The sequence below is a fragment of the Nicotiana sylvestris genome, chromosome 2 (assembly GCF_000393655.2).
Source record: "Nicotiana sylvestris chromosome 2, ASM39365v2, whole genome shotgun sequence".
Lineage (NCBI taxonomy): Eukaryota > Viridiplantae > Streptophyta > Magnoliopsida > Solanales > Solanaceae > Nicotiana > Nicotiana sylvestris.
Genome location: NC_091058.1, coordinates 215,400,239 through 215,472,327, shown reverse-complemented (window position 1 = coordinate 215,472,327; position 72,089 = coordinate 215,400,239). Strand labels below are relative to the sequence as shown.

Sequence of the window (72,089 nt, the reverse complement as noted above, 5' to 3'; positions counted from 1 at the left end):
CACAAGGAGTTCGGGGGTCAATTTAAAAATAACAAAACTTATGGGTAATTTTGAACATCTCCAACATCTCCCGTGATGTTGGAAACATTTCAAGGATTTTTGAAACATTCCCGGGATGTTCCAAACATCTTCCGGGATGTTCCAAACATCTTCCGGGATGTTCCAAACATCTTCCGGGATGTTTGAAACATCCCGGGAACGTTTCAAACATCTCTCGGGATAGTTGAAACATCCATCAGGATAGTTGAAACATCTCCCGGAGATGTTTCAAACATCACGGGAGATGTTTCAAACATCCTTCGGCGTGAAGGATGAAGAGGACGTTTTTGAAAATAAGAAAACTTTGGGGGTTTTAAAGTGTCCCTTCTACCCCATTCTTTACACTTTTGTCTTAAAATTTTATATAAGTTTTGAAGTGTCTTAAAAATTTAAAATCGATAAAATTTTACATGAAAAGTTGTTTAGGCTTATGAGCCTCATCTCAGAGAATTCCTGAGGAGACTTAACCTTAGGAATAAGGATCAAACATGAATGGGAAAAGGATCTTGGTAAACAGTTTCCACCAAAGAAATTCAAAACCATGTTGTATAAGTCTTCTGCAATGATTTTCCAACAATGATGATAGAAAATACCTGACACTCCATCTGGGCCTGGTGCAAAAACAGTCTCTTTAACCTTTTGCAAGGTAGTAGCAGCACACAACATCTTATTGTCTTCATTATAAGTAACATTTCTTGGTAGGCGCATGATATTAGAGAAGTCCCTGTCTTGATTATCATCAGTAAAAGGGTCTGAAATTGGGGCGGATCCACCTCCCGACCTACGGGTTCATGTGAACCCAGTAGATTTTGTCCAAACAGTGTAAATAGGTTCGAAATATTTATTAAATATCTATAAATATTTGAATGTGAACCCGATTACTATTGATATTTTACTCGAGGTCGTTGTAGGAACCCATAAGTATTGAATCCTGGATCTGCCTCGATCTAAAAGTACTTTGATGACTTCAATTCCTCTGACTGAATACACATTTTTCCTAACATAGGTACTTGGATTCAGTAGCGGAGCACCTTTGCCTGAGCGACATTTTTCGAAGGATTGTATATAGGCGGTCGTAACACGCAGCGGAAGACAATAACAATTCTAGGCAAAAAATTTTGAGTTTAAAATTTATTTACATGTTAATAGATCGGATCTAATGTATTTGGTGAAGAAAATCTCGTTTCAAATTCTTCGATAGTGCAAAGACTCTATGCGTTTCCACACCGAGACCGACCCTTGATATCAACTCTTTGATCAATGAAACCCGCGAACAAATTGAACAAAATATTGTACTGAAATTTTTCTCAAAAATCTCAACTCAATGTTACAAGAACAAGAAACACTTAATTAATAAAATATTGTACTTTTCTTGTGATTGTATTTTGTCTCTTGGCTTGTGTTGCACTCTCACTTTCATAAAGTGATTTTTCTTCTCAAGATAGCATCATCTATAACCTTATTCCTATTTGGTTGAGGTAATGATTTACTTAGTATAAAAGTCTAATTCCAAAATTAAACTTTTATGGAAATTTTTAAGGCAGAATCGACAAACCATTCTTAATGGGTTTGAGTCTGCCGCGACTTCTACATGGACTTAAAGTCCTACGTGAATTATGGATTTTTCTGTTAATCCAATTCTAAGTTGGATTTAACAAATAGGTCCTTATTGATATTTCTATAGGAAAACAACAAACCATTCCAAAATTAGTTATCACGTTGCTGTTGGTTTCCAATTCCAAATTAGACTTTAATATTAATTAATATTTTATATACAACACTTATATAAATAAAAAAATATTAATTATGAATACCAAATATATATATATATTCAACCAAGAGATATAATTTAATTTTCTATTCCAAATAGAAAAGTTCAATTTGTTGACAATATTAATTATAACCTCTGTGCTAGCAAAGAATATAATAATATTTCATTTGGACTAATAACTTTATTTATTTGACTAATTAAATTTATTAATTTAATTATCAAATAATAAGTTAATTAATCCTTTAGCAAAGATCAGAACACTCGTAAGTGTGTGACCCCATAGGTTCAATACTAAACCGGTAGTAAATTGATGACATCAATATACTAATCAAGGGTAGCGTCTAGCAACACTCCTTAACGACTGAAAAGCATGAAGTATACAATTTACTCTCAAGAACCAGTAGAAGAATAATGTAGTAATTCCTTCTGTTCTTATAGCTCTAGGTCACCCTAGGATATGGTTCAACTGTCAAATCCAAATAGATGGCCAACTATGTATTCATGTCAAATATAATCGACTATTGAATGACCTAAGAAACTCATTTCTTCTTTCATTCAATTGTCCTGGTCAAGGTCTTAGTTTAGTCGTTTATTAAACTCATTACCAAGAGTTAACAGATTACATCTTGATCAATCACTAATTCTACAAGTATTTAATCATACCCAATATTCTTTCAACTATCGCCCTAGGGTCATAGGTGTCTAGTATCAAAGTACAATAAATAACTTGTTAATTACTATGACGATCTCAGGTCAAAGAAATTTTTTACATCATATTCTTCAAGAAAATATCTTATTGACAATTTATGGTAATTTTAACCATTAGGAATTATCCAATGAGTCGGTTCAATGATCATATCTCTATATGCATCATTTACCTATGTGATTTAGTTAATGAGATCAACTAATCTTTATTCCATAAAGACGATCACATAAATATTGAGCTAACCGGATTACTAATGTCCAAATTAATAATCCTACGATCAAGAACAAATTTAGCTTAAATTATAAGAAACTTTACTCTCATTATCATGATCTCCATCACGATGACAAGTCTCAAAATTTAATCAAGGACCTTATCAAGTTAATCAAACAATTAAAAATAACTATGATAAAAGAATATCATATGCCATATATTTTTATATCAAATAATGTTCACAAAAATATGTTCAAATCATCAAATATGAGATTGGATTTAGGGCATATCTACTATATCCCTAACATTTTCTTCGTCGAAAAATTATATTGTGTAGTTAAGTTATTTTTTAAATATGTATATATATATATACGACAAGTTAAATTCTTTAGTGAACTTATTTCTTAATTTTTCTTGCTTCATCACTGTTTGGATTAACTTATAATATCGGATATTATAATGTATTTATTTTATATGTACTGATAGTGTAAATTATCAGTGCGATTTAATTTGTTGTAATAGGTTTCCTACCTTATTCTCATGTAATAACTTTCATTATTATGAATATTTACATGCATTTATCCTTTAATGACCGTGATTTATAAGTTAAACTCTATCATAATTGAAACTTTATATTGTGGACAAGTTGTTGCGTCAGGGTTCACTAATCTACCTTTGATGTATGTTAAAGTTTTTCCACGCTATGTTAACGTTCGTTGTATATTTGTATTCACTGAATCAGGTTTTGTCATTCCACTTTGCCATTCTTATATTAGGGGTGTATTGGGGGAAAAACTGAACTTGTATTGAAGGTGACGTAGCATGATACGAGGACTGGTCAAAACATGATGATCAGTTAAGAGGCACGAGTGACAACAGATACGGGGAAAGGAAAGCTAAATAGGCACGAGAGGCAATTCGAATAATACAAGCTTCGTACCTATTTAGGTCATTTAAAGCCAAGAGATCAGAAGGCATTGAAGACATGGATATGATGACGAAAAGGAGTCCAAATTCAATATTAAATACCCAATACGTTAGAGAATTGGTATTAAATAGGAATGATTGTGTAACGTCTTATTTAATGTCATTTATTGCTCATAATTGTCTCATTAAGACTAAGGTATTACTCCTTTTACTTAGAATCAACTATAAAAGGAGGAGGTCTCGTCATTTGTAAGGACAGAGGATATCATCAACATTACATTGGAATACAAACCTATTTACTGCTTATTTGTCATTCTCAAAAAGTCTATTATTTCTTTTTCGTCTCCTGATTATCAGTAGCCCGAATTTCTATTTGTCTTTAGCCTTGACCAAAGAATCATATTTTTGGTTAAACAAATTGGTTCCGTTACCGGAAAACTGATAATCTTTTCTTTGAAGCTACGTTTTATTCGTCTTTATCAATATGTCAAACAACAACAACAACAATAACAGTGATAACACATTGGGAAACCATGAAAATCAAATCCATCAAAATCAAGGAGACCTACCGAACATTGACGTGGTTCCCTCCCCTCCAGATTCACCACGTCAATCTCGTGAAGGCACTCCTGCTCCTGAATCCCGTGCTGATCAACAAGAACAATCTGAACATTTTGAAGGAGGTGCAAATGAAGCTTTACAAAAGCTAATTGATGCACAGGTCGGCAAAGCTCTTCAGGCTCTAGTTAGTCGATTGCCTGCTGCACCACCCACACCAACTTCTAATAATAATACATTGGAGAATCCTCGTTCTGGTCTTGTTAATTCTGAAAATGGAGGAACCACCAGTAAACCACAGGAAGGGGGGCCAGGTAATTCAAATAATTCCTATTTGCAAAAGTTAGTACTAGCCTTGTAGAAACAGATTAAGGAACAAAATGAGCGTATTGAGCAAATCCCTGGAGTTTCGCCTGTAATAAAAGGAGTAGACATGGACAAATACTCACAACAACCTTGGAAGCCAAGTGTTGTTCCCCTTCCAATTCCGAAAAAGTTTAAAATGCCTGACATCCTGAAATATGATGGTACTACAGACCCACGTGACTGCATTTACAACAGGCGTGAAAGGCAACGACTTGACCAAACAAGAAATCGAATCAGTACTGGTCAAGAAATTTGGAGAAACACTCACCAAGGGTGCATTAACCTGGTATTCTCTTTTATCTGAAAATTCTATAAATTCTTTTGCTGAGCTTGCATATTCTTTTATTAAAGCACACTCGGGAGCTCAAAAGGTTGAGAAAAGAATGGAAGATATTTTCAAAATCAAACAAGGGGATTCAGAGTTGCTCAGAGACTTTGTTGATAGATTCCAGCGTGAAAGAATGACTCTACCCCGTGTACCTGACAACTGGGCTGCAATAGCTTTTGCAAGTAATTTAAATGACAAAAGTTCTGAAGCCACGAGAAGACTCAAAGAAAGCCTTAGAGAATTCCCTGCAACCACGTGGAATGATGTTTACAACAGGTACAGTACGAAGCTGCGAATTGAAGAAGATACTGTACCTAAGTTTCATCAGGAAGAAAGGGGCGGTTCCAGAAGATCATAAACCAAAAAAAGATCAGGTAAAAACAGGTACGATCCATTTATGAGACCTGCAGGAAAAGACTCACGGTCAAAACAAGATAGCCATCAATATGATCAAAAATCGAGGAACAGGGAATCAAGTACTTCATCAAGATTCAGAAATGATCGGAACAGACAAGAGTCACGAGATGATGACAGAAGTTTAAAGGCAAGGTTCGGCGGATATAACTTTAATGTCACTACCTCCGAGCTCGTGGCTGTTTTGAGAAGCATGGGAGATAAGGTACGATGGCCAAAAGAGATGCGGTCAAATCCAAATAGACGCAATCCAGATCATTGGTGCGAATTCCACAATGATCACGGGCACAAAACTTCAGAATGTAGATTCTTGCAGAGTGAAGTGGATCATCTATTGAAGCAAGGGTACCTCACTGAGTTATTTAGTGAAAAAGGTAAACAAGCCTATATGAAAAATAGGCAAGAGCCACCAAAGCCTCCTTCACCCAAGAGAACAGTGAATGTGATAAGTGGGGGAGAAGATATTCACGGCATAACCTACACAGCTTCCAACAAGGTTTCTAAAGTAACAATTACACACGGGAAACGGATACGACAGGTTTTAGAAAATGAAAGTATTTCATTCGATGATGTAGATACCGAAGGAGTGATAACCCCACATAATGACGCACTGGTAATATCTTTACTTGTACATGATACTAATGTAAAACGAGTTTTGATTGATCCAGGGAGTTCCGTAAATATTATACTACTAAGGGTATTACGTGAAATGCAAGCTGAAGACAAAATGATACCCAAGGCGCATACCTTGTCAGGCTTCGACAATTCAAGTGTGGTAACAAAAGGAGAGGTAATTCTAACAACTTTTGCTGCAGGTGTTGTTAAAGAAACTAAATTTCAGGTAGTTGATATGGAAATGGCCTACAATATGATCATGGGGAGGCCTTGGATCCATGATATGGATGATGTTCCATCAACTCTACATCAAGTTATTAAATTTCCATCACCGTGGGGGATTTGTCAAATTCGAGGGGATTAGCAAACAGCCAGGAGTATCAACGCTATAACAGATACGAGCACCGTAAACAAAGAAAAATAGCAATTACAGGAAACAATTGAAGGTGTCAGCAATCAAACCTCAACTGAGCGAGAGAAAACAGATTTAGACTCGAGACCTGATACAATTCAAGAACCTGAGGAGAATGAAAATATCAAAACAACCATCGAAGAACTCGAGGCTGTGATATTATTTGAGCAGTGGCCTGAACGGAAAGTTTATGTTGGAGCTAATTTAAACTCAAACATGCGAGGTATGTTAATTGAATTTCTAAAATCTAACGTGGACTGTTTTGCTTGGTCCCATGCTGACATGACAGGGATACCACCGGATGTGATGACTCACAAATTAAACGAAGACTCATCTTTTACACCAATAAAGCAAAAGAAAAGAAAGCAAGGAGCTTTCAAAAATCAGGTGATTCAAGATGAGGTCCAAAAGCTATTAAAAATTGGGTCAATACGCAAGGTAAAGTATCCTAATTGGTTAGCAAACACAGTTGTTGTACCTAAGAAAAATGGTAAGTGGCGGGTTTGCGTGGATTATACAGATCTTAACAAAGCCTGCCCAAAAGATTCTTTCCCTTTACCGCATATAGATCAGTTAATTGATGCAGGACATGAACTTTTGAGTTTTTTAGATGCATATTCGGGGTACAACCAAATTAAAAGGGACCCCAGTGACGAAGAAAAAACTTCTTTCATCACAGACAGGGGGACTTACTGTTATAAAGTAATGCCCTTTGGTCTCAAAAATGCTGGAGCAACCTATCAAAGGTTGGTCACCAAAATGTTCCAAGAACATTTAGGAAAAACCATGGAGGTATATATAGATGATATGCTCGTCAAAACCCAGCATTCTCATGATCATATTTCTCATTTATCTGTTACATTTGAAATTTTACGAAAATTTAATATGAAACTCAATCCAGAAAAATGTGCATTTGGGGTTGCCTCAGGCAAATTTTTGGGCTTTCTCGTTTCTAACCGTGGTATTGAGGTAAATCCTTCTCAGATCAAAGCAATAGAGGAGATCACTGATATCCTTACAAGTAAAAAAGAAGTCCAAAGGCTAAAGGGAAGAATTGCAGCCTTGGGGAGATTTATTCCCAAATCCTCAGAAAAATGCTTTAAATTTTTCTCCGCACTCAAAAAGCAAGATCATTTTGAATGGAACGAAGATTGCCAACAAGCCCTTAGAAATTTAAAAGCTTACTTGTCAAATCCACCATTATTGGCAAAACCAAAAGAAGGAGAAAAGTTACTCATCTATTTGGCCGTGTCAGAAGTTGCGGTAAGTGCTGTTTTAGTCCGTGAGGACCAAGGTAAACAATCTCTTATCTATTATGTAAGCAAGTCTTTATTAGATGCTGAAACACGATATCCACAACTAGAAAAATTAGCATTAGCTTTGATCATGGCATCTAGAAAATTAAGACCTTTTTCAATGTCATCCCATTGTTGTAGTTACTGTTTTTCCATTACGAAACATTTTGCATAAACATGAATTGTCAGGGAGGTTAGCAAAATGGGTTATAGAATTAAGTGAATACGAAATCATTTATCAACCTAGGACTGCTATAAAATCTCAAGTATTAGCCGATTTCGTAGTTGATTTTAGCCAGGGGATGCATTTAGAAGCAGAAAAAGAATTACAAGTTTTTAATGGTGCAAACCCGGGGACTTGGATTTTATTCACTGATGGTTCATCTAATGTAAAAGAAGCAGGTCTGGGTATAGTTCTCATACCACCTACGGGTGAAACTATTAGGCAAGCCATAAAATGTCATTCTATAACTAACAATGAAGCAGAGTACGAGGCTGTAATTGCAGGTTTAGAATTGGCAAGAGAACTCGACATAACACAAATTATAATCAAGAGTGATTCTCAACTCGTGGTCAATCAAATGCTGGGGACTTATACAGCCAGGGAAACTCAAATGCAAGAATATCTCGAAAAGGTACGGGAACTAATAAAGCAATTCCAAACTTGAAAGGTAATGCAGATCCCAAGAGATGAGAATGTTGAGGCAGATGCTTTAGCTAATCTCGCATCTGCAGCTAACGTAGCAAATGACGCAAATGCTTCAGTCATACATTTATTTCATTCCGTTCTCGAACCTGATAAGAATGAGGTAAATTTTAATCATTTAACATGGGATTGGAGAACGAAATTATTGCTTTTTTACAGCACGTAATCGTGCCTAATGACAAAGGTAAGGCTCACGCGCTTCGCAAAAAAGCCGCTCGATATTGTTTATAGCAAGGAAATCTTAATCGAAAGATGTTCGGTGGACCACTAGCAAGGTGTCTCGGACCCTCTCAAACAGAATATGTGATGAGGGAAGTGCACGAAGGACATTGTGGAAATCACGCAGGGGGAAGGTTACTGGTAAGAACATTGATTCGAGCAGGATATTATTGGCCTAAGATGGAAGAAGAGGCAAACAGTTTCGTGTCCAAATGTGATAAATGTCAAAGATACGACAATAATATGCACAGACCAGCTGAGTTACTACACCCCATGGCCCTTTATGAAATAGGGAATGGATATCGTAGGTCCACTACCACAAGCAAAGGGTCAGGTAAAGTTTCTACTTGTACTCATAGATTATTTCACTAAATGGGTAGAAGCAGGAACATTTAAACAGGTACGAGAGAAGGAAGTTAAAGACTTCATATGGCGAAATATAATATGCCGCTTTGGAGCACCAAAGGAGATCATGTGTGACAATGGACCACAATTCATAGGAGCTCAAATCATAGAATTTCTTCAAAATTGGCAGATTAAAAGGATAACATCTACGCCATACCATCCAGTGGATAATGGACAAGCGGAATCCACAAACAAAGTCATTATCAACAACTTGAAGAAGAGGTTACAGGATTCAAAAGGTAATTGGCCTGAGATATTACCTGGAGTACTATGGGCTTATCGTACAACGATAAAAACAAGTACTGGAGAAACACCATTTTCAATGGTTTATGGTGTGAAAGCCTTAATTCCAGTTGAAATAGGTGAACCGAGCACACGGTACGTTCAGGCAACGGAGGAATCTAATGATGAAGAGATGCGGGTCAACCTTGATTTGCTTGAAGGAAGAAGAGAAGCTGCATTGATAAGAATGGCAGCACAAAAGCAAGTAATTGAACGATATTACAATAGGAAAGCACGCCTCAGATTTTTCAAAATTGGGGACTTCGTGCTTAAAAAGGTGTTCCAATCTGCAAAGGCTGCTAATTCAGGAAAGCTAAGTCCAACGTGGGAAGGACCATACAAAGTTCGTGACATTGCGGGAAAAGGAGCATATGAGTTAGAGACAATGGACGACACAGTTTTACCCTCACATTGGAATGTCGTCCATTTAAACAGATATTACTTCTGAGAAAGTACCCACGGTCAGGTATCGCCATGTTAAAATTTTTCTTTTTAATTATTAAAGTTTTACTAACGATTTTAGATCCTAGGCAAAAACCCTAACTCGTGCCAAATGATGAGTCACGACCTGCAAGGCAAAATGGAGTATTCTAAAATTCCCAGCCCAGGGTTACAATTAATCTGATGGAAATACACACGAGTTAGGCAGTCTTCATCTATAATCGCACCTCCGAGTCCCGTATATTTTTCTGTTTCAGGAAAAGGACCAAATTGAAAGAAATAAACAAGTGCTCGAGGCTTCATACTTCACCGCTCAAATACTTTGGGGGACTACATATTATACACAGATATGTGTAGAAAAACAGATACGAATATCGAACAAAAGTCGGCCACAAAGAGACAAGTGTTGAGAAAAAGTTACGAAGTCTTCAGCATTCATCATCGTGTTCAACAAACACAAGACATTCATCATAATGTTTTTCCCATGAGAACAACAGAGTCATCTCTCAAACTCATAAACGAAGTCACCTCTCAAACCCTTCCTAATATATAAAGATAGGGTCATGACTATGTACTGAAATAGGTTATGAAGAAAAATCTTGTTTATTTTATATTATATAAAAATCTATTACAAGAAAAATAGTTACGAGAAAGTTATAGATGTATTTTAATACATGTAATAGTCAAAAAACTTGTTAAAGTTCATGAATAAAAACTTGTCAAAGTTGTTTCATACAAAACATGTGTATTCCTATTTCTTTCATCGTATTATAACACCATTATGAAGTTGAGACGTCTTCTTCATTAAGTGTCGATAAAATAAAAGGGCCCTCTTTTATAAGCCTCATGTTGATAATCCATGAGAAGAATCATAAAGCATTTTCAAAGGATAAAAATGCTAAGCTATTCTATAAGTCCTAGATAAATAGGCAAGAATAGAATATACAGAAGTACAGATAAAACTTCTTAATATAAAAGACTAAGTACAAACTTAGTCAGCAAAATATTTATTTTTTACAAATGCCCCATTATGATAACTGGGGACTTCATCAAAAGATCCCTTAAAGTTGCCAAGATAACACCACCAATTAATTAAAAAAAAAACAATAAAGTTTGAAATACATTCAACTAGTCACTGAAGGGGTTGGAACATCAGAAGTTGCAATCTCATTTTCAGGGGCAGTCACAGGCACGGTAACAACTTCTAAGGGAGCAGCAATATGAGTGGTTTCAACTGGGCCTGGAGTGTTAAAATCACCGAGGGAAGCAAGAGTCACGGGAGCTTCAGCTTCCATAGACTGTGTCATAGAAGTTTCACCCTCGGGAGCCGGAATTGCAACTCCAATTGCCGCAGTAGCCACTTCTTCATTTAAAAGCTCTTCTGCCCCAGGAGTTCCAAGTGCAGGAGAAGGAGTATCAACTGGTTGTTGGCTTTTTTCAATAGTGTCTAAGACTTTGGCTAATTCAGATTGCAAATCAAAGTTTTCTTGAGTAGCTTCCATCAAAGCATCACGGCAAGATTTTAGAAAAGCCCAACTTACCTCTATGTTGAAGTTCTCCTCAAGAAGTCCATACTCCCTTTCCCACATAGCAAGACCGTTCTTCAATATCTGGTGTTCAGCTAAGTGGGAGTCAAGGGAAGTTTCAAGGGAGGCATGAGAACTCTTCAAAGCACGTATCTCGTCAGAGGAGATCCTTAAGTCAGCCTGAGCTTGAGTCAAGCTTTGCACTAACTCCCCTGCATATTCTTCTTTCTTCTCCACAAGTGCCTTAAGCTCTCTCATTTCTTCACTGGCCTTTGATAATTGTTCTGAAAATGAGCACTCCAAAAGCTCCTTATCTTTTTCAAATTGGCTTGAAGAAGCCTTGGCAATTGCTAGCTCAAAAGTCAAACCACGCTTTTGCTACTCCAGGTGATTTCTACTTTCTTGCAACTCCTCTATGGTCCCCTGGGCATTCTCAAACTGCTCCTTCCAGTTTGCTGCCTTAAGCTGGGTTTCCTTGGCTATTCTCCTAGTCTCAGAGATAGCCTTCACAGACTCTCGATCCTTCTTCTCTAGAGTGGAGATTCTTCCCATTAACTCAGTACCAATAAGATTAGCCTACAAAGGAAAGGCATCAAATGTGAGAATATAGAGAGATATAAAAAAAAACTTGTAAGTTAAAAGAGAAGTACCTTCAAGGTAGAATAAACTATATCATTCATCAGAGTCAAACAACTGTGGCTCTCCATCTTCTTCTTCTCAATATCTCCGATTAGAGGCTCAAGCCAAACATCAGCTCCACCAGCCTTTCTCAAAAGGCTATGATTGGCAGGAACTTCAAGAGTAACACTTCTCATAGCCATGCCTCTGCTGCTAGAACCCGCCTCTGTATGCTGAACAGAGGGAGAGGGAACAATGGAAGGAGAAGTAGTAGAAGAGGTAAAAACAATGGGAGCTGTAGGAGTCAAAGCAGGGACAGTAGGAGCAGATATGGGAACCAAAACAGGTAAGGAAACAGGAGTCGATAAAATAGGCAAAGAAATACTCGTGTTTGTCAAAGGAATAGAAGGAATAGAAGAGAGGGGAGTTTCATCAAGAACTGGTCCAGACTCTCCACTCTCAAAACCACTAACAAAGAGACGTCGAATTGATTCATTAGAGCCTCTTGGAGTGGTATCCTCATCAGAAAGGATTTGAACAGGCTCGGAGATAGAGGCTCGAGCAGGAGTATCTTCAACTTCATCTTCATCAATGACGCGTCTCCTGGATCTTGGCCTAGCTATCAAAGAGGTATTCTCTTCTTCCTCATTCTCAGAACTTTCTTCTACAACTTTTCTTTTTGGTAGCGTGGCCTGAGTCTTTTCCAAATCAAGTGAAGCGGTTGAAGACGCTCGAATGGCAACAGCTACCTCAGCTGTCATACCCCTGATACCAAATCCTGATAAAAAGAGGGATAAAGAATTAAAATAAGAAAGAATTCAATATACGGCAAAGCATAAGGAAATACATACCATGGGTCTTCACTTTCCAACCATTCAAAAGAGAAATTGATTTCCAAGTTCTCGCATCCATAGGTGCAATCTTCAAAATTGAATCTACCCAACCACGGAAGTTAGGTACGTGTTCCACATCTCCCATGGTTGCTACAAAAAGCCAAAAAGAGACGAGATTAGAAAAGAAATCAAAATTCTTAAAAATAGATACGGTAAGAAAAAGAAAAACTTACGTGCAAAATTCCACTTCTCAGGGAAGGGAATGTTTGTTTCACCCAACAAATCCACCGTACGTACAGCAACGTAACGACAATACCACCCTCGATCCTTGTTATCTTCGGGGTTTACCAAAACCTTCTTTCTTCTTGCAGTCAAGGTAAAAACTCCATGGCGGAATAATTTGGGGTGGTATAGGTGAATAAGATGGGAAAGGGTAAAATTAACATTGGCTTTGGTAGACAAATACCTTAAGCAAACCACAGCTCTCCAAATAAGAGGACCTACTTGTGCTAAGCAAATTTTGAAAAAGCGGCAAAATTCAAGTATAACTGGGTCAATGGCAGGATTAAATCCCAAAGTAAAGGGATAAGTATAAACGAAAGAGAATCCAATTCTGAAAGAAGAAATTCTCTGGTTTGGGGCAGGAATCATCATACGAAGATTATCTCTCCAATTACAATCTTTCCTAACAGTGGGAATCACAAGTTCAGTTATTAAAGAAGGATAGGTGTCAGCTTTTTCTAAATTTTTAACTTGTTCTTGGCGAGATCTTCTATCATTCCCAAAATATAAATCATTGGGTACGATTTCTTCAACTAAAGGTTCCTGAGTAGGTTCAGAAAGTTCTTTACCTTTAGAAGAGTGGGTCTTTGGGATAGAACTCCTAATACCAGAAGAAGAAGAAGAAGAAGAAGAAGAAGAAGAAGAAGAAGAAGAAGAAGAAGAAGAAGAAGCAGAACCAGATGAACCACCACGAGTGGATCCTAGGCTCAAGCTCCGAAGCCTACCTCCTCTGCCTCTCCTATGTTTTACGGGGGCATCGGGGAAGTGATCTAGAATTGGAACTTTTCTAGGGTTAGGGTTTGGAGATGACATTGTTGAAGAAGGATGAACTAAAGGGGAGAAAAAGCAAAAGTGAATAATAAATTGCTTGTTGAAGATCTATGAAGAAGAAGACAAAAGAAAGAGGGTTAAATATGTTTATAATGACAACCGTCAAACTTAGAAGTGTAAGGATGGAAAGCCTATAATAAAGGCAACTATCACTTCGTGAATAGTGGGAATGAAGAAGCCTTGAAAAAAGGGCACAGAATTGCAGAACCAATCAGAAAGTGACACGTGTGTAGAGCATTAAATAAAAGGTGACACGTATGCAAAGCATTAATTAGAAGGGACAATTGAAGCGTCAATACTGTCATAGTATTAATTACGGCAAAAATTCCCTTTTTATGAAGATCCACTTCCCAGATATTTAATTGATAAATAAATGAAAAGTGGGGGGACTATCTGTATTGGGGAAAAAAAGTGAATTTACATTGAAGGTGACGTGGCATGATACGAGGACTGGTCAAATGGTCAAAATATGATGATCAGTTAAGAGGCACGAGTGACAACAGATACGGGGAAAGGAAAGCTAAATAGGCACGAGAGGCAATTCGAATAATACAAGTTTCGTACCTATTTAGGTCATTTAAAGCCAAGAGATCAGAAGGCATTGAAGACATGGATATGATGATGAAAAGGAGTCCAAATTCAATATTAAATACCCAATACGTTAGAGAATTGGTATTAAATAGGAATGATTGTGTAGCGTCTTATTTAATGTCATTTATTGCTCATAATTATCTCATTAAGACTAAGGTATTACTCCTTTACTTAGAATCAACTATAAAAGGATGAGGTCTCGTCATTTGTAAGGACAGAGGATATCATCAATATTACATTGGAATACAAACCTATTTACTGCTTATTTGTCATTCTCAAAAAGTCTATTATTTCTTTTTCGTCTCCTGATTATCAGTAGCCCGAATTTCTATTTGTCTTTAGCTTTGACCAAAGAATCATATTTTTGGTTAAACAAGGGGTATCAAAATATAAGAATTTAAATACACCTTAAAATCAAGGGGAGTCAATGTATAGTAAATATACATAAAATAAAATAAAAATTATCGAGCAATACAGTATAATTTTCGGCGAAGGGGTACTGATTGACACTACTTGGTTGAATGTGGCTCCGCCACTGCACATGGACTTTAAACTTTATGATTTCAGTCTTTGAGATTTTTACGTTGAACTCATTATACTTTTAAAGTAATGGTTCATATCTATTATTTATTGCAACTTTAATAATTTTTCACAGAAATTTATACTCTACGTTAAAAGTTACGAGTTTAGTTGAATCCGGTGTCAAAAGAAGGCTAGATCTACCTCTCCTGGGCTTATGGTACTGCTTTTGACAGGTGTGATCAAATTCAAGAAAGTGATAGATGGTTAAATTAGGAATGCTTGCGTCCATAATAAAAAAGTAATTAATTGAATATGCAACCGTTGCGACTAATTTATGCATAAAATATAATTAGACAATGAACAATAGCCAAGAATGACTCGATGCTATTTCTAGCCGTTCAATATATATATATATATATAAAAGCACTAATATTGTACAACAAAATTGCATTGTCACTATAATCTAACCTTTAGCACGTTATTACTTGCTTTATTTTCCATAATAATAATTCCACGTACGCATTTATTGTTATGCGTATTTATTTTTTTAAATAAGTTGCTACTGTAAAAAAGAAGTTAAATTCGATCTGTTAATATATTGAAAACGGGCTATATGGTATTGCTTTTTAAAAGGGCATAATAAAAGTAATTGGAACATGCCCTACTTCGACTTATTTATGCATAAAAAAATATGACTAGGCAAATATTTAATAAACAAGAATTACTCAATGATGTGACCTCTCCTTATTTAGTTTTTGTTCCCATCTGTTTTTTTACCTAAATCATTTTTTAAATTTACAGCGTGGGTGATGGGAAAAGCCGTGTACATATGCTTTCCGCATAATCTGGTAAATAATTAATTATTGTACCGAAAATTTTGATATTTGGTATTCGATATTTTAGTATTCGGTATGTTATTTGGTTTAATTTTTAAAAAGAAATGGTATTTGGTATTTTAAAATGAAATATCGAAATACCGATATCGTACCGAAATATATATTATATTGCACAATACACATATTATTAATTATAATATAAATATAAAAAATCTAAAATTTTGCTTTCCTTTATTCTCTAAGTTCATCAAGTAACTCTAAGCAAGTAACAAGACATTTCTACATGATCAAATTTATTCATTTATGTACAATTTTCTCTCTCTGGATTGATATTTACTGATTTTGGATAAAAAATTTGTCAACAAACATTTTTAGTTTTGTACTTTTGAGTACTTTAATTAATAATATTACATTCTATGACTCTACCCACAAGTTAGTATTGAAATCGAATAAACCGAAGTTACCGAACCGAATAAATCGAAACCGAAAGGAGAAAAATCGAACCATACTGAATTTAATTAGGTACGGTATTGGTATAGCATTTTAAGAAATCGAATACCGAAAATACCGAACCGAAATATTTAAATACCGTACCAACCGACGAACACTCCTACCTTCACCTACTTTCATAGTTTTTTTTTTCTACATATTTTCTAAGTTACTCTTGTTTGCCGCAAATATAACAATGACTAATTTCACTAATAAAGCCATAAGGATTATGGTGAAGCGATAAATATTTTTTATATATCTTCAGTTGATTTAACAATGTGTACACAAAGACCATTTCCTTAAGAATGTTACGTTGGAAATTGTCATATCCCAATTTCCCTCAAAAGTCAGATTTTCTTCCTCTCAAAATTTTCCTTTTATTATGTGTTGATTAAACGTGATTTATACTTGAACTTAATTTCCATTATATAATTTTAAATGACTCGAAACAACTTAATATCCATTGTATAAATTTAAATGTCTTGAAATTTAACAAAGAAATGCAAAGTTAACGACCCTATAAGATACTCTGAAAAATAAACAGGACTACTCTGTATTTATGATTGTAGTGTAACCAAATGCCTTAGCCAGAGGCGGATGCAATACATATTTTAATCGGTTCAACTGAATTCAATATTTTTACGCAAAATAAAAATATATATGCTATAAATTACTAAGACTAATAATGAAATATTACATTCTAAATACATAATTATAAAAGTGTAATGAATTCGCGGTGAGAACATAACGGTTGGACGCACGTTTAAATTTTAAATTCACCTCCTCCTATCAGCAAAGGCGAATGCATTACAAGTTCAATAGATTCAACTGAACCAGAATTTTTTAGGCCATAATATTTGCCAGGGAAAAATTACCCCGATACAAAGATCGATTGATTTTGCCTCAAAATTTTCTAATGTTATTACTGACAGGACTCAATTACAAAGATTTTTGGGAAGTTTGAATTACATATATCCTTTCTACAAAAGTTTATCTCGGGATCTAGCCCCTTTATATGACGGGCTGAAAAAGGATCATAAGCAGCCTTGGACTGACCAGCATATTGCGTTAGTCAAAAGTATTAAACAACGTGTTAAGTCTTTACCTTGCTTAACTCTTGCTAATCCTACATGGCAAAAAATTATCGAGACCGATGCGTCCAACGTTGGCTACGGTGGGATTTTAAAACAAGTGAATCCCAACAATAAGAGTGAATACCTGATAAGATTTCACTCTGGTAAATGGACCGAAGCTTAGAAGAAATATGCTACTGTGGCTCATGAAATGTTGACTATTGTTAAATGTATCTTAAAATTTCAAGACGATTTATATAATCAAAAATTTTTAATAAAAACTGATGCTCAATCTGTTAAATATATGTTTGACAAAGATTTCAAACATGATGCGTCTAAGTTAATATTTGCTAAATGGCCAACTCAGTATATGTGAAAAATTACTAAAATTTTCACTAATATTACATTTTCTAAACTCATAATTCTAATAATACAATGAGTTCAATAACGAGAACATAAAATATTTAAACATTTAAATCCCGAACTCGCCACCTACGCACCAAGACACAATTTTTTATCAATGTTTTTTTTTTCAATGTTGGCTAGGTTTGTGTTTCAAGAGCATCTTTCTCAGCTCAGCAGCATCAATTTCCTTATTAACATGAGTCTCAGGCCTGTAATAACCTGTAACAGGATCTGGTACCCATGATGTTGTCTTGTTTGATTCCTCTACACCTTTCTTCATCAACACATTGTTTCTCACAACCCCTCCTTTTACTACACCTTGTGATGCAGCTGCATATCCGCGCCTGTACGATCAAAGACGGATTCAGAATTTAAATATGATAAATCAGTAGCGGCCGAAAATTTTATTAAGGAATATCAAAATATAAATAAAAATAAAATATATGAAGAAAATAAGAAAAATTAACATATAGTATATATATGTTAACCTAGCTAAACAGTACTCCCTCCGTTTCAATTTATGTGAACTTGTTTGAATGGACACGGAGTTTAAGAAAAAATAAAGACTTTTAGAATTTATGATCCTATACAAATCAAAATGGGCCCCAGAGTAGGTGTGTGGTTATAAAAACTTCTTATTAAGGATATAATTGGAAGTTTAAGCTAAATTGTTTCCATATTTAAAAAGAGGTTATTCTTTTTGGAACGGACCAAAAAAAAAATATATTCAAATAAACTGGAACGAAAATAGTATAATATTTCAGCGAACGAGGTGTCAGTTGATTTCCCTAACATAAGGTGGCTCTGCCGCTAGGATAAATATACATCATTATATGTTCAAAAAATAGTATAAAAGGAGGTGCCACCTCTACATTAAAAAATAGTATAAAAGGTTTAAATTTACTTTTTTCCTAAAATATATAAAATATCTTAATTTTTTTCTTCATTATATTTTGGGGATATTTATCCACCTTTCGTTAGCAAATTGTTTTGTATTCTTTCTAAACTCTAGCTTGAACAAGATGATAGGAAAAAATAAATGTAAACTTACCTATTTATTTTTAGATATAATTTAAAATTACCTTAATTATACATTAGGTTTGAGCTTCATTAGGATCAAAGGCAAATACAACTAACGACAAGGATACAAATAACGAGTAAAATTAAAATATTTCATAAAGTAGAGAATTATTTTTTATCCTATTATTCAAAATATAATGATCCAAAAATTAAAATCCCTTTTTTATTTTCTTTCAAGAAAAAAAGGTAGAAAAAAGCATGGAAAATTTACCTATTAATAGCAGCAGAAACAGAGTCTACAATAAAAGCAGAAACAATCTTGGAATTGGAGAAAAAACGAGCCATTGTTATTGAGCTAAGAATCGAAACGAAAAAATTATATTATCAAAAAGAAATTAATTAAAAGCTGCAGCAGAAGCTATATATTATGTATTTTCAGATAATTAATTAACTTCCGCAGCAGCAAATTAAAACTTTTTTTTTTTCGCAGCGACTCTTAGCTATATATATGAAGAAGAAGAAAAATAGAGAGAATTTATGAGGAAAATATATGAGAGAAATAGAGGTATATATAGAGAAAATATTTGGAGGAAGAATTGAAGAAAGAAGGAGGAAAGAGTCAAATTACCACTTGAGTTATAAATGGAGACGCGTAAATGTGGGGCTTCTAAGAAGGTGAAAAGGTCTTATTGTTAATGAACACTTGGTCGTTGCATGCAACTAAGAGTCGTGTTGAGTTCGAGCCGTGAAAGTAGTTACTAATAATATTTAGATTAAAGTAGGTTATCTACATCATACAGGGTCGGAGCTAGCATAAGACTTGCAGGTTCGACCAAATCCAATAACTTTGGTCTAAACCATATATTCGTCTTAAAAATTTCATTGAATAGGTATATATACTCTCTTCGGTTCACTTTAAGTGATTTTTGGACTGTTTTCACACATATTAAGAAATTCACATTTTAGCATTAATTAATAATGTAACTGACCATATTAGCTTTAATTTGTTCACTGGAAGTACAACAAATATTCCTAGGCTCTTTAGTCCAAGAGCAACTTTGAGAAAAAGAAATCAATTCTTTCTTGATATTTGAAATAATCAAATATTATGAACTACAAATAAAGGTCAAAAAATCACTTAAAGTGGATCAGAGTGAGTAGAGGCGGACTCAGAATTTGAAGGTCGAGGGTGCACTTTTGAATTTAACTAAAATCTACTTTATATAGAGGAGGGTGTCCACTACTGATATATCACTATTTTCTAAAGACATATACATGTATACATGGAATTTTTGCCGAACTTTATGGGTGCCGGTGACCCCTATTAGTATAGCATAGGTCCGCCTGTGGGAGTAAGCATTAATTTAGAACTCACTAACATAAACGAACTAGAACTCCAAATCCAGGGGCGGAGCCAGTGTTCTGGCTACAGGTTCGGCGAACCCAATAGCTTTGGTGCAAATCCTATATTTGTCTTGAATAATTTATTGATTATTTATAATTTAATAATTAGAATCTAGTAACTTAAAATACTTAGAATTTCATTCCTATAAACTTGAAATTCTAGGTTCGCCTCTGTCCGAATTTACAAACTTCAAATTCTGACTTTGCTTTTGATCACATCATTCCTGGACCTTGCCTGAACGTAGAATATTTTGTGCATCGTCTTTCTTTTCTATCCATCAACATCTGTTACACACTTGATGGGTGAAATATTATATTTACGTTCACACAACTAGTGGTCCTTACGTGTCAATACAACAACAACAACAACCCAGTATAATCCCACTTAGTGAGGTCTGGGGAGGGTAGTGTGTACGCAGATCTTACCCCTACCCTGAAGTAGAGAGGCTGTTTCCAAAATAGACCCCCGGCATCCTTCCTTCCAAGAACTTCCCACCTTGCTTTTGGGGAGACTCGAACTCACAACCTCTTGGTTGGAAGTGGAGGTGGCTTACCATCGGTGGAGGTTACGTGTCAATAATTGACAGAAATGCTATGGCGGCTCTTTTTTTTTCTTACTTTTCAAGAATCTGGAAGCCAACTTGCAACTTGACTCTCGCACTTTTGGACGACTTATTCGTCCCGAGTCTGTATAGTTGACTTCGTCTGTTTAGGCTTGTTCACGGTGTCATCTCAAACTCGTGTAAAATAAAGACGATTAGGGTCGGAAGCGGATTTAGAATTTAAAATTTATGAATTTTTTGTCATAATTTTAAATTAATATACAAGAATAACTGGGTTCATAGTTAGATATTTATAAATATTTAATAAATTTTTGAATAAAAATAGAGAGTGTATGCAAAAGTTATTGGGTTCCCGGGAACCCATATACTATACTCTAAATACGCCCCTGATTAGGGTTATGGTACTTCCCGACCTATAGATTCACGTGAATTCAGTAAATTTTATTCAAACAGTGTAAATGTGTTTGAAAAAATTACTAAATATCTATAAATATTTGAATATGAACTCAGTTACTACTTGAAAATTTACTCTAAGTCATTACAGGAATCCATAAGCATTAATTTCTGGATCCGTCTCTGATGGTGTTGAGTGTCAGCAAAGAGAGTCAATACGAAGGTTCTGATCGAAGATCTTTGAAAGACATTCTCGAGGCATCATAGCATGTCGGAAATAAGAGGAACATAGTGAACGTAACCATTTCCTTGGTTGGGGCGGTGACTCTCCTATTTTTTCAATTTTTTAATTCCCATGTCTTTTTTATTTTCACTGTTGGAATATTTTACTAATTTATGATAAATTTTCACAATACAAAATATATTATTGGGATATGCAAACTTAAGTATGCACCTTAGATGAGTTCAAATGGAACAATATATTAGTGAAGCTTCATATAACCGACTTCAAGTTTTTAAGATTCAGTCACAATTTTATTATAATTAATAGGAAAGGGTTAATTTTGTGTATGTGGAAAACTATAGTGTTTTTAAACCAGAAAAAAAAAAGTGTAATGATAAGCTAAATTTTGAATTAAGAAAAAAAATTGCAATAGATTGCCCATCACTACAAAAATAATTTAGCTATTGTGAATCAATTGAATAGATGTTGATAAAGTCAATGTCAACTAGTTCAATTAATTTAGCTAAATTTTGGCCCATTGCTATACAAACAGCCAGAATATAGATCATTATGCACGAAATGTTTGGGGGGAAATACTGTACAGTCACTTTCAAAATAATAACCGAAAAATATATAATTTTTGTATATTTTTTTTATATGTATACACATTTTGTATGCTATATATAAATATTATACAAATTTGATACACTTTTTTGGCTACCAAATATAAATAATTTCTAGCCAGACTGAAAATGATAATACCCCGAAATGTTTCTTTTTCAAGCGTCCAAATTGATATTAGTAAAACCTTATCATTTTACTTTGAACAAAATTTAGGACACAGGGTAGGTAGTTGACCAATAAAAAAGTAATCTCGAATTGCTAAATTGCTAAATTGCTATAATGAGACCTTTTACATAAAAGAAACAATATCTTGTTTATTCATTAAAAAAAAAAAAAAAAAAAACTGGTAACACATTTATGTGCTTCACGTATGTATTCTATGGATTGATAGTATTATTTACTTCGTTTGGTTGAATTTTTATTTTCAAAATGAGAATACCGGTATAGTTTTTCTATGCATTAAACCAAACAAATCATACGTAAGTACTTATAAGTAATTTAGAGATTATTAATTCTAATATTATAACTCCTGTATTATAATTTCAGTATAATTTTGTTCATGAACCAAATGATCCCTTAGTCAATTAGTTGCGTGATAGAAACTAATACTCCCTCTGTTCCAATTTATGTGAATCTATTTTATTTTTTTTGTCTGTTCCAAAACGAATGACTCCTTTTTAAATTTGGTAACAATTTAGCTTAATCTTATAATTATACTCTTAATGAGAAGCTTTTATAACCACACAAATACTCTGGACCCCTTTTTGACTTGTTTATGACCACAAATTCCAAAAATCTTTATTTTTTCTTAAATTTCGTGCTCAGTCAAACAGGTTCACATAAATTGGAACGGAAGGAGTAGTCAATTAGTCACACTGAGGCTGCGGTATTTCCTTACTTTTCCAAGCTTCTGGAAGCCAAACTCCAACTTGCTTAATTCTTCTTTCCCTGTTTAGTTGTCTTGAAGTGGTTTTTTTTTTCTTTTTTGAGAGACTCCGATTTCCTCGTGAGGAGGTGTGAGAGGTTGATCATAGCGGGATAGAAGAGAGGTAGAGAGAGGCCTAGGAAATACTGGGGAGAGGTGATTAGGTAGGACATGGCACTACTTCAGCTTACGGAGGACATGATCCTCAATAGGAAGGTGTGAAGGTCGAAGATTAGGGTTGTGGGTTGACAGGTAGTCGAGAGTCTCTTCTAGTCGTACTACTAGTAGTGATACTACTCTTGTATTCTCTTACTCAGAGTTCCTTGTTGTTAGACGATAGTGGAGTTCCTTGTTGTTAGACGATATGGCACTATTGCCGGTAGTTTTCGCACTTCTCTTGTAGCTTCGTATTCCTAATTCCTTTGCTATTTGTTTCTGTTATCTTATTTACTTGTCATTGTTACTGTTTGTTTATTGAGCCCTTTTCATTGTTCTTGAGCCGAAGGTCTATCAGAAATAGCCTCTCTTCCTTCATAAGGTGGAGGTAAGGGCTGCGTACATACTACCCTCCCCAGACCCTACTATGAGGGATTGCACTGGGTTTATTTTTTTATTTTTTTTTTGGGTTTCCTGTTTAGTTTACTCGTATGTTTGACATGTTCAAACAGCTAAAGTGTTGGGATATTTCCTTTCAGAATCCAGCTCCTTTCTTACCTCATATCAGTAGCGAAACCAGAAATTGCTTTAAGTGAAACATAGTAGAAGAGCGAATCCCTTATCCACCGAGTTAAAACCCTGCGCCAACTGGCCCTCGGTTTTTATCAATTATAAAAAAAAAATTAATAAAGCTATCTCTTAAGAGGTCGGGGAGACTATTAGACAAATTTATGTATAGATACAAATGGTTACAATCGGAGCAAGAATTTCCAGAAACATTTGGAACAGTTCGATTCGGAGCAGAAGAGCCGTTTACATTGCAGCTTAATATCAAATATATATATATATATATATATATATATATATAGGTCATACCTTGTGTAACTCTCATCAGATCCCATGAGTTGCATAATACTTGGTCCTGATATTTTAGACACTTCAAACTCTCCTCTTCCAAGAAATTCAATAGCTCACACTTGGATAACAAATGATCCTTTGACAGCCTTTATATTTCATTGACTGTTACAATAAAAAGGGCAGTTCGATGCACTAAGCTCCCGCTATGCTCGGGGTCCAGGGCGGGTACATAAAGTGCCCGGTGCAATGAGTAAAGAAAATTGCACTTCCAAAAAGTGCACAATTGTATGCATGTATGCAAGTGTGTATGGGTACATAACGACGAGGGCGGGCCATGCTAGGAACCAGCGATATTAAGCAAAACCGTGATTTGGACTAAGATTGCTATATGATCCCCGAAACTCTAAGAGACGATAGTACAACAAATATGAGCCACAAAAACATGAAGAATATGCAAGTTACCCATGCCCAAACTTTTGGCCCGCCAAGCTCAGCACCAAGAGTAAGCCGCCTAAACACCAAAACACCAATACATGCTACGGAAGTGGAGAAGAAAACAAGCAAAGAGAAACTTAGTCCTTCTGCATTGTCTATTCGTAGTGGCTCCTTGTATGCAATGTAGTTGTATAATGTATCGATGAGCCAAGGTACACCAATGCCTATATAGATGTTCACCGAATTGCTACAAGGAAGAAGAAGAATGTAAAAATGTAAGTCCGATGCCGGCAGATCTAGTTTTAAAGAATGACATTGTCAAATTCACAAGAAATTATGGGGGATTAATCTAAGTTAATCACAAAAGTGCATCTTACATGAATAACTATGTTTTGGCTAACTACTACTTTTAGGGGTCGTTTATTTCACATGTTAGCTATGGGAGGATTATAATGCGGGATTGATTATGCGGTGGAATGCAGGGGTTGTTTATGCGGGGATTGTTATACAGTGAATAACTTAAGGATTGTTGTGCAGTGAATGATAATATATGATATTTATGCAGGGATACTTACTCCAAAGTAATTTTTGTCCTTAAATATTTTTATCCCCGTATTGCTAACACAAATATTCTTTATTTCACATTCATTCCGCTTAAAATAATACATAGATTCTCACATAACTTAATGCACGTATTGTTTAATACTGCCAACCTAACACTACATAAAGTAATGAAGGGATTATATTTTATTATACAGACAACTAAATATCGCATTAGCTATGGGGAGATTATTCTTTTCTAATCCCTCTGACCAAACATTGCATTTATTTTATGCGAAAATTTATGCTGGAATTATTTTCCAAATCCCTCCAACCAAAAGACCCCTTAGTCTTTTACCTCGCTAACAGGGGCAAAAATTAAACTTGATAAACTTCTTAACCACCCAAGTTGCTAGTTAGTGAGATTTGGGAAAAGGGAAAAAATAAAATTGGAAAACGACGAAAGAAACCTCCTATTAAATTAAGTATGTAACAGGTAAAGGGCATAATTGGTTGACAAAGAAACCTGCAGGTAATGTTAGCAATGGCGGAGTCGGCTGTAAGCTGCCGTTCTGCAGCAATTTTGCTGGCCACGAGATCAGGCCATGAGGTTCCACCTGCCAAAGCTGTGAATGCAATGACGTACGGATTTATTCCTGCAGTTACATTATGTACCATGTATATTCTTAGGTCGAGATAAGCATATAGGTGGAAGAACATTTATGATCATTGAAAAAGCACTTAATTTAAAAGAAGGGTGAAAACCTGTAACACAGCTTATCAAATCGGTGAGCTTTGTCACAACATAAGCTATTCCGCTAATAAATATCAACGAGCATATGAAAGCAACCCACCCATGGGCAATATGATATGGTGGCACAAACGCAAAAAGAAGCTTCCACGGCAGAAGAAGTGACTGCCAGAAAATTCTTGCGAGGCGTAGGTATATATTATTCAACTTTCTGGATTCTGCACTTTCCAACTGTAAGATATTTAAACAACCCCATTAATCGACCAAGCAGAGTATGTGGAATGCGAAAGGAATGTTACTGTGAAAGGGGGAACTTAGGCAATTTGATGAAGCTTGATGGGCAGATGGAAGTCACCTTAAAATAGGAAAGGGGGCAAAATCAGCATACAATCCCCCCCCCCCCCCCACACACACACACCACACAAAACAAAAGAAAGAAAGAAAAGGAGAAGGAAGAAACCTCCCTGGAGTGGGGAACACATATTATGGCGTAATAAATCCTTAAATTTTGCATCTTCTTCATATGTATGGAGTTTTACGCCTGGATTCAGTTTTGGAGGCCACAGCCCACATGTACCAGTAGTTTGAGATTCAATTAAGATTTTGCTCATGATGCAGCTCCATAATTATGGACTCTCAAAGAGGTCACATTTTTTCCCCCTTTTTTAAAATAATAATGGTGTCCGGGCTAGGTCCCTCACACCTCGACTGTTCCGCCAGGTACCTATTACTTCCCACCAGTATAGGTATCAGGTAACTCAGCTCACCAAAGGTCCAAGGCTTAGACAGATGGGAAGAAATCACCTAGTAATTTTTGCCTTTAGCACTATTGAAAGCGACAATTGTTTATACTGTAAAACGTACACATGACTGTTTGTGTCAGACCAGTATCTCAGCCATTGTACAACAACACAAGTGACATCAAATAAGGAAATATAAGGACAAAGTATAAGAAAACAGTACCATGAGAGCATCCACAAATTGATGCTTCCAAATTGAGAGGATGTCAGATTCTTCTGGAATGATATTGCCATTACGAGGCGTGGACGATTCAGTGACATCTTCGCCAGCTAAGTTTTGATAAAAATGACCTGTTGTTACAAAAGAATTAACTGCAAAAAGAAGGTCATATCCTTTCTCTCAATGTTTCAAATTGATTTACACATAAAACTGTACCTAGTCAAATTGTATCACATAAACTGACAAGAACTGGATATCCCAGGTAAAACAAAGCATCACTTTCTTGAAACTACCTGTCCCTTCTCCTGAATGAATGGAGAAAATATCAACAATTCCGCTATTTTCTTCACCAACTTGAGATACTTCAGGGTGTGGATCATGAACCTTGTCATGAGGCTTATATTTAGCAGCCTCCGCAGGCACCCACTCCTCTGGCCTCTCGGCTCTTTCTCTGAATAGTAGAAAGCATACACATCGCACAAATTTAGGTCATTTTCCCATATGAGAAAATAAAACAATCTGAAACAAAAATCAATTAGAGGATCGGCACACTACAAAATTTATGATAATAAACATAAGACATACATAGGAAGGGATAAATAGGGCCAACGCTTGTCCTGAGCATACGCATGTATCAGCAATAGCCCAAATTGCAACACTGTTAAGATAGACTCCCACAAAGTTATAACATTTGGAGTCCACACCTACAAAGTCAAATTATACTCATGAACAAGACAGCGTTAACTGAATCCTTGTTTTGATGTGAATAAGACATTTACATTTACATTTTTGCACCATGCACATTTCACCAATAAGATAAATCTGATAGCTCAAATTAAAACACTGGTAAATAGACTTCCCATAAAGTTACAAAATCTCTGAACTTCACAAAAACTACTGGTGAATTTTAATGATATCGAAAAATTTGAGCAGATACCTCTAAAATTATATACAGCCAGATATAGGCCCAAAAAGACCAAAAGAGCTCTACAAGCCAAACTCCAATATCTGATATCTTCTTCAATTCTCCAGCTTTAGGAACCACCACGCAAACGGCATGTATCGGAAATAGATCAAACGCAGCAGAGCCGACAAGTGTACCCGGACCTAAACCTGACCAAGTCATATTGTGTATTAGCAAGGCAACTGATGCTCAAGATTCAGTCAATTTTCTGGTTAGCTAGTAGAAGTGATACATTATATCTAAATGCTTCAACAACAATAAAACATGAAATTTAGTACTTTAACAGTTTTAAACTATTCAAGCTATGAACAAGTTTTTCCAACGGAAGCCAGATTCTCGCATTCTATCTTCTCAATAGAGAAAAGAAAAAAAGGAAATGATATAGCACGAAACTATATATAATATTGGCCATAGTACAAAGTATAGTGAATATTAACCGATTAACTCTTGATTTCATAGTCAATATCTCAGCATGTCTTAAGCAGAGGTGGAGGCAAACTTTATGGGTTCTGAAGTGCCACCGAACACATAACTCGTCCTAGTTACTAGGTTCACAATTAAATATTTATACATATTTAATGGATTGTTTAATATAAATACTATGAGTAAGAGAGGAATCTGAAAGTTTCATGCCATGCTTTCCTACCTCCATATTATGAATAAGAAAAAAATTATAACACAAACCAAGTATTCTGAATGCAGAATAGGAAATCCAGAACAAACCTCCAGCATATAAATTTCCAATATTTCGTATTGCATCAATTGTAGCTAAAGATATCTGTGGAAAGCTAGTCCCAAATGCCAGTAGAGTAATGTCTGCAATTGTGTAATTCCACACCTTTTCATCTTTGATGATTTTCGTGCCTGTGCGAGGGTCTATCATCTCTACAGTTCGACTATGCTTAACAACACTTTCCATTGACCGGAAAAACCGAGCAGTTATAGCTGACAATCCGACAAAACAATAGGCAAGACCCAAAAAGTACAAGAAAGCCCGAAAGCCTTCACCTAGAAAAGTTTCTAAATGGAAAAGTAAATAGGCATCACATTTTTCATGCCCAAATATATTTGAATGTCCATTTGTGCTGTCGGTGGTATAGTTACCCAGTGACGGCATCTCGACAAATATTTTCTATTCACAGTTCAAGCCCCAGAAGAATTATTCTGCCCAACGGATGCAAGAGACCTGTCATTTATGCAACAATTGTTGATAAGCTATTAAAGTCAAGAGACAGTCCTAATACAGTTCTCATATACAAAAAGATTCCCGAGAGTTTCTTTAGCACTTCAGGCGACAGAAACCTGTGCACAGAAAGTCAGTACACAAGGGGAGAGATGTAGCCCAAATATTTGCATCATTAAGTATTAGTAATATGAAATAAAGCATGTCCAAGTACGGAAGAAGGAAGTCATCAGACCACGCAAATCAATTTCCGAGTTAATTGTATAAGAGTAAATACTTTGGCACCAACACAGACAAGCATGAGATTGCCTTCCTTGCCTTATACTAGCCAATTCAAGTGTATGATGAAATTAGATATTGCAAAGGAAAGAAGTAACAACAACAACATACCCAGTGAAATCCCACAAGTGGGGTATGGGGAAGGTAGTGTGTACGCATACCTTATCCCTACCTCGTGAAGATAGAGAGGTTGTTTCCGATAGACCCTCGGCTCAAGAAAAGCCGTGAAGGAAAGAAGCACGAGATAGAATTTGAATCTTAGAAGGGGTTTTGAGACAAATGACACTAGTAACTTTTTCTGAGGAGAAGCTTGCGAGTTTAAATATGGGCTGATCTAGAGCGATTTGATTACAAGATCACATGATAACTTCAGCATTTACTGATGAAAGTTTCTAATCTTCTGACCCAAAAAGTGAAATAGAGTGCCAAGATTAGCCTTAACTATTACTCCTAAGATACTGGTGGTCAAGTGTATAAGAATTAGAGTATCATCATAAATATCTCTCTCTCTCTACTAGACGCACACACTTTGCACACGCATTCTCAGTTCTATTCTCTAACCCCTGCTATTTGTAGGAACCATTAGGAATGCAAGTGACATGCAAATAGCTTTAGTGAAGCAAAACACTCCAATAAAAGGAGTTAGAGATGATCCGAAGGAGGAAAAAAGAAAACCATGACATTTAATCTGCGCCATTTATCATTTGTACTTCATCCCATAATCTCGCCTTTAATTTTTCTATCAACAAAAAAACTCTGCTATGTATTATCCTTCCTAATTCTAGAGAAAACTTGCTAGTAATTAAACACTAAGAAATTAGACAATCCCAATTTGCAACTACACTAGGTCTGAGCTAAAGTTACTGGCTCAGACTCTATATATGTGTTAAAAAATCACTAAAAAAGTACAGACAATAGATTTCGAACCCAGTAAATCAAATGGGTTGTGGTAGAATTCCAAACTTGAACCCATAGTGTTCAAATCTTGGATCCAACTCGACTATTATGGCTAATGCAATACAAAACTAAAGTGCTGCAAGAACTATGTTGTTAACTTTGTTTACTAATCACTTCAATTATACTCTCTCCTATCCACATAAATGCCAAATTACTATAAACTTCTTTCAAATTGAATAAAAATCCAGTCTTTACACAGAATTAAAAAAAAACACAAAAGAAAATTATGACACACCAGAATGGGAATTCATTTATATGGACTGTAATAAACAAGAGCGTGGTCACCAAACGGGGGGTGGGGGGTGGGGGGGGAGTACTTTCTTTATATCAGAAATTGCAATTATCAAGAATTAGGTAAACTTGAGCAATTAACCACTGGCCAAAGCTTAATTACTTCAATGATTAATAGACATCCCAAAATAAATTCAGCTTCAATACACATTTGGGAAGTCATATAGCTAAAAAAGAAGCAAAATTTTTACTCAAGATTCTAATTTCAACAGCACAAAAAGGGAAGGGAAAAAAAACATAAACAGCAAAATAAGCACTCAACAGTAATTCCAAGATTGTTGGAACACATGAAAAAAAGAAAGGGTAAGAGAAAAAACAAAAAAATCTGAATCTACAATAGATCTTACAAAGATTTGCAAATGGGTTGCTGGGAAACTTACTATATATAAATTGGATAAATTATCAATATCCATTTTGCTCCATTTTGGACAGTCTCTTAATTGGGGTCTTGAACTGATAACGAAGGAGTAATTAGGGACTCAAAAAGGGATTTGTATACAAATGTGGTGGCAATTATATACAAGAAAAAGAAAAGGACGTGCATGGAATGAACGGTGACCTTATTTTTGCCTGTTGCTTCAAAGGTCCAAAGCAATCGTAGGTTGATATCTGTGTACAATAATGTAGGAGTGTTCAATATAACTAGGCAGGTTGTTAAAACCGAACCGTAAAACTGCACCAAACCGAAAAATCAAACCAAACCAAACCGATTAAAAAATACAATTAGATTTCATTTGACTTGGTTTGGCATTAAGTAAAAAAATCCGAACCAAACCAACATATAAATATAAAAAAATTATTTATATTTTTAAGACTTTATAGTAATTTTTCTTTAAAAAATGTAAAAATATTTGGGATCCTATCATGTATTAACCTTGAAAGCGTAAATTAACGAAAAATTATTGTTTGACGACTAAGAAAACAACTATCATGTGTTAATAAAAAAATTCTCTCATTAGAATATTTTAATAGATCATATGTTTGTCAATTTTTTCCATATTTGCTAAACATATATTCACTTATCAAAGCTTTATCTATAATTTTAATAAAGTAAGATTGAAATAATATTCATGCATGTAACAAAAAAACCTGAAAACCCGAAAAACGTGATAAAACCAAACTAATCCAAACCGATATAATTGGTTTGGTTTAATTTTGATAAAAGCCGAACCAACCCGATCCATGTACCCGACTATAGGTAGGGATCATGTGAAACACGACAAAGACAAGATCTACGTCAATGTAAGAAAATCCACGCTGAATCTGATTACTTTCTTCTTTAGACTTCTATTTGATTTTAAAAAAAGTATATCCAACATAATTTCACCATTCGAATAAAAGGAAAAGAAAAGAATAATCTACAATACAAAGATTTGCAAATGGGTCGTGGGAACTTAATATATAAATCCTCATTATTCATTTTGCTCCATTTTGGACCGTTTTATTATTGGAAAAAAGGAGATAAAGATGGGGTCTTGAACAAAAAATAGTTAAAATAGCACGGTATAGTCATTTTTCGAACTGGTCATTCAAAATAGTCACCGTTTACGAAGTCAATGAAAAATGACCATTATTTTACTGCAACAGAGACCGATCCCGCATAATATACGGGAGTTCGGTGCATCTGTGTACGAACTCCAGCATATTATGTTGGACCGGTATACTTTGTTGACTCCTGTATAATATACGGGAGACTGGAGCACCGGTGCTCCAAACTCCAGTATATTATACTGGACATTTATATTTGCTGGAACTCCAGTATATTATGCTGGAGTTCTAGTGTACTTATGCTGGAACTCCAACATATTATGCGGGAGTTCCAGCATCGTTATCCTGGAACTCCCGTATGATATGCTGGAGTTCAAGCATACTTATGTTGGAACTCCAGTATAATATACTAGCGTATTTTCCGGGTTTTGAACAGTATTTTCGCTCAAATTTATCTTTACATGAAAAGTGGCTAAATTTTAATTACTTTTAAAACTGGGCTATTTTTGAATGATCAGTTATAAATCTGGCTATTTTTAAATTTCTTCCCATAAAATATGAAAAGGGTGTATATACACAATTACAGAAATGTGGTGGGAATATTATATATATATATATATATATATATATATATATATATATGAAAAAGACGTGCATGAAATGAAGGGCGAATAATAATATAAGTAGGTAACGTAAAACACGAGATAGACAAAATCTACATCAACGTAGTCAAATTTGATTTGATTAAAGCAACTTCTTTGATTAAAGCAACTTCCAAGCAACCCCACTTCCAACCGAGAGGTTATGAGTTCGAGTCTCCCCAAGAGCAAGGTGGGAAGTTTTTGGAGGAAAGGATGCCGGGTTTCTATTTGGAAACAGTCTCTCTACCTTAGGGTAGGGGTAAGTTCTGCGTACACACTACCTTCCCCAGACCCCACTAAGTAGGATTATACTGGGTTGTTGTTGTTGTTGTAAAGCAACTTCTTTAGAGTTTAGACTTTTATGGTAGTTTTATCAACAACTAACTATTCAATATGATTGTAACATATATACTCATTGATTAAGTTAAAGTCCATTTCACTATTCAATAAGTATTTATTGGCAACCTAGAATAAATTAAATATGTTATAACGTAATATGTTATAAAAGGTTAAATTATTTTATGTGTAAATTTTCTATATCGTCAATACATATAACTTATATTTTTATTGATATCTGTTCTGATAGGGATCCACAATTTAAATTCGATAGGTTCTATTTTTTAATCCTTGCTAATATTTGATCCTGTGATTTACAGGAAAGCTCGTGAACTTTTGGATGCTCCATTATTGACATTTCTCGGTAGTTTTCCTAGTTGTCTTCTTGTAATCCGAGCAGTTGTGCGTTGGTTTTATCTTGGAACTTTCGTTTGTTAACGAGGTGGAGCTAACATTTGAGTTACTTTAATTTTTACTTTAGTTTAAAGATATATTTTATCTTTAGATATTACTAGTCTTAGGGTACGCGCTTTGCGCATGAATTCATATCGACAAGTAAATTATTTTAAATAATAGTATAAATATTAGTTGTCACGATCCGGATATCTCACCCTCGGGAGTCGTGATGGCGCCTACTCGTAGAAGCTAGGCAAGCCATGAACTTAGAAATCATTAACTCCTTTATTTAAAACTTCTTACCAATTATAATAACAAGGAAATAAACCGTTAAATAACAGCGGAATATGAAATTTAGCGGAAGTCTTAAATAAATAGAAAACGAAAATGTCTCAAAGATCATCACGTGCCTCTAACCAGAACCTGGTGTCACAACATCCACGAACTACTAAGAGTATTAAATACAACCGTTTGAAAGAAATATAGCAATATTTGTCTCGAATACATGAGATAACAGAATATGAAATAAGATAGAGGAGATGTCGGGCCTGCGGACGCCTGCAAGGCTACTTCGGTGTCTCGGTGGACTGAAGGCTGGCTCCCGAGCTACTGCTGCTGACCAAAGGCTACTCCGGTATCTGCACAGAGTGCAGAGTGTAGTATCAGCGCAACCAACCCCATGTGCTGGTAAGTGTCTGGCCTAACCCCGGTGAGGTAGTGACGAGGCTAGGACCAGACTCCAGATAAACATGTGCAGTTATATAATATACAGCGGAAATATAAACAGGTAATAACGGTTTAAAAGGGAGGGGGGAAACATGCTTCGGGGAAACATACCAATTTTATCAGAAACTCAATAAAGTATGAAAGAACACTCGATGTCTACAATCAATACGATAACTATACTGTTGCGGCGCGCAACCCGATCCCTAATCATTTAACCTTGTTGCGGCGTGCAACCCGATCCACGTATATAACTATTGCGGCATGCAACCCGATCCAATATAATATCTGTTGCGGCTTGCAACCCGATCCACGTATATAACTGTTGCAGCGTACAACCCGATCCACGTATATAACTGTTGCGGCGTGCAACCCGATCCATATATAATATTATTGCGGCGTGCAACCCGATCCATATATCATATTTACAATTGTAACGAGAGCCCCGACAAGAGATCAATAAGGTCTACACTGTCCCGACAAGGGAGAAACAGCTATAATCAAACTTGATACCACACCTAACTACCTCAGCTATAACCAAACTCGTCACCACACCTAACTACCTCAGCTATAATCAACCTCATTCCGACACCTAACTACCTCAGCTATACCCCTAATCCCTACCCAACACAAAGAATCATCAACCTAAGCATCAGTAATATCAATTAAGAACACAATGCAAGGGAACCACAATTCAACAATAGCCCGGCAAGGGGCAACATAATGATCTCTTTTCTTTCTCACTCTTACTTCACAATTCACTTCATAACTCGAGTCAATGCTCTAGAGTTTCAATTATTACTTATACTTTCACAATTTCACGATACAACTTGAGTCAACGCTCTTCAATGTTCATAGGTCACAATTCTTCCACAAACTTTATACAACAATTAGAAACATTCACCAAGTAATGAATAATACAACGAAATCATGAAAATCACAATATAAAACTCACGGTCATGCTTGACACCAATGTATAGATACTCGTCACCATGCCTATACGTCGTACTCAACAAGAAGCAAATAGAAAATAAGACACAACTCCTAATCCCCCAAGCTAAGGTTAGACCAAACACGTACCTCGATGCCACAAACACAACTCAAGCTTCAATTATAGCTTTACCTCTCGATTCCTCCTTCAATTCGCTCGTATTTAGCCACAAGTTACTTAATTACATCAATAAACGCTAAATGAATCGATTTGAATGCATGAAAATGAGTTTTTCAAAGTTTTACCAAAAAGTCAAAATTGCTCATAGGCCCACGTGATCAAAACCTGAGGTTCGAACCAAAATCCGATTACCCATTTCCCCACGAGCCCAAATATGTAATTTGTTTTGAAATCGGACCTCAAATCGAGGTCCAAATCTCCAATTTTTGAAAAACCTAGGTTCTACCCAAAACACCCAATTTTCCCCATGAAAATTATTGATTTGAAGTTGAAATCATGTTAAAAGATGTTAATGATTGAAGAAAACTAGTTAAAAACGACTTACGAGGATTTGGAGAAGAAAGGTTGTTTGAAAAATCGCCTCTTATATTTTAGGGTTTTGAAAAGTGAAAAATAACTGGAAAGTCCGTTTAAATATACTCCTCTCAAGCCCTCTCCGCGGACCGCATAAAAAGGAATGCGGCCGCGGAGCACCACTGCGGACCGCATAAAACTGCAGCCGCGGAGCTCCACCGCGGACCGCAAGAAATCGAGCGCGACCGCGAAGGCTTGGCCTTTCTCATCGCGGACCGCACAATTCCTACCGCGGTCGCGAAGCTTCCACCGGGACCACGAAGCCTGGCTTCAGAGACTTGCAACTTCTCTGAATCTGCAATTTTTTTCCTACGTATAAAAACATCCTGAAACTCACCCGAGCCCTCGGGGCTCCAAACCAAATGTCATACTAACTCAGAAACATCATATGGACTTACTCGTGTAATCAAATCATCAACATAACCTCATGAACATCAAATTAAATCTCGAGATCGATGAAATTTTCTCTAAAATTCTTTAAACATAAATTTTGCAATTTAAGTCCGAATCACGTCACATGACATCCGTTTTTTACCAAATTCCACAGAAATATCTTAAATCATATATAAGACCTGTACCGGATGGCGGAACCAAAATACGGGTCCGATACCATCATGTTCTAATCAAATTTCATTTCAAATTTCTTTAAACAATTTCAGAAAATAATTTTCTTTGAAAATTCATTTCTCGGGCTCGGGACCTCGGAATTCTATTCCGGGCATACGCCCAAGTCCCATATTTTCCTACGGACCCTCTAGGACCGAGAAATCATGAGTTCGGGTCCGTTTACCCAAAATGTTGACCGAAGTCAAATTAGCTCATTTTATAATCAAAACTTATCATTTTTCACAGATTATCGTATTTAAAGGTATGTTGGTTCCTTATGTTTTGGCAATTAAGGACATGTACGATTGGGCTAAGACTCGGGTTAGGACAGTAGGAGGGGACTCTGAGCCTTTTCCGGTTGAAATGAGATTACACCAAGGCTCTGCGCTCAGTCCGTTATTATTCGCCCTGGTGATGAATGCGATATCGAACCACATTCAAGGGGAGGTGCCATGGTGCATGCTATTCGCAGATGACATAGTTCTGATTGATGAGTCATGAGCCGGTGTTAACGAGAGATTGGACGTTTGGAGAAAGACTCTTGAGTCTAAGGGTTTCAAGCTAAGCAGAACGAAGACGGAATACCTCGAGTGTAAGTTCAGCGCTGGGCCGGGGGAAGTGGGCGTGGATGTGAGGCTTGAGTCCCAGGTTATCCCAAGTAGAGGCAGCTTCAAGTACTTTGGTTCGGTTATCCATGGGGGAGGGGAGATCGACGAGGATGTCGCACACCGTATTGGTGTAGGATGGATGAAGTGGATGTTGGCATCTGGAGTCTTGTGTGACAAGAAAGTGCCAACGATACTCAAAGGTAAGTTCTATAAAGTGGTCGTTAGACCGGCCATGATGTATGGGGCTGAGTGTTGGCCTGTTAAGAACTCACATATCCAAAAGATGAAAGTAGCAGAAATGAGGATGTTGAGGTAGATGTGCGGGCATACTAGGATGGATAAAATTAGGAATGATGACATTCGAGAGAAGGTGCACGTAGCTCTTATTGATGACAATATGCGGGAAGCGAGGCTCAGATGGTTTGGGCATGTACAGAGGAGAAGCCCAGATGTTCCATTAAGGAGGTGTGAGTGGCTGATCGTGGAAGGCACGAGAAGAGGTAGAGGGCGGCCTAAGAAGTATTGGGGAGAGGGATCAGGCAGGATATGGAGAGGTTTCAGATTTCCGAGGACATGACACTTGATAGGAAGTTGTGGAGGTCGAATATTATGGTTGTAGGCTAGGAGGTTGTTTGAGTCTTGCGTTACTTTGTACCTTTGTGAGCCTAGTTCCGGTGGGGTTTTGTCTAAGATAGCTAGGGGCAGTGTCGTGTCTTACTATGTTCTATTTTCGACGCAGGATCCATTTACTAGCCATCGTTTTTGCTTTGCATTTTTCTTCTGCATTTTATGTTCCTTTTTCCCTATGATCTCCGTGGTGAATCTAATATTCTCTCCTTTGATCTTTTTATTATCTTGAGCCAAGGGTCTTTCGGAAACAGCCTCTCTACCCCTTCGGGGTAGGGGTAAGGTCTGCTTACACACTACCCTCCCCAGACCCCACTTATGGGATTATACTGGGTTGTTGTTGTTATTGTTGTTGTTGTTGTTGTTGTTATCGTATTTAAGCTTTCCGGCTATGCGCCTGAACTGTGCAAGCAAATCGAGGTGACTCTAAATGAGGTTTTCAAGGCCTCAACGGAAGTTTCGTTTTAAAACAAGTGATGACCTCTTGGGTCATCATATTAGTATTAAGTAATGTGTTTAAGTTATAAAATAAAAATTATTAGAAAAAGTATAAGTTATAAGAACTTCTTGCAAGAATATTGTACAAAAGAATATTGTTATTTCTAATAACTTAATATTGAACACAAACAAATAACACGAAAATACTTTTATCATGATTCTTTAAAGATTTGTCAAATAAAATAAATTAATTTTTTGTGATCTTTTAGAGATTTTTTTTGTTGATTAAAGTCTTTTAGAGATTTGAGAATGAAGTGGTTGATTCTATATAACTCATAGAAAAAAAATTGATTAGTATATCGTAAACTCGAAAAATGATTAATGTTGAGTTAATATTTTATAGTAGTAAAATATAGGAAGATGTAATTTGTTGGAAAAAAAAGTTCAATTAATGACAACTCATTTAATTTAGAATATATTTTATTTTTTTGTTATTTCATCCTTATTTCTTCAAGTTTTATTTTTAGTAATTTGACTCTTAATACTATACTATAGTCAATTTCTTTCACTGTTAGTGGTATTCTTATGAAAATTAATTTAAATAATTAATTGTTAACTTGGTAAAGGTAAAGTCTGCACATACTACCCTCCCCAAACCCCATTTGTGGAATTACACTGGGTCTATTGTTATTGTTGTTGTAATTATCAACTTGAAAAATAACTTTACATGTATGATAAATTTTATAAATAAAAGAATTTTTTACAAATTAGTTAATTCAAAGAGTTATATTTGCTCTCAACTTTCATAAACATAGCTAATAATTCTTTTATGCAATTTTTTAATATTAGCTCATTCTTAGTTTTAAATATTTAACCGCTATTATAATTTTATCAAATAAGAATTCTACTTTCAAAAGGAAAAAAAGTTAGTCTTACATTTCATTTTTAATTTTTTGTATTTGTAGAATGATTAGTGATGTTACTCCTGCCAACTACCTTTCTCTCTCTATCTCTCTCTTTTTATATTCTTAAATATTTTTTTAGTTATTTATTTTAATTATTGACTGTAATTTTCAGATATTATGCAAAAGATAATCATTATATTTAATAGTAGTATTAATAAGTAATATATAAATTGTAAAATGACTAATATTAAGTTAATATTTTACAAGATTTGGCCTTTAAAATTTTCAAAGTATGCATATATGCATAATTTTTAGATGGTCAAAAATGAGTTAAAAATTATATCTGGACAAAATATGGACAACATTTTAATGACATAAGTATCATTTTAAAAACAATAATTATATAAATTCACGTATATTTCCTTTGAGAGAAAGCGAACATTGGATGGAATTTTGAATTGCTTTACCAAATTCAAATAAGTTGAATTTTGAATATTCAACTTATCTCAGGTGCTACCGGTGAAACTGAATATGTACGTGCCTAATTTTAAAAAAATCTTATAAAATAATTGTTTGATTTATATAAGGTAATATTTTAATCAATTTTAAAGTCCCAATATTAGTATTTCTTATCTAGTTCAATAAGGAAAGATTTTATGACCAAAATTTTAGTTGATTTTAAAGTCCTAAAAATTAGGAAATTAACTTAAATTACAATTTCATCCAATATAAATTTGATTTTAAGGGGCAAAAAAAGGCGAACGGTATTTTGCTAAGGGGCTTCATGCTTTTAATATAGTATAAATATAGATATAGATATAGATTTAAATAAAGAAGGATTTAATGATAAAGATTTTAGTTGATTATGAATTCCTAAATATTAGAAAACTAATTTAAATTATAATTTTGTCCAATGTGAATTCTATTTTTAAAGGGTAAAAAAGGCGAACGATATTTCGATAAGAACTTTCGTGCTTTTAATATAGTATAGATTATCCTATATTGCTTATAGAAATGTCTCGAGGAGTAGTTAAACGGGCAGGAGATAATAACAGAATAATTGTGTGCACTGGTGGACCTTATACTTATGTACCCGGGCTAGCGCCCTCTCTCTCTAGCAGAATGCTATCTGTTCTTATTCATATATTACCTTCCATTATTTAAAAAAAAACACACAGAAATAAAAAATGTTAAGATATTCTTAATGATATTCGGGCTTCTACCCAGCAGAGTCTTCCATAACTGACCGACCGGTGAAAGGATAGCCGGACCCGTTGAAAGCCGGCAGTTATTGATGGCTCGGAAAGAAAGCTGGGCTAGGTCTTCTTCCCTTAGAGAGGCTTATTCTCCTTTCCCGAGTTCTCAAATATTTTCTTTATTCTCTGTTTATTCTATTATTAGTTCTATTGTTCCGATCCGCGAGAGGCCTCACGATTTAATGGTCAATGTAATAATAATGACATTTATTGATATGTTATTACCTAATTACTAAAATCATCATAGATTATTAATACATGCATTCCACTATCATGGAAATATTTTCCCATTACACAAGTATGAAGATATGGTATATAAAGTAGCTTTATTATATGAGACACTGGCATAGAAGATTTAGTGGGATTTGAACAGTATCCAAGCAGGGGCGTACACAGGAAATTTTGTAAGCGGTGTCGAAATTTATAAAAGAACTGGAGTATAACTTTGATTATCATACTTTTAGACAAAAAATAACCTTAGTTTATTGATTTTGTTGAGTCTTAAGTTAGAAAAGGTGTTCAATTCTATTTCATCACAATTTTTACTACAAAGGCCCTCTCAAATATTTGGAAAAGAAAAATGTCCTAACTGAGGTTTGAACCGTTGACCTCTTAGAGAAAAAAGCAAGCACATTACCAACACAACAAGACACAATTTATGTCAAGTGGTGTCATTTTTTCTACTTATCCGTTTTCGTACAGTATTAATATATATATTTAGTAAATTTTTCGGACGAAGCGGTGTCGCGTGACACCGCTTCGGCAGGAATAAATCCGCCCCTGTATCCAAGATTTGCATTCACTTTATTTATCACTAGGCTGAATCCTTCTGGTGAAACACCTAATATTATGTGATATTTAAGAGCACATTATGTTTCTCAGGGTTACAAAGCAGATTAATGGGAATGTTGAGATAGATGTATGGATATACCAGGAAAGACAAGATTAGGAACGAAGTTATTCAGGACATGGTGGAAGTTGCGGATGTGGAGGACAAGTTGCGAGAATCCAGGCTAAGATGGTTCGGGCATGTGATAAGGGGAGACATAATTGCTCCGATTAGAAGGTGTGAGATATTGATCATGGCGGGTCTGAGGAAGGGTAGGAGTAGGCCTAAGAAGTACTGGGGTGAGGTGATTAGGCAGGACATGTCACTGCTTCAATCCCTCGATAGGAAGGCATGGAGGACGTGTACTAGGGTTGAAGGTTGACAGATAGTCGTGAGTCTCTCCTAGGCTTGTCAATAAAACTAGTTCTACTGTTGTATTTGCTTATTCCTGCTTCGTTATTAGTACATGTTGTGTTATCCGCTTCGGTTACCCTATTGCCTTGTTGCAATTGTTTGTTGATTTAGTTTCACTGTTCTTTGAACCGATTCGTTATTAGTACATGTTGTGTTATCCGCTTCGATTACCCTATTGCCTTGTTGCAATTGTTTGTTGATTTAGTTTCACTGTTCTTTGAACCAAGGGTCTATAGGAAATTTCTATCTTCATAAGGTAGAGGTAAGGTCTATGAACATACTATCCTCCCCAAACCTCACTTGTTGTATTACAGGGGATTTGTTGTAAGAGAATTGTGTGCAAATATCCAGGGAACAAACAAACAGTAGACAACCTTTTACCAGTAAAAACTAACAGCAGCAAGGGTAAGAAAGAACAGAAACTTTTTCGAATATATTAATGACTCTTGCACCCCAAATACGTATAAGGTGCGAGATGCTTTAACCAATATTGATATATTTCCATAGTGATGTTACAGTCCAATGCTCATGGCCTATAAATTACTGATTCTATTTGTACACAGCAAAAAATCTGTATAGCCGAAAGGCAGTGTCATGCATTATGCATTCATAAATGTCACTGGCAAATCTTGGAATCAGCTACAACAATACAGTCAAAACTATAAATATTATTCATCAGCAGCAGCAGCCGCCTCAGGCGATCACCATTTTACAGTCTTGTTTCCTCCGCCGACATCTGTGGTGCACCTTCTGTAATGTGTTCTCCCCAACCTTCTCCATCTTAGAAAGTGCTGTTAGTACAAGACAGAAAAGGAACAAGTTAGCAGAACTCATACTCTTTTTTCTTTAGAAAGTGGTTGGCTTATACTCAATTAGCCATGATTACATACACAAGTATGACATTAGCAAGACTGCCTAAGAATCCTTTCAGAAGCTTGTCTGACAAATTAGGCTGGCAAATAGTGGTTAACTAATTCTAGTCCAAGTAGCCATCCCATCTGTTGAGCTTTCAGCAAAAGGAGCCTGCTTATAGAAAAATGGAAAACCTTGGCACTAGTAAAGATCAAGCTTATAGGTTTACGTGGTCATACTACATTTAGTAAAGGCATCCTTGAGCATACAGCAAAACGGTAACACTGTGCCTTCACAAGCTACCCCCCCCCCCACCACACACACACACACACCAAACACCCCTGCAAGTAACTTTGCACCACTGTTTCAATTTTTGTTCACCATGATTACCAGCATTAAACTTTTACTTTTTAATAAGGTAATTTTATTAATGGAAATAGTACCAAGTAGGTAACAAGAGGGAGTACACCATGATCACCAGCGTTTATGCCAAGAAATACAGACAAATCATTACCTAGAACCAGCAAGATAATTGTACATCAATAATATAAAAGGAAAAGGAGATCACACGACGCTATATCTGGTTCCTATCTACCAGAAGAAACTGAAAGAATTGGGTTCAAAGGCCAGCCAAAGGGGGGGAGTACAAAAGGAAAAGAAGTAACGAGAGAGAGAGAGAGATGCTGATTATGTTAGATTTAGTAATCACGAAGACAGGATTAAGCCCCAGAACTCGGTGAAGGACCACCTCTCACCAATTAGATTTTGCGCGATATAATCCACCTATAAGCTTTGAGAAGTCAAAGGAATTGAAAGGCGTCAACTTTACTTCCTTTCGGAATGAACGACACAGTGCCTCCTTATGCTTCACTATCATTTTTTCCCCTTTCCACCCCTACTCAAGAGTCAAGGTTAATGAGTATATATAAGTAAGAGCCACCAGTAGAATAGAGCATGTGGGTAATTATGTCACACGGAAAGTGAATATATAGGATAGTTTGAACACATGATTTGGAACAAATTTGTTAATAGGAAGTAAGTGAAAGACTATAACATTTACGGTAAGTTGGAAGTCACATACAGGTAGAGGAAAACCAACGTTGGAAGTAAAGCAACATTGGGCTTTAAGACATACACAAGCAAAATCTCTACAGTTTGCACATACTTTACTTAATCAGATAATTAAGTGAAACTTGAGCCAATTCCACGACATACTTCCACCTTAACTCCTAACACCAAGTTTAATCCTCCATCCCGATCTTTGGATAAGTGCCATGTATATTTGTAAGTCGTAGTTTCATCTATCATGTTTCTATCAGCCATTAGAAGTCCATCCTTTACATATCCAAATTTCCCCTCAAATTTCTGTTTCTTGACTTCCACATCCCTTCCTCACTCAATGTTCTATCAAATACTGATTCACTGATAAAATAATATATCAGCCCCGAGATGAATGGTAATGTGAATGAATTAACATCAATAGTTCTGAAACATGTTTGCCGGACTACTTCTTTCATTCCAACTTGCAGTACTATAGTAGTGTTCTATAGGCAGGGAATAGCTTCTGCTGGTGAGTGAATCATAATATATAAATCTTCGACAGAAAAACTATATGTACTGCACATGTACAGAATGGTAATGAATTACAAAAAACAAACTCCTATAATATGTTCTTATAGGAGTTTATCAAGCAGCATTGCTACCTAAAATAGGAGCTATTTGCATTTTTTTTTTCTGAGGCTACAAGGCCAGACTAACATTTGGGGCAGGATGAAACTGACTTGTCCAACAGAATATTTTAAACACTAACTCTTTAAACTGCATCATTCTATATAAACTACATCTTGATAGACAGTTAGATGATTCCACCATCACGAAAACATCCATTTAAGCCAAAGATTGGCATTTCAATGAAAAATTAACTTGCATTGGCTTAACATTGACTAGATTAAATCACATTGAGCACTTCAATCTCTTTTTTCTTTCTCATTTTCTTTTCCCAAATTGACCATTTAAATGTCTGTCTCAGAAGGCAAATATAAGGAAATCTATGTACAATTCAACATTCAATGCAACAGGCCTAAATGAAGCTAAATAGATATGGATCAACACTCAGGGTAAAGGTATACCTCCAAATTCATCGCCCCAGAAGATGGAGTTAGTTTGCTTTCTTTTTATCTTCTTTTTTTTCTTTTTTGGCTTGCACATTGGACTGCTTAAATGCTTATTTTAAAAGACAAATTATTTAGTATTGAAATGAAATGGATCCGAAATGGTGCAAAATCTATATAGAGGATTCATATAGGTGACCCCAACATTAAGTCTTAATGCATAATTCAAGACAATGGAACTACAAATGCAGATTGCAGAGTATACATATACCTCCAAAGTCATCGCCCCATAATGAGAACCGTTGTTGATCATCTTCTTCTTCATCAAACTCATCACCATATCCAAACTCAGCATCACCTCTATAACCCGGTTCACTCCCATACCCTGATTCATTCCCCAAACCCTCAAAATTCCCAATTTGCCCCCCTAACAAACCATTAAAATTATTCTCTCTCTCACTAACCCCACCACTTTCTTTCTCTCTCTTCAAATTCCTAGTAACCTCACTAACATCCAATGTCCAATTCATATCCCCATTTACAAACAACTCTCCACTAGAATCAGTCCCAACAGCTACAGGAAAATCAGAACAAGTCCCATAAGCCGCTGATGCTCCCACAGAGCAACAACGGCGTGGGCGATGGGTCCCGCTCCGATCACTGCTCCTTCCCGAAACAGAACGGGACCCACGCCGCCTCCTTTTACCGGCTATCAAACGGAGATTATTCTTATTTTTCTCCCGTTTGTTAGCCGATAAAGAGCGATCATCATCAAACAAGCTCAACTTCGACATGTCTAGGGTTTCAATCGGGATCGAAGTAGCTCGATCCGCTCTACATTGGCGCTTAGTGTGTAGTCCAGAGTAAGGTTTTGGTGAATCAGAGGAATCTAGGGTTTTGGGATTAGGGTTTGGGAGCTGAAAGGGCTTCCATGAATGGAGATGATACGTACAGGATTCAATAGCTTGACGTGAATCTAGGGTTTTTGGTGACATTGCAGCTTCACGAACACACACACTACACACAGGCTATGTGTAGTTTGATTATTCACACTTTCTTTACAAATATACCGTTCGAGTCAGCTTGTACTCACCTCGACTAATCGGCTCGACACCCTATGCATAAATCATGTACAGCAGCTAAATAAAGTTGAATTAATAAATGGTAAAAAATTGAAAATGGATTGTTGAAGAACAAGAGAAAGAAGATTTGGAGTATTTTGGTTGAATTGGTGGAGGAGTGGAGATTTGTGGAGTAGACAATTTGGTATCAATTTTTCCACTTAAAATAGTACGGTATAGCCAGTTTTCGCACCGGTTATTCAAAAAGCCACCGTTTACGAAGTTAACAAAAAATAGCCACTATTTTGCTGCAATAGAGACCGGTCCCGCATAATAGGAAATTTGGTGCATCTATGTACGAACTCCAGCATATTATGCTGGACCGGTATACTTTGCAGACTCCTGTATAATATACGGGAGACTGGAGCTGTGCTCCAAACTCCAGTATATTATACTGGACATTTATACTTGCTGAAACTCCAGTATATTATGCTGGAGTTCTAGTGTACTTATATTGGAGTTCCAGCATAGTTATCCTGGAACTCCCGTATAATATGTTGGAGTTCAAGCATACTTATGCTGGAACTCCAGTATAATATACAAGCGTATTTTTCGGGTTTTGAACAGTATTTTCGCTCAAATTTATCTATACATAAAAAGTGGCTAAATTTCGATTACTTTTGAAATTGGGCTATTTTTAAACGACGCTATTTTGAAATTTCTCCCATTTTTCCAGAAGCATCTATGGATATTTGGTTTGTTGTCTTTATTATATTCGCTCAATCAAAATCACGAAAAGATCCCCGCTTTTTTATTTCAGTTTCAGCCACTAGTTTTCTAGTTCTAGTCTAGTAGGAGACATGACACGTGGCAATATTTTATTTGTTGTAGTTTTTAATTTGTATGTACATCGTGTAAATAATCTTTACATAATTAAATCACGTATAAAATAATTTCAAGTAAATTTTTATAACAAATATTAATAAGTAATACTAGTAGTAACTTAACTAATGGGAGAAATTTAAAAATAGTCACATTTACAAGTGGTCATTCAAAAATAGCCACAGTTTCAAAAGTAATCGAAATTTAGTTGTTTTTCATGTAAAGATAAATCTGAACGAAAACACTGTTCAAAATCCGGAAAAATACTCCAGCATAATAGGAGACAAGACACATGGCAATATGTTGTTTTATCTATTTTTCGTGGTTGAGTTATATCGTATCCTGTAGCGGATCAAGAATTTTTATCAAGGAGTGTCAAAATATAAATAATTAGATATATCGAAAAGTTAAGGGGAGTCAACGTATAGTAAATATACATAAAATAAAATAAATTATTTAGCAAAATAGTATAATTTTCCGGCAAAGGAATGTTGTTTGACACCCCCTTGCTTTAATGTGGCTCCGCCATTGATTCTATCTGAAGTTCATTAAGTTTGATTAATTTAGATTTTTGTATAGTATGGTAAATATGAAATTCTAAAGTGTTTTGTGTTAAAAGATTTTAAATTTTCTTGATCGAGTTTAAATTTTTTAATTAAAAGTAAAGAAATTTTAATTTTTCTGCCGCACCCCTCAGTGATCAATAATTATTGATGCCAAAACGAAAAAGACAAATTATTATTCTACTAATATTAGAAGTGGGAGTGCACTAGGTGAAGCTGACAGGACTTCGTGCTAGTTTAAACTTTTATATTTTTGCCCTTTCTTTTCAGTATTATAACTTTTGTTGCCATCAAATAATTTGGTAAATAAAGGGAACTTTGTAGGCATTTTCAAAGCCCACCCCACAAATGAATAGTCCACAACAACAACAGCAGCCCAGTATAATCCCACTTAGTGAGGTCTGGAGAGGGTAGTGTGTACGCAGACCTTACCCCTACCCTAGGGTAGAGAGACTGTTTCCAAATAGACCCCGGCATCCTTCCCTCCAAGAACTTCCCACCTTGCTCTTGGGGAGACTCGAACTCACAACCTCTCGGTTGGAAGTGGAGGTTGCTTAACAACATGAAACAGTGGACCCATTTGTTTGGGTGTGTTCCAAAGATAGTACTATATTTAGGGGTGTTCACGATTCGGTTTGATCGGTTTTTGATTAAAATCAAAACCAAACCAATTTATTTGATTTTTAAAATTTTAAAATCAAAACCAAACTAAATTAAATACAAACGTTTGATTGTTGTTGGTTTGGTTCGCTTTGGTTCGGTTTTTCGGTTCTTAGTAAGCTAATGATAAGTCGATAATAGTAAAATAACGCTAGACAACAATATGAAAATAATTTACTAAATTTATGCTTTTTTATATATTTCTTTCAGAACTGAAAGTTTATTTACCTGTTTATATGAAAAGAATGAACAAAAAACAAACAAAAAGTTTGCTTTCTCAAGCTTTAATTAGCCATTGTTGTCTTGCAATTTGAATTGCTTTCTTTACTCTTGTGGTGGGTTTTTTTTTAACTATTCTGTTAGGCAAAAGTATGTGCGGAGGGTTAGAGAATTAGAGTCTCTTAATGAAAAGAAAACTGGTCGAGTCCTATTGTTTTGGGCTTAGGCAATCTTTTAAGATATAAAAGGATAAACCAAAATTCAAAATAACAATTAAAATGCATAAAATATTTAAAATTATTTACAAAAATATTTAAATTATTTAAAGTTATAGTGCTTCTTTTTGGTTCATCAAAATCTAATTTAGAATGTTATAGTACTTCTCTTTGGTTCATCAAAATCTAATATAGATTAGGCTAAGTAAGAAATGAAGAACTTGTTTAATACTATGATCATTACTCTACGATCCATGGGCGAAGCTACATGTTGTAAAGGGGGTCAACTGACCACCTTTCGTCGGAAAATTACACTGTATGTATAGGTAAAATATTAGATTTTAGAGGTATATAACACAAATTGAACACTCTTTCTCGGAGATTTTTTTCACTTCTTTCAAGTTTGAATACCCTTGAGTAAATTTCTGATTTCGCCACTGAGTACGATCGATACTTAGATTTTATCCTTTCTATGTCTCAAGCATATATTACTTCTTTTTTTGCTTAGCTAATTTTGGGACGATTATAAAAATGTTAATTACTATTTTTCATGCAAGTTTTCTGATTTGCAAAGACATGAGATTTTGTACGTTGTAGCTTTTAATTTCTACTAATTTAATATTTTATTGAATATATATAGTAGCTCTTTTGCTCGCCCCTATCTCTAAAGGGGCGTTTTTCTTACAAGGTTTAATTTATACCCTTTCACCCGTGCTATAAAAATACAAAATCACTACAGAAGATTCACGTGAAAAACTATATCATCTTTAGCATCAAATTTTAACGAAATAAAGTATATGAAAACATACTCATACAACAACAACAACAACAACAATCCAGTATAATCCCACTTAGTGGGGTCTGGGGAGGGTAGTGTGTACGCAGATCTTACCCCTACCCTAGGGTAGAGAGACTGTTTCCAAATAGACATCCGGCATCCTTCCCTCCAAGAACTTTCCACCTTGCTGTTGGGGAGACTCGAACTCACAACCTCTCGGTTGGAAGTGGGGGTTGCTTCCAAAACATACTCATACAGAAGAACAAAAAAACAAACTTGCCACACTAATATATTAACTTCATAATTCCACCACTCTATTGCAAAATTATAAAAGAAAAAAAGGAACATGTCACATTGATATTAATCTGACTTTCCTCATGATCATATCTTAAATTAAGATAAAATTTGTTGATCATACCTAATCTATGGAATATAAAGTCAAATCATAAATTAGCTTGATTTATGTCAATTTATTCATTTAAGCTTGGCCCGTGCATAGTACGGGCTTTACTTCCGCTAGTTATCTTAGGTGACATAGTTTACAAATTGTAATTTGAACCTTACTGTTGGTGTCATAATCTAAAATTACACTAATTTTTAGTTTTAGATCTTTGCTGTCTACTTAGGATTTTCCCTTTATATAAATTACGTCGAAAATATGCAACTTATCATTTGAATAATTGTTTATACTGGTATTTAATGTTTAGCAATACTAATTTTTGGCGTTTTCCTTTGTTCTTTTCGATCTCTTCTCTATGAAAAGTGGCAAAATATTTTGGACACATAAAGACAACAACAACAACAACAACAACAACAACAACAACAACAACAACAACGACGACCCAGTATAATCCCGTTAGTGGGGTCTGGGGAGGGTAATATGTACGCAGACCTTACCCATACCCCGAAGGGTAGAGAGGCTGTTTCCAGGAGACCCTCGGCTCAAAAAAGCAATAGGAGAAGATATATTAGTACCATAAAAATGCATAATAAAAATAACAACAATATATAAGAGATATGAAATACAGAAATACGAAATACGAAAATACGAAATAGATGGCTGGTATAAGTATAACTAGAAGATAAAGCCCTGCATTTTGAACACATAAAGAGCAAGGCAAAAATGAAGTACATTGTATAGAAAATTGCACCATAGTACTCCCTTCGTTTCAAAAAGATTATTTTAGTTTGTTTGACTTGGCATAAAATGTACTCCCTCCGTTCCAATTTATGTAAACTTGTTTGACCGGGCACGGAGTTTAAGAAAAAGTGAAGACTTTTAAAATTTGTGGTCCTAAACAAATCAAAAAGGGGCCCAGAGTATTTGTGTGGTTATAAAAGCTTCTCATTAAGGGTAGAACTGTAAGTTTAAGCTAAATTGTTACCAAATTTAGAAAGAGGTCATTCTTTTTGGAACGGACCAAAAAGGAAAGAGGTTCACATAAACTGGAAGAGAGGGAGTAATAAAGAGAGGAAGACTATGTGATCTTAAATAAGTCATAACATCTGTGTGACTAAAGCTTTTGAAACTTGTGGACTGATATTTGTCTTAGCATTTCTGAGACTATAACAACAACGACGATTCAGTAAAATCAGACCTTACTCCTACCTGAAGGAGTAGAGAAGCAACAATACTAAACAAACTAATAGCAAGGAAATAGCATCAATCTTTTTGGAGTAGAGACGGTAAAAATTTAGCTAATTTCAAATAGTAATTCTGGTATCATTTGTCTACTAAGTTAAAGAAAAAAGATTACCAAGCCAAGACTCAGGAGGGTAACTTATCATAAGCACTAAAATCAAGCTCACGGTTAATTGTCATAACAAAAAATAAACAATAATTAAAGAAATATAATTTGATTTAACAACATTACCATTTTAAAATACTTTATTAGCCAATAAGCAAAACGTTGCAGGAGTTTAATCAAAGTCATCTTTTATCCCCACAAGTAATTAGATGCCAAACAAACACACAGAGATGCCTAATATAACAGTAAAACCTGATCAAGATGAAGGAATTCTCTGCAACTTAAGCATTTTTGGATGTCAAAAAGAACCTTTACAGTTGATAATTAAAGACTGCATGAAAAACCTTTATAGTTGATAACTAAAGACTGCATGAAAACCCCCTCTTTACACTGTTCTACGCGAATTTGCATATAATTTAACTCTCCGCACTGCACATCATTCTGGAGCTAATCTTGTATCTAAATAACCTTATTTTTATTTTGGCTAAGGAGTGTTGCAAAATCACGAGACTGGACATCTGCAGGCGGATGCAGCGAGAAAACATATGAGACAGGCTTCGACTGCAGCATTGGCTTTCTGGCATTAATCTCATCAAATAATTCTCCCAAGTTCTGTTCATCAAATAGGAATGACTCCCTGAGAAAAAAGCAACATTCCCTTGCCAGCTTTTCCACCTGAAGTAACAGTCTCAAATGTTCAATTCAGTGAAGTAAAGGGGAAAATAATCTGAATCAGCAAAGCATTTATGTTAGCAACAGGTGGGATTTAGGACTCGGACGAATAGAAGAGGAGAACTATTTGCAGCATTAAAAGAAATATATTAGGAGAATATATTAGAGAAGTTGTTAATGTATACATTTTTTGAGCATGGAAGCTCTGAGGGTGCATATCTGCCTGATAGTCAGTTTTCATCAAAGAAAAAGTTCAAACAAAGTCAAGAGCCTCAGCCAATAGAAAAGAGCAAAAAACATTTTTATTTTTTTCAAAAGTGATTCTCAAACATTCTCTTCGACAACACGTGCATCGCTACAATATGATAAAGCAACAACATATTAGTATGTGTTTATATTGCGTAAATGCACGCCAAGCGACATAATATCATATAGCTTCACAGTAAGTCCTATTTTATTTATCAGTAGACATAAATGTAATACAATTCCCATTCATTTCTCATTGCAGATGCTTAAAACATCAAGCAGCTCCACAAATACAAAGCATACTTTCATGTCAACTTTCAAAAGCTCAATTGTTAATAACTTTTAGATATAGATTTTGTATTCATCCTCCCCCCCCCCCAACTCCCCAAGTACACCCACAAATAGAGCACTTCAGACAGAACTGTCATAAAGATAGGAAAAGGAAAAAAAAAAGATACAAGGAGTAAATTACCTGAAGGTATGAGAAACGCATATTATTCATGGTGACAATAACTTTAACATCATATAAGGCATATCCAAGCATCCGGATGGCTAAATACTCAAAAAAGGTTTGCATCACACTCTTCTGCCCTTCTCTATGTCCTGTTTCAAATTTGGGAAACCATAGGACACATTTAACTTCACTCCACGGAACTGGACTCCCTGCAGTGTTGGATACTATCGTGTTGTATGGATTGGAATGGCCCCAGAGAATTCTGACATCAGTTGGTAATTGGTCAAGTGTGGATTCATCTCGAAGGGGCGTTGTGGAGATTATAGAAGACGGAGCATAGTGACGTGCAATATGTGACGAAAAATATAAATCATTGTCATCGAGTATGAGAATGCATCCATGATGAGGTGCAGGAAACCATCGCAGAAGTGACAACATATCAGCATCTGCATTCTCCGGGCGGCATAAACTTGACAGAACACCAGAATAAGCAGATGGAACTGAATCGTGAGAAAAGAAACATGAATCTCCATTCCGGCATCCCTATATAAATGTAAATTCAGAATACGTCAGATAGGAGTATCGAAACCCTTGAGAAAAAATTTTGTAAGAAGAAATTTAAAGAAGCCAAGGATATGCACCATTTAACCTATGGATAAGGCAAATAAGTGCCAACAAATGACTATTTTCCCCTCCATATATATATATATATATAGCACACCCTTAAATCTTCCTCATTCTTTCTCCTCCTCCTTCCACTAATGCAAGCTCTTCTTCCTCTTCAAAGGAAAGATGTAACAAGTAACATGTCTTTGTGATGACTGATGAACCAAGGAAGAAAAAATTGACAGAAGAATCAGATTTTAATTTGATCAAAGTCAGCCTATTAAGAATGATAACTACATTTTTCCCTGGAATAACCAATACAGTAAGGGATGTCTTTATCACACCAAATGAAGCAAAAACGGAACTCTTTACTCTAGGGAATGGACTCTCAACCCCTTCAATATTCTTTTATTCCTCTATCTCAAATCAACCAAAAGTACAAAGAGGAGGACCTTCATTAACACTTTTTCCCTAGTATTCACTTCCTCATTTTTCAATCACCAATGTTTCCAATGGGGGATTATCGATCAGGGACACTGTTATTTGACAAATACAATAAGCCATAAAACTACTGATACCTGTAAAGAGAAGAAAAATTTGCAAGTGGGCCTCTTTGCTTGTAAAGAATGAGAAAAGGAACATTGGGAATCTCTGTTGCACTGACCACTGAGAAAAAATTTACAAAGAGAAGCCTCCCCTGTGGAAACACCATTACCGTACACCAACATGTCAGGATTTCCAGAGACATCCGCAGAAGACTGACTTCTCATCTATCGAACATCGAAAAGGAAGATGATATCAAAATCTTGACATCAAATATAACAGCAAAGTGATAGCAGAATACAGTACCTCTTTGACTACACTAGCCAAATTTTGAGCCACCTTATGTGCTAATGATTCATTGTGGCCCAAAAATGGAATAGAAATGCATTTCCTTATTTCACCACCTTGTTCAAGTAGCTGATAATCCATATCTAACGCACCATCATCTAAATACTGATCACAGTCGAGATGGCACTTGTGCTGATATTCATTTGGATTATAATAAGATGGTATGCCACCTGATGTAGCAAGAAATTGGGGTCTATATCGATGCAAAGAGTCCAGAACCTCATCATCTGCAACAACACAGGCTTAGTATAAAAAACCAAAGGATCTAAACTGGTAAAACTCAAGATAAGACATACATGATTCAGCAACTTGGTTGAGTGCCGCTCGCAAAAGATTATGGTATGAGCACCACTCTTCCTCAATTTTTGAAAGCACTATTTCTCTGTCTTTTGTGTTATCCAACTTGAAGAGTTGTCTTAATAGTTGAAGGCGGTATTTGTCCTTCATTTGGAAACAAAATACGTAAATAGAATGCTAGCATCCCAAAAAAATAAAGCAAAAAAAACAGGGAGGAGAGAGAGAGAGAGAGATTTCCTATAGTCAAGAATGAACTGCGGGGTTACCTTGAAAGCACGTTGCCAGAAGTGAAAGGCGCACGAATTTGCCATACAGATTACCTCTTTTCTACCAGATAAACCAGTGGTCTTAGAATCTCCACTGAAAAAGTTGTCAATGTACTTCATGAACTGGAAAATCAAATTTATTGATCAACATTAATCTAAACTATTAAAGAAATGTGACATTCTCAAATTAAAAAGTATAGGATAGTACCAAACTTTCGTGGCCAAAAGGACGAAGAATGGGGAGTGGCTGCATATCCATCATTATACCAAGAACAATGCCTTCTCGTAGCATTCCTATGGCTCCAAACTTGAGTATTAGTATAGAAGCATCAAATGAAAGAGAAAAGCTGGCAAGCAATCTTCCATAAAATGTAGGCTCATAACGGCTCCTTGGAGGTGTTTTTTGTAGTGCATGGAGGTCAACAAGCAAACTCAATGCATCCTCAACGACTTTAGGATCCGGAGTGTCTAAAGCCTTCCGTAGCAGAACTAATTGAAAGATCCATCAGTTAAATTTTAGTATCTCACATCTATAAACAGCAGTAGACTAGAAAAAGGAAAAGAGAATTATTGAACATAGACAGCAAACTTACCCAAATTGATGATAATAACACTCAAGACCATGCTAATTTGGATAAATGACATATTTTTTAGCCCATCTATAAATTGATTAGTCCTGCTTGGTGCTTAAACTATGGGTGACAACCGAGCAGGTTGGTTTGAGTTCTTGGTCTAACCAGCCCACGCTGTAGAGGGCCCCATATGGATCTGACTTAGATTGGACAAACTTGCTAGTAATACTGCACCAAATTTGTCTCATGCATTTTTTGTCCATTTGTTTGTAGGTGTGGGAAGAAAGTCTTCGCATTTCAGAAACAATTCATAAATATAGAGGATTCTATATGCATTAAACTCCTTAGTGTATTACACATTTCAATTCTCAGTTGAGAACATGTACTAATTATTTATGAACACATTTTTCATTGACAATCAAGCAAGATCAAAGGTCCATTTTCAATATCAAAGCAAGACCATCATAATTCTTGGTTAACCCAATGTTAGGCCCCATGTCATGGTGTCCGCGCTCTGGATGTCTAGTCTTGGGCATGCAAGGGAGGGGAGGTGTTAAGAGTATCACTTTGGTTGATTAGCTCCTTAGATAGTCTTGGACAATCCTAATTTAAGGAGTTAGTTTTTAGGGTTGAATTAGGCCCTAGGACCATTTTCCTAACACGGTATCAAAGATAGACCCATCTTGTTCTTGGTTTACCCAGTTGAGCCTTCGTATTATATTGTCCACGCACAAGATGTCCAGTCCTGGGAGTAGGGGGGATGTTAAGTCTCCATATTGTTTGAAGGGATGGTTGTTATCTCCTTATATGATATTGGGCTCTTGGTCAATCCTCAGCTCATGAGTTAGCTTTGAGTTGAGTTGGGCGCAATGTTTATTTTCTACATATGTTATTTCATAACCACCTTTAAAAGCTAAAACCTCGTCCTCAACAAAATGGTAGAATCAGGAAGCATAGAGAAGTCAGCAAAACATTTTCCATAATAATTGTCATAAGACTCATTCCAATAAAACAAATCAACAGCAGAACGACTAAAGATGTATGAAGAAAACAGGAGGAGAAATAAACAAGCCAATTATACATCTCTTCCATCCCTAAGCATGCTTTCTTCATTTTCTTCATCAAATAACAGAAAATTTTCACAATTCAACTCAAGTGAAGCAGCAAGCAATTTCATGAAGGTAATCATGTAAAAGGAAAAGGAGAAAGAAAACAAACAGAGAAGAAACTGTGATGCTGAATATCCAGCTAAAAAGCATAGTAGCTGAATACCTTTGGGATCATTGATGGCTTTAGATTCAGCACAGCAAAGGAGAAGTATTTGCTGCCTCAACGATAACCTCAGTATTGCAGGAGGCTCGTAATCCTCTAGTTGAGTGTAAAATGATCTTTTTACCAATCGATATACATGGCCGTCACAAGTCCGTCCAGTTCTCCCTCTCCTTTGGTCTGCCTGCATCTCAAAAAATTAGGAGCAACAATCTAATGAAGAGAGATTGGAATGTGCAAACATGACTCATTTAGTACCTGTGATTTGGAAACCCACACAAGCTCTGCAGAATCTGATTTCCTATTATTATCCCAGAAAACTTGTAAAGAACGGCAAGAATCAATGACATAGCCCACCATTGGTATTGTAACCGAAGATTCTGCAATATTTGTGGCCAAAATCACCTGCGGATAAGTTTAGGTTTCAGCGAGAGGCATCAGTACTGTAGAGACATGAATGCAGTTACCATATTCATTTTACTGAATACTTATAACAGCTAACCACTGAAATAAAACCAGGAATCAGGGTTAAGGGAAAACAGAAAAGGTTAGATGTTATTAATAAAAATGACCTTTTGCCATAAGCACTCTTCCTCTTATCTTTTGGGCATTGCTGGGGGGCTTGGGGGGGGGGGGGTGTATAAGCACTCTGCCTGCTTTTAGGACTGTCTCCCCAAATTTTTTAGACAATGATGAATGTTGAACAAAGGGAGGAAAGAAAGCCTACCTTACGATGTGACTTACAGATTTTCATGGCCTTGAGAGCTTGTTCAGTGTCGATACTACTGTGTAAAATGTGAACCTTAAAAGATACACTGAAAGGCTTCAATAAGAGCCACTGCTGCTCAAGTGCATAGTATGTTGGAAGAAAGACCAGAATTCCTTTTTCAATGTCCCTTTCATTCTTATGAATGTGTATAATAAGATTGTGTATAAGCTGATACATTTCAGGCTTGATATCAGCATCAGCTGTCAATGGGCTTGGACCAGAACAGCATTTCAGAGCCGTCTCTTCTGATTCCATTTTAAGGAGTTCAGCTACCTGTTAAGCAAATAATATCATTGCAGATTACAATTTTGCTTAAATGGAAAACATCAGTAATCTATAGGAAGCAATATTCCATATCCTCTTAACAGAACACTTGCTATTCTGTTATTACACTTGAATTTTTGATAATTTTTTCCCCTTTTTGATCAAGTTAAGATGTTCATGAATTTTTTTCCCTATTTGATAAAGTTAAAATATTCCCTAGTCTGGCAGGAACAGCAGAAATATCACCTTGTATATATATTTCTTGCAGCATATGAATATAAAAATATACCATGCAGTAACCAGAAACGCATAGATTTAGACAAAGCATTTTCTCAGTAATCATACATCATAGAAGTCAAATAGGAAAAGGGAAAATTAATTAAGTGGAAGACCACAGTATGTGTAGGCAATAAGAGATAAGTCCTCTTTTAGATACTAAACAGTTTGTAAGTGGAATAAGGGGTCAATTGATTACTGTATTGAAAGTTGTGATATTTAGTAATTAGAGACTACACTAATTTGAGAACATCAAGTTCAACTTGAAATACTACCTCATTCAACAAAAATTTGGCCCACTTCCCTTTTTAATATGCTAAAAACTACTTGACGCTTTTCCCAACCCAAAAAGCTCTCCATCCCGTAAAAATACGGAGTAACATACAATATGTATTCTAAATTTAATATCATTTTAGCCTTCATGTGACGTCCTCATAGCATATACCTCATATTTACACATTTCGCTTGTTATTTTAAACAGAGAGGAGGCCTTACTTGAGCTCAAAAGTCAGAAGTACGTACAATTGGAGTCTTGTCTCTCTAAAAGTAAGGAACCTTCACCATTTGAAAACTTGCACATTCTCCCCTTAAATGGATAACTTTGTTAAATTTGAAGGTATATTTCATAGAGGGTTGTAAACCTCATGTATGGAGTTATTTATGCATTCTAGATTTCAGCAAATATTGTTATGTAACATATCTAAACCTAACTTTGGTTAAAAAAATTAACCAAAATTTATTTTTGTAATGTATTAACTAGTCAAATAGAGTCATCTATTTTAGGATGAAGAGTATAATCCGGATCATCTGCCAATAGAGTCTCTTAACAAGATGTTGAATAATTAAATTATAAATATTCACTTCTAATGAACCATAATTACCTACACAAAAAGATAATGCATCTACCTATTTATGCCTAGTTGGTTTAAATAATATTAATGATTAATCTTATGTATAGCAACTTTTATATTGTTTTATAAATTTAATGCAAAAAGTAAACATACAAATATATTAAATATCTCAAGAAATAACCATTGCAAAAGATGACTTTCCATCAATATTTTACTTTATAAATGAAGGATTCTTATTCCTTATATTAGTATACATGAAAGCAAAAGTAACAAAGGTTAACGAGTTCCACAGAATGGTTTCATTGGAGAAACCTTCAAGCTTATGTTTAAAAGCATAACTCGAAAAGGCAATACCAGTTATGGAATTCAATGCAACTGCTTCATTTCTAGCAAACATCTTTACAGCCAATTACGAGGCCCAATAACTAAGAAAAGATAAAAGAGGGATAAAATAATAGAATACGAGAACTTACAATTGTGATAGAACATCAAAAGAAAAACATTTCAATAGGTAGGGTTACATGAACAAAAATGGATTCACATATCCACCCCCAAGGCAGTAGGACAAAGCCAAGTTAGGTTGACTCAGTGCACTCAAAAGTCAAAACTACCATTATCACAAGTAAACCATGAATTTAAACATAATTAAACGAATTTAATCTGGAGAGAGGGACATGCCAAAGTTACAGATACTAACTGTTATTGATGGAATTTGCTTTAAGACCATCGATGCACGGTAACTTTCAATATAAGAAACATGTTGTTAAACGAATTTTCTTCATTTTCCTTTTCTGATAAAGTAAATGAAATGGATTCTCTTCTCTAAGATAGATGAAATATACCTGCTCAATGTATGAAACTTTTCGCTGATATATAGTGTCTTGTCCAGAACTAGGGATGGCCAACAACTCTACCCTTTCACCTCTACCGAGATCCTTAAAGTATTCACGGTATCTTGCTATATCAGCAGTAGCAGACATTAACACCACCCTGTAGAGTTGAACCAATTAGATACACAAAGCACATTATCACCAAAGAGTTTGTAATGCATGCGACATAGTAGACTAAGTTCTCCAAGTGTTAATGGTAGAAGATTGAGCACAAAGCAGAGAGATGGCAAAGAGTTCATATCAAGATAGACAAACAAATACAAAATACAGAAGAAAAAAAGAAGAAAGAGAATGTTACCTCAGGTCACTCTTTTTAAGCAAAAACTGCTTGATGCAAACAAGGACAAGATCTGACTCTACAGATCTTTCATGCACTTCGTCAAGAATGATAACTTTATACTTTAGAGCATTCAAGCCCTTCTCTAGCATTTCTTCCAACAGAACTCCAGCAGTTTTAAACACAATCTTAGATCTGTGATATAATGTTGACTTGATAAGTTAAATAATGAAGATACATCACAGAGAAAGAAGCAATAATGAGTAGTTGAAAATTTTGCTGGATGTAATTGAAACACAAAAACATTGATAAATCCACTACAGGAGGAGAATGGCGTTCCTTAAAACTGTTCCCCGAAAAGAGAGGGACATTAACAAAGAAAAGGTAAAGATTGTTATACTTCCTTTTTAGCATAACATCTTAGTTCCAACATATAACTTCCATGCCATTCCAGGCAAACTGCATCTCGATAAATCATGATTAAGGTGCCAAAGATGGCTTCCCTTGCAACAACCAGTGAAGAGAGGAATGATTGACGAAAACAATCACCAAGACTTTACAACATGATAGATGGGTGCCAAGGTCTGATATGGATAAAGATAAATATACATCTCTAGTTTGCTTTTTTGAGAATGGCTATACGGACTTACTAACAATACATCAGTTGGAAACTGAGGTCATGTGCTCACTAACTTAAACTATAAACGTGACAAAACACTGAATCATGATGTGTATATATTCCCACAAAACTGCATTGAGAAATAAAAACAAGACAATGAATGGGCTTTTATTTCTTTCAGTAAATGTATTACTTGCCAATAGCAGTAATTTGGGATTCCCTCTTATTAGTTGCCTAAATCATTCAAGCCGGTACCTTTAATTGGAGAGAAAGAATATTAAATGACGTCAAAGAAATAAGAAGACTCAAATGAGCTTCATATTAGCAGTTATTCTGAATATGCTTGGAGGTTCCAGTACCACTACTTTAAGATTCCCTTTTATTAGTTGTTTAAATAAATACGAGCTGGTAAATTTTATTGGAGATAGAAGATCAAATGAGGTCAAAGTCACAGGACGACTGAAACGAGCTTTACACTAGTGCCAACCACCAAACACCATTGATTTTGAACATTTCATCAAATTGGTAAATTTCAAAATATTAAGTGCAGAAATAACCTTAAATTTTTCTTCATATCTTACACATTAGCTAAGAAATTAGTGAAAGAAACTAAAAGGAAATGTACATATTTCTGCTTCTCTGTTTATTACTTCACATGAAAAAACAATAACAAGAAGAAGCCAAAAAAAACAGAACAAAATAAAATAAAATAAAATAGCAAGAAAGGACAGTGATGATAATTAAGCATCTGAAGATGTAAAGTGGAAGGTGCCCTTGTGTTTTGTCATTAAAACTCATACGACAAGGCCATATAAAATCCGTCAAAGCTTTACATGATATCCCACATTCGGCAATTTTCTCCAGCCTAAGTTGAGCATCTCTCAGTTCATTTCAGCATGTCATGAAAACAAAAAATAAAAGTACACTTAACTTTCCTTTTTTTATCTATTAACATAGAAATATGCAATGGAAGCAAAAGTTCCATGTAGGCAACATTGGCTAACTGGGATTATGGCTTAGTCATGATGTTATGCATACATTAGGGCTAGTGTTATTATGAGTATTTTCTAGTCTATTTAGAGATTTGCATGTCAGTAGAAAATGTAGATAACTTCTAGTGTTGGAGAATCGCAGATCATTGGATTTTTTTTATATCGTAAACTTTTTTTTTATTAACGATGGGGAAAGCCCCTGTATAAAAACAGTATACCAATTAGGGTAAAACGGACAATGAGACTTTATATGCAGATCCCAAGCTTGGGATGAAGGCATAGTTGTTGTAACACACACTAAGACTCTTATTTAAAAAGAACGTGTACGCACAATGTGTGTATAAACTACCGGATCATCGTCAAATAAAATGTTTTCACATAAGTGAACCCTTGGCAAGAGTAAAGACAGTGTTAACCAATTATAAAAACATGCCACGAACAACCTATGTAATTAACGTACACCAAAAGGTTTTATATTACTTATAAGTTCTAGCACTATGTAAATGTTTTTGCATTTGCTGTCTGATATGTAGCTTTGTTAGGATATAATGCTCACTCAAATTTCAGATCAGGAGAAGAATAGCAACCAATTCAAACATTATGAGTGAAGGTGAAACTCAAGCAACGCATGGATGACGAGTTCATCTGAGAAAACACTAACAAAAGACTACCTTTCTGAGTAGACCCTAGAGTGCCCTATATGGTATCCAACTTCTTCACCTACTTCACATTTTCGAGCCTTCGCCACCATTCTAGCAACTGCTACCACAGCAAATCTCCTTGGTTGTGTACAAAGTATGGGTTCCATGTTTCCTTCCAGTAAAAACTGAGGGACTTGCGAGCTTTTTCCTTAATTACCCAAGCAGCAAGTTGCTTAATAAAACTAACAAATTGACAAATTCTAAAACAGTAGCATGACATTAAGCAAATGCTGTGCACTTTTAACAAAAAACTATAAAGCTAGTAAATACACTCAATTTCAAACAATCCAATGGTAGAACTTTACCATAGGAGAATCTAATAGTCACTCGTAATAAGATAATAACACATTGAATGCTCATCTAGGAGTAGTTCCCCACTAACTACGAGGCCCTATATTCTGAGTAAGATTTGGATATGAGTGTTATGTGACATGTGTTATAAAAATTAGTAAAGCCATAATAACAAGCATCCATGGCTAAGTTAAACAATGGAGCGTAGAAATGTTTAATATTCGGAAATAATATGGTGTAGGTCTCTTTCCTAATAAATTCACGAATACAATATCAACTCTAGAGCATATAAAGCAAATACATAATTAAGAAGGCACAAAATTTATAGTACACCAGTGCTGTCGGCTAGGTAAAAGTGAGTATCACCACCTTACACCACCATTTTGCATTTGATTTTTTTTTTTTTTTATCTTTTTCCTTTTGCAAGCAAATGTGACAAAACGAAACCTAATGGAAATTCTAAAAAGGGGCAAACATTTGCACATGTAACAAGAAAATTTCCTCAGATGACTCCATACTAACATATACAGATTACCAAGTCATATATATGTTATTCTACTTCCAAGTTCCATGACCCTTAAAAAGGCCGCTCTCCATATTCCAGTGACTCAATCTACCATTTTCGGTATAAGATCATCAGAACTAACCAATAAAACTACAACTTAAGTTTTGTTAACTAGTTTATTATTGACATGCCAACTTAAAGACAGTAGTTGTACCTCTATACACACACACACATATATTTTCCTACATACATAATATAAGTTACAAGCCCGAGACAGTAGATGCACCTCTGAATAAATACACTTATTTTACAATTTTCTAAGGATATATATAGTCCGAATTCAAGATAATGTGTACATAGCTCTAAGGTATACACTTATTTTAATATATCAAAAAACATTAATATACATACAATCAAACCTCTCTATTACATCCTCATTTGTCCGGACTTTTTGTTGCCCTTTATAGTGATTAATTTGTTATACACCTATAACAGCACTTGACATTTAGATCTTATTTGGTTATTATGGATAAAAACACTTGAAAACTCATTTTTTTCAATTTATTTATGTTTTTTGATTGTTTTATGCTTTCAATTTATTTATGTTATAACAGAAAATAAAATTATTTAATTTTAAAATGTAAAATAATAATTCGTATCATTTATTAAGAATTTAAAAGACCTTATACGTACAATTTTGATGAGGTGGAAAATGTAGGAAAATGGCAGAAACAAAAAATTCTCAACTTCAACTTTTAATTTCTCTTGTTCTAAGCTACAAGAGTTTTTAGCATTCCAGATTCCTTGTTGAAACTAACAAAAATTATGAAAATTATGTCAATTAATATATTGTTGTTTGGTTATTACAAATCTTAACAAATATATAGATATTTGAGTAAGGCTGTTATTGAATGGTAACTATACAAAAATTGACCCGTAAAATAATAGATGTTGTTGTTATAGTTGTAATTATGTAAAATATACAACAACAACAATAACACACCCAGTATAATATCACAAGTAGAGTCTAGGGAGGGTACCCTACCGCTACCTCACGAAGCTAGAGATTATTTTCGATACATATAAAATAAAAAATCAATTCCAAAAGAGCTTGGCTGTTATAGGCATGGTCAGAGCTAGAGGGGCGGAAATCATACTGTATACACGGGGTCAAATTTATTTTTTTATTTTTTATTTTGTATATATGGTAGATGATGAATCCCTCAATGAAAATGTTATAGAGAATGACTTTTACAGGGATGTATGACCGTGCACACATATATTTAGTCAAAAATGTGTATACATGTGCAACTACTTGCTTATATGCTGAATCATCCTCTACAAACTGACTGTAAACATAATTTTCAGAAAGAATAACAGAGCGATTGAGAAAAAATAGAAAAATGAGGAGTACCGCAACCAGTTTCACCAACAACAAGAGTGACACGATTCTCTTGAATTTTCTCAACGATTTTACTCTTCATTCCCATAACTGGTAAAAGAGGAAACTCAGGTACCGTCGATGACGCCGACGACGGCGAAGCCGAAGAAGACGCCATTGCCGGAAAAATCAAAGCCCTAAAACAGTGACGAAATTGTGATTGGTGAATAACCGTACTGAGTATTCAGCTTTTTGCTTGACGAGTGGAAAGAGAACTGGAGGGAAATTTATATAGTTCTGTTCGCAGTGGTGTGCGGTGATTTCACGCGCTATGAGTACGTGACTTTGTGCGTGCTCCCTAAATTACGGTCAATTGTTTTTCTTTGTTTTTTCTTCAAATTGGGAAAATTTTTATGTTTGTCCTAAATCAGTAAATCCTAGTAATCCATTAATTGACAGAGGTCTCGAGTTTCGAGTTCGAGCTCCTGGGCATGGAGTCGTCTTTGTTAGGGAGCGCTTTACCGGTTTACCCCAATGTAGGACTTCCCGACGCCAATCTGAATTTAGTCGAGCCCCAATGTGAGACTTTCCGGCGCGAATCCGAATTTAGTCGAACCCCAATGTGAGTACCGAACACTGGGTGGGAAACCCAAAAAAAAAAAAGTAATCCATTATCTGTTATTTCCAAATATTTCGTTCATTTTATGGTCTATGAAATTAAAGTAATTTTCGTCTAATTTTGTGGCATTACATAATACCACAAGGATAAAATAAAATAAGTAGTAAAAATATGATTTAATAATTAATGAAATAAATATGCACAAATCAGTTCGGACATCATTGTTATAAGGAAAAGAAATAAAATAATAAAGCTTTTTAATTGTAAAAGAAAAAAAGATTAATTTTTCTTAGACACTTATTAAATACAGAGTCCTTGTTGATATTAAAATAATATGACTAGAAGGTTCAAATTTCAAATTTATTTTTTTATATGTCTGCTCGTTGATTATCTGTCATTTCCAAATATGTCATTCATTTAATGGTATGTAAGATTAAAGTAATTTTTCCTTAATTAAAGAAAGGTAATTATTTTGTGGTATTAAAGAACTTAAGCACTCAGTGGTATCCTTGTGATCAACTAAATGGGTCTAAATCTTAATGATTATTGTTCTAATTCCAGTATAAATAAAAACTACTAGAATATTTTTATTTAAACCTCGATAGATAAAAATTAACTCGTTCAATTATATTTGTTGACCTATATTTATACTATATTAAAAGTACAAAAATCCTTAACGAAATATTGTTCGCATTTTTTGTCTTTTGTAAGTGCATTTTAAGCTGAATTAAAATTGTGAATATTAATAAAGTATTTTTTGGGAGAAAAAAATAAAACAATGGTTAATATTAGTTTGTCATATGAGAAGTTTAATATTTTCGTTAGGATTGTCGAAGTCTTAACCGCTGATTGTGATTCAAACTACTTTATTATTTATTAAAGCTTTTGCTTTTATTTATTATCTCTTTTTATGTTCTTAACTTGATATTATCTAATCTTTGTTCTTTTTTCCACCCTGTTTTAGGTTGTCGCATTTAGATTTTAGAAGTTTTTGGATTCTTTAAAGCTAACACAACAAAGTATATCGAGATAAATTATTATTTATTTTATTCCTCGTCAAACGAAATATGAATTACACCTTAGCATGTGAGTCCCTTGATTTTTTTATTTTTTCGTTCTATAAAATATTATTGTAACCTTTGGCATTTTTTTCTTGATTTAGTTTGTTATTACTTTTGTTTTTAATAATAATGCTTTTATATGATTTTGGGAGAATTATATTCCGTTTGAGTCTTTTTCTTTTCACCATCCAATTCAAATTTTTTGTGACAAAAGATTATGTTGGTTAATGCTTTGGGCTAAAAGAGAATTTACGTTTGAAAAAATATCTAAACACTAACGTCGTATCAATATGAAAATTTGCTACTAATATTCAAGTTTTATTCTCACAATTCAATTTTCTTTTAACAATAGAAGATTATTGACATTTAGTAATTTAATTACCTTATTTGAACAATGTAACGTAGTTGTAATTTCTTTTATATTACAGTTAAATATTTAAAATTCAAATGAGTTAATATTAAAAATTTGAATCAACAAAAAATAAATTAGTTCCTTCAATTTAATATTGAGAAAAAATTAAAGTTGATATAGTATGGATAATTAATATGCTTTTTATTTTTGGTGAAAATCACTTACGTCCCCTAAGTTTATGGACTAGCAAAAACCTTTTTCATAGGGAATAGCACTTTCAAACATCAACTAGTTCCATCTGGTTGATACTGTAGACATGTGATTGTTGACTCTCCCCAAGATTTTTTATATTTTAGTATGTAGATATTTAATTTAGGCCTAATATAGCTATTTTAATTGATTTGACTCTTTTACTTTATTTTATTACAAGAAAATAAAAATTACACAAAAAAAAATTCATTAATATTTTTGTAGTCATTTTAATCTTGAAAAACACAAAAAAATAGTTTATTTTAACGGTCAGTCTTCTTTTAATAGTTATTTTACTTAAGTAGGATTAATTAATAAATGAGATCGCATTTTTAATCTCGTTCGCGGAGAAAAAATAGAACTTGGGCTCGAGCAACCTATTTTTAGGCTTAATTTTTGGATCCAGTCCATAATTACCAAACCCATAATTCCTAAGCTCATACCCCTAACCTAATCTCTACCCCTATATAATAATACCTACACCTAAAACAGCTAACACCTAGCGCCGTGGAGAACAAAAAAAGAGACCCCTCCCCTATTCATCTTCTTCAAGAATCTTCAAGAACCAAGAACTACTCCCCTCTTTTCCTGATCTCATCCTGAGTCTCAAAAATCAGAAAAGAAAAATCGTATACACACATTAGAGCTACGACCGAAAGAAACTTGTTAAAATTTTCTGGGATTTCTCCAAACGGTTTCAGCTGTTGAAGTTGTCGAATCTGTTGGGTTATCTGTTTCAGAGCTGTGGACTTGTGCTCTAGTTGCCATTACTGGTTCATGGTTGTTTCTATTGCTGGATTCATCTTCTATCTCTAGATTTCTGGCAACTAGCTTTTATTTAGTTGTGTCAGCTTTGTTTCCTTCCGATCCAGGTATTAATTTCAGTCTCAGGTTATGTACTGCCATACGGATGTTCTAGCATTATAAAATTTGCCTCAGTTCGGTCATCTATATGTTTGCTGAATATTCCTTCATTGTTTAACCTCAAATTCGAATTGTACCGAATATACTCAGAAATAAGGATATAGGTGAATTCATAAATAATTGTCCGTGCTTTTTGGACATTGTTCGAATTTCCTAGGATTCTGAATTATGACATGAGAACACAATGGATAGGGTAATTGTGATGTATAAAACCAAACAAAATTCTTGACTTGTGTTTCGCTTCTGTACCAATCACTAGCACTCCCAATCCTACTGCAAATATGATCTTGAAAATCAAAAGACAAATGATCCTACATCAACTATTCTTCTGATACCATACCATATAAAACGAGATAAGCAATTGGCTTTCTGATTATCGTCAGTAGTACAAACACTGCAGCCTCTGAGAAGATTGGCATTTTAGAACATCGTAGTTGCTCTAGGCGTGATTAATAATAATCATCGTGACTATGGGTACGGTTCTCGTGGCATAGTCATGATACCTAATTCCCAAATTTGAGTGTGCATTTCATGTAACCCGATTATAACAACTTCGAATAATAAAACCTTTTGAAAAATCGAGGTGTGCCATTAGTTAAATTTTCCATGGCCCTCGCAAACTTGAAAGTGCGTAGCTGCTTTAGGCGCGCTATTTAAATTAATTTCCTTAAACTCGGGTGTGCATTTCATGTGACCCAAATCCAAATCTCAACAACGTTAAATAAAATGTGTCGTGGACTGTGGGTGCATTTCATGTGGCGTGGTTCAAAGATGTGTTTTAGATAACGTTGAATCTTTCTAAAATTAATTAAAAGTGGTTAATAATTTAAAATTATACCATAGGCTAAAACATGTTTTAAAATCAGATAATAGGCCAATTATGATAGTTTAAGCGACCGTGCTAGAACCACGAAATCCGGGGGTGCCTAACACCTTCCCTCGGTTTAACAGAATTCTGGTTCGCAGATTTCAAAAGGAAAGTCGAAATCTTCCTTGATTTGGGATTTAAAAATAAACCGGTGACTTGGGACACCAGAAAACAAACCATCCCAAGTGGCGACTCTGAACAAAAAATATTAATCATAACCCAGAACTTTGGTTCAGAGTTCAAGAATTCGAGCTTAGAATAACTGTTATACTTGGCTTTATTTATTATCTGATTTTTTACATGTTTGAGCCTAATGTGCTAAATGTCGCTTTTTACCGCTTTAATATTGTATTAAGTGTATATAAATTGTTACAAAACCCTCTTCTCTCTGAGTCTTCTAAATCATCTGGGAAGTGTGCACTTCGTGTGACTTCTTTTCTGTTAGAGTCATATCCCAATTTTAGAACGAGGTTCGGACAAGTTGCAAAGCCGGCGAAGCTTCTGTATTCCCGGTACGCTGCCCTCCTCGGCTCGAGCTGTCCGCTCGGGTAAGCCAGGTCTAGAACAATACACTTAGGTTCAAAAATCCAAAAAAATCTTTTACTTCCTTCTTTAGAAAAGTTTTTCTTTAAGACCCCAACTTTTAAAAATACAAAAAATATTTTCTTTTAGTTGCTTCTCAAAATCAAAAAATACAAAAATATTTTCATTCTTCTTTCGAAAATTGAAAAGAAAATTCAAGATTCAAAAATACTTTCTCTTTCTTTAGAAGTACTTCTTTCCTAACTTTAGAATAAAAATCCATAAATGCAAAAATATTTTTATTTCTTTTTTAGAAGTTTTTCTATCGAAATTCCAAAAAACAAAAAGCAATAAAAGTTGAAATTCAAAAAAAAAGGAGAAAAAAATCTTTCTTCTTTAGAAGTCGTTCTTTGCAAAAATGCTGAAGAAAAATCAAAATCCAAAAAATATTTTCTTTCTTCTTTATATGTCTTCCTTTCGAAAAGTTCAAAATCCAAAAAAAGTTGATTTATTTACTTTATTCCTGATCTTCCCGAACTACGCAAGATCTGATTCATGTTCCACATGATACGTAGGCAACCCACATCAGGTTCGATCACCATTAAAAAGAAATGAAAAAAATGAAGAAATGAAAAAATATTGATAATAATAAGGACCGACTGAGTCCATTCTAACATGTTTTGTTTTGAATTGTGAAGAAAGTTGAGGTGGTCGGTTTGTGGTAAGCTGGAAACACAAGATCCAAGGAAAAATGATAACTGACATCGAAACTGTTACAAGTGCTCAAGACACTCAGGGTCAGAGAGTTCAACAAGAGTCTACTGTGTTTGAGAAAAATAGAATACTGAAACAGCAAATGACCGAAATGTGTCAAGCATGGGCCAGTGGTCAAGGACAGCCTCGTCATGAGTCACAATTTGCTACACAACAAGAGCAGTACCACTCTCCTAAGTACCACTCGTACTCGTTTGATCTTCCTGCAAACGTTGAGAAGCCTGCCCGAAAGATGGTACAGGAAGAAATGACCCAAAGAGTAAAAAGCTTAGAACAACGGTTGAAAAACATGTAAGGTTTGGCAGGTCAAAAGAGTGTTGCTTTCAAAGATCTATGTATGTTCCCCGATGTCCATTTGCCGCCTGGTTTCAAGACTCCCAAATTTGAAAAGCATGATGGACATGGAGATCGCATAGCCCACCTGAAAAGGTGTTGCAATCAACTGAGAGGTATGGGAAGAAATGAAGAATTGTTGATGGCTTATTTTGGGGAAAGCCTTACGGGAGTAGCCTCCGAATGGTTTATGGATCAATACACGTCTCGCTGGTATGTCTGGGATGACATGGCACAGGCCTTTGTCAAACAGTTCCAATACAACATTGACATTGCCCTAGATCGCAATTCCCTTTCAAACTTGAAATCAAACAGTTTTGTATTTTGAAATTGAAAATTTGATTGAAAATTTTGGATATGTTCTGTATTTTGAAGTCTAGTTTTCTTGAAATCAACCAGTTTGCAATTTCGATATTTCTACGCCAATATATGAATTTTTTGGTGAGACTGCACAAATCTGAAAATGATAGCATGGTACAATATAAAGTTGATTTCAAAATATTATCTGGGACGATTCTGAAATTGTCTAATTGAGAATTTTGGATATATTCTAGATTTTGACGCCTAGTTTTCAAGAAATCAAACAGTTTGCAATTTCGATATTTCTACACCAAGATATGATTTTTTGGGTAAGACTGCTCAAATCTAAAATTTTCAACGTGGTGAAATCTAGAGTTGGTTTCAAAATATTATCCAGGGCAATTCTGAAGGTGTTTGATTCTAAGTTTTGGATATATTTTAGATATTGAAGTCTAATTTTCGAAAAATCAAACGGTTCATTATTTGGACTCTCCTACGACAAGATATGAATCTTTTGTTACAAGCGCGTAAAGCTAAAAATTATGCGACTGAGATAAAAGTCGGACAATGTAAAGCAAAAGAGAAGCTGAAATATTTAAGCCCTCAAAGTCTCCAAGTTGAAGTCCCCAAGTCTGTCGGTATTCAAGCTGAAGTCTCCAAGTTTAAATATTCAACTCCGTCGGTCTTCAAGTTGAACTCTTCAAATTCGCCGATCTTCAAGTTGAAATATTTAAGCCCTCCAAGTCTCAAAGTTGAAGTCTTCAAGTTCGTTGGTCTTCAAGTTTCAATCTTCAAATTCGCCGGTCTTAAAGTTGAAATATTTAAGCCCTCCAAGTTGAAGTCTTCAAGTCCTTCGGTCTTCAAGTTTTAGTCTTCGAATTCATCAATCTTAAAGTTGAATTGTTTAAGCCCTCCGAATCTTCGAGTTAAAGTCTGCAAAGTCCGCTAAATCTTCAAAGTTTTCCAAGTGTTCAAGTCGATGTCGCCGTCGAGTTGAAGCTTTATAACTTTTCAATCTTAAGGTGGACATATAAGTTCCTTTGCACCTTAAGTTGGCCTCTTCGTGGGTCTGTCCTTAAAAGGAACTATAACTTTCCAGTCTTAAGGTGGACATATGAGTCCCTTTGCACCTTAAGTTGGCCTCACCGATAGTAGAGCCACATTGAGAGTAGTCTTTCTGGTAGTTGGGCCACATCGAGAGTAATCTCTCTGGTAGTCGGGCCACATCGAGAGTAATCTTTCTGGTAGTCGGGCCATATTGAGAGTAATCTCTCCGGTAGTCGGACCACATTGAGAGTAATCTCTCCGATAATCAGACAATGAGAGTAATCTCTCTGGTATTCGGGCAAGGATGAGTACTCATCCACTCACACCCCCAAGATTATCTTCTTCATACGTGGATCATCTTATTAAAAAAGAACATATCTTTTTCGCTTGTCCTACAAAAAAAAAAAAAAAACAACAAAGAAGAAAGCACAAGAAAAAAAGAAGAAATTACCTTCGCGTTAATGCTTCCAAGTCGTCAAAGGTAGACTCAAAGCAATTTACAAACGCTAAAATTGGTACTGAAATTGGTACTAATGGAATGAAGGATGTGATGTACTTATATATGTCAAAAGGTGGTTATTGAAAGCTAAATATCGATGTGGGACAAAGATATTAAGGGCAGTGCAAAGTTTTCAAAACCCATTTGGTATTGGACAAGTTATTATCCGAGCAACTATCTGCCAAAAGCAGTTTGATTTCTAGTAGAATTTGTTAAAATGTCAAAGTGGAATGCAAAGGAGTGTCCTACATGAAGTTGGTCACGTAAAATTCCATGGAAAGGCTCACGTTTAAATTCTAAATCTTCTTAAGTTATATTGTAACGTGAAAAGATGCATTGGTGAGAAGCCAATCAAAATGAAGTAATAATTACTTTTTACATACTTCAAGTCTCGTCTTAAAAGCTCGATAAATCTATACCTCGACAAGTCTTGAAGTATGGGGCATTTGTAGGCATGCAAAATTTTTGAATTTAAATTCAATAAAATAATTTGGGCTATATTTTAAATTCAAGATAGATTAGTCCAAATAAATACTACGGGATAATATAATTGAATTAATTATATAGGTCCAAATACATGTGGATTAAATAAATAAGTCTTAATTCATTGGGCTAGCCCATTTAACTAGGTTAAGGTGATGAGCCCACTCCACTAAGCCCAAGATGACATCTTCCTAGAGGCCCAGTTTGGTGTCACGTGTCAAATAATGTGGCGCGCCAAGTCAAATGGAAGAGCCAATGGGATCATGTCACGTGTCAAAATGACAAGGCATGCTAAGCCACATTAAAAGTCCAATGAAATCGCACCACGTGTGCAAGTGACATGTTCTAGCCAATCAAATACGGCCTTGTCACACTTTAATTTGATTGGTCGGATAGAGTTTGTTCTTATCATAACTCTTCCTTTCCACAACTATAAATAAGGGTCTTCATAACCAAAAAAGACACCAGAAGTTATAACAAGAAGCAAGAGAGAGCTCGTGGATCAAAACATCGCAAATTTCTCTACAAGTTTCAGATTTCAAAAAATCAAATTCAAGTTCAAGAACGAAGAACAATTCAAGTATTCAAGATTTAGAACGAAGTCAAATCAAATACAAGGCTTTCAAGGTCAAGGCTACTTGTTCGTGATACAATTCATGGCAACAATCAAAGTGTTCGCGACGAAAAAATCAAATTCAAATTCAAGATCAAGCTCAAAGATCCTTGAATTTATAGTGGAAAAATTGAATCAGAGGAATCATAGAGATTGTACACTCAAATATTTGAAATAAAATACGATGATTGTTGCAATATTTTCGGTCTTGATTTTATTTTCTCGACGCAAATTTATTGTCTACACTAA

The 72,089-nt window shown here is 35.2% G+C and overlaps 4 protein-coding genes across 6 annotated transcripts; all 4 read right to left on the bottom strand.

The window, feature by feature from the left end:
• Window positions 1–17,664: 17,664 nt before the first annotated feature.
• Window positions 17,665–19,262, bottom strand: LOC104245543 (protein SENESCENCE-ASSOCIATED GENE 21, mitochondrial-like). Its single transcript, XM_009801166.2, has 2 exons — window positions 18,992–19,262; window positions 17,665–18,044 (listed from the first exon to the last, which is right to left on the bottom strand). The coding sequence occupies exons 1-2, from the start codon at window positions 19,063–19,065 to the stop codon at window positions 17,828–17,830; spliced, it is 291 nt and encodes a 96-aa protein (XP_009799468.1). The 5' UTR covers window positions 19,066–19,262; the 3' UTR covers window positions 17,665–17,827.
• Window positions 19,263–23,960: 4,698 nt separating this feature from the next.
• Window positions 23,961–30,832, bottom strand: LOC104245542 (magnesium/proton exchanger). Of its 2 annotated transcripts, none has more exons than XM_009801164.2 (9): window positions 30,607–30,832; window positions 28,240–28,702; window positions 27,490–27,665; window positions 27,138–27,256; window positions 26,846–27,003; window positions 26,556–26,704; window positions 25,607–25,823; window positions 25,368–25,497; window positions 23,961–24,548 (listed from the first exon to the last, which is right to left on the bottom strand). In XM_009801164.2, exons 2-9 carry the CDS (start codon window positions 28,631–28,633, stop codon window positions 24,251–24,253), a joined length of 1,641 nt encoding a protein of 546 aa, XP_009799466.1. In that variant the 5' UTR covers window positions 28,634–28,702; window positions 30,607–30,832; the 3' UTR covers window positions 23,961–24,250. The 2 variants fall into 2 exon arrangements, with proteins under 2 accessions (XP_009799466.1, XP_009799467.1); XM_009801165.2 differs by having other exon boundaries at window positions 26,556–26,683.
• Window positions 30,833–41,424: 10,592 nt separating this feature from the next.
• Window positions 41,425–45,250, bottom strand: LOC104245541 (uncharacterized). Its single transcript, XM_009801163.2, has 2 exons — window positions 44,253–45,250; window positions 41,425–41,809 (listed from the first exon to the last, which is right to left on the bottom strand). The coding sequence occupies exons 1-2, from the start codon at window positions 44,974–44,976 to the stop codon at window positions 41,712–41,714; spliced, it is 822 nt and encodes a 273-aa protein (XP_009799465.1). The 5' UTR covers window positions 44,977–45,250; the 3' UTR covers window positions 41,425–41,711.
• Window positions 45,251–50,317: 5,067 nt separating this feature from the next.
• LOC104245540 (DExH-box ATP-dependent RNA helicase DExH8) lies at window positions 50,318–63,461 on the bottom strand. 2 transcript variants are annotated; one of them, XM_009801162.2, is made up of 14 exons: window positions 63,230–63,461; window positions 60,990–61,167; window positions 58,729–58,902; window positions 58,383–58,530; window positions 56,108–56,422; window positions 55,639–55,785; window positions 55,384–55,564; window positions 53,748–54,028; window positions 53,540–53,662; window positions 53,273–53,417; window positions 52,935–53,203; window positions 52,664–52,855; window positions 51,498–52,022; window positions 50,318–50,782 (listed from the first exon to the last, which is right to left on the bottom strand). In XM_009801162.2, the coding sequence occupies exons 1-14, from the start codon at window positions 63,372–63,374 to the stop codon at window positions 50,567–50,569; spliced, it is 3,039 nt and encodes a 1,012-aa protein (XP_009799464.1). In that variant the 5' UTR covers window positions 63,375–63,461; the 3' UTR covers window positions 50,318–50,566. The 2 variants fall into 2 exon arrangements, with proteins under 2 accessions (XP_009799464.1, XP_070024600.1); XM_070168499.1 differs by lacking the exon at window positions 60,990–61,167 and having other exon boundaries at window positions 63,230–63,318.
• Window positions 63,462–72,089: the final 8,628 nt, after the last annotated feature.

What these genes read in the sequence shown, in the direction of transcription:
- LOC104245542 (XM_009801164.2), bottom strand. Translation starts at nt 28,633, where the DNA reads ATGCCGTCACTGGGTAACTATACCACCGACAGCACAAATGGACATTCA. An exon ending in TTTGATAAGCTGTGTTACAG is followed by an intron (nt 25,498 to 25,606) that starts GTTTTCACCCTT and finishes ATGTAACTGCAG; the next exon opens with GAATAAATCCGTACGTCATT. An exon ending in ATTGCTAACATTACCTGCAG is followed by an intron (nt 24,549 to 25,367) that starts GTTTCTTTGTCA and finishes TCTTCCTTGTAG; the next exon opens with CAATTCGGTGAACATCTATA.
- LOC104245540 (XM_009801162.2), bottom strand. Translation starts at nt 63,374, where the DNA reads ATGGCGTCTTCTTCGGCTTCGCCGTCGTCGGCGTCATCGACGGTACCT. An exon ending in AAGTTTCATACATTGAGCAG is followed by an intron (nt 56,423 to 58,382) that starts GTATATTTCATC and finishes TTTGCTTAACAG; the next exon opens with GTAGCTGAACTCCTTAAAAT. An exon ending in TCTGGCAACGTGCTTTCAAG is followed by an intron (nt 53,418 to 53,539) that starts GTAACCCCGCAG and finishes TTCCAAATGAAG; the next exon opens with GACAAATACCGCCTTCAACT.
- LOC104245543 (XM_009801166.2), bottom strand. Translation starts at nt 19,065, where the DNA reads ATGGCTCGTTTTTTCTCCAATTCCAAGATTGTTTCTGCTTTTATTGTA. An exon ending in GTTTCTGCTGCTATTAATAG is followed by an intron (nt 18,045 to 18,991) that starts GTAAATTTTCCA and finishes TTGATCGTACAG; the next exon opens with GCGCGGATATGCAGCTGCAT.
- LOC104245541 (XM_009801163.2), bottom strand. Translation starts at nt 44,976, where the DNA reads ATGTCACCAAAAACCCTAGATTCACGTCAAGCTATTGAATCCTGTACG. An exon ending in ATGGGGCGATGACTTTGGAG is followed by an intron (nt 41,810 to 44,252) that starts GTATATGTATAC and finishes TTGTACTAACAG; the next exon opens with CACTTTCTAAGATGGAGAAG.